At 33.6% G+C, this 66,740-nt stretch overlaps 4 protein-coding genes and 1 long non-coding RNA gene across 7 annotated transcripts in view; 1 reads left to right on the top strand and 4 right to left on the bottom strand.

The window, feature by feature from the left end:
- Window positions 1-8,396: 8,396 nt before the first annotated feature.
- LOC115962956 lies at window positions 8,397-10,128 on the bottom strand. Its single transcript, XR_004085642.1, has 3 exons — window positions 10,104-10,128; window positions 9,613-9,660; window positions 8,397-8,770 (listed from the first exon to the last, which is right to left on the bottom strand). It is a non-coding gene; the product is annotated as an uncharacterized LOC115962956 (long non-coding RNA).
- A 23,930-nt stretch (window positions 10,129-34,058) lies between these two features.
- On the bottom strand, window positions 34,059-35,062 carry LOC115964880 (G-type lectin S-receptor-like serine/threonine-protein kinase At4g27290). Its single transcript, XM_031084113.1, has 2 exons — window positions 34,642-35,062; window positions 34,059-34,090 (listed from the first exon to the last, which is right to left on the bottom strand). Exons 1-2 carry the CDS (start codon window positions 35,060-35,062, stop codon window positions 34,059-34,061), a joined length of 453 nt encoding a protein of 150 aa, XP_030939973.1.
- Window positions 35,063-38,548: 3,486 nt separating this feature from the next.
- On the bottom strand, window positions 38,549-39,412 carry LOC115964879. The gene has a single exon (XM_031084112.1). The coding sequence runs from the start codon at window positions 39,410-39,412 to the stop codon at window positions 38,549-38,551; it is 864 nt and encodes a 287-aa protein (XP_030939972.1).
- A 14,683-nt stretch (window positions 39,413-54,095) lies between these two features.
- Window positions 54,096-61,362, top strand: LOC115964145 (gamma-secretase subunit APH1-like). Of its 2 annotated transcripts, none has more exons than XM_031083486.1 (6): window positions 54,096-54,289; window positions 55,338-55,445; window positions 57,290-57,375; window positions 58,510-58,635; window positions 58,833-58,960; window positions 60,918-61,362. In XM_031083486.1, exons 1-6 carry the CDS (start codon window positions 54,177-54,179, stop codon window positions 61,056-61,058), a joined length of 702 nt encoding a protein of 233 aa, XP_030939346.1. In that variant the 5' UTR covers window positions 54,096-54,176; the 3' UTR covers window positions 61,059-61,362. The 2 variants fall into 2 exon arrangements, with proteins under 2 accessions (XP_030939346.1, XP_030939345.1); XM_031083485.1 differs by having other exon boundaries at window positions 54,098-54,289; window positions 55,290-55,445; window positions 60,918-61,353.
- Window positions 61,363-64,031: 2,669 nt separating this feature from the next.
- LOC115965482 overlaps window positions 64,032-66,740 on the bottom strand; it is a 6,240-nt gene continuing 3,531 nt past the window's right edge. Inside the window, exons 6-8 of one of the 2 annotated variants that reach the window (XM_031084716.1) lie at window positions 66,651-66,695; window positions 65,037-65,507; window positions 64,032-64,533 (exon numbers count right to left, since the gene is read on the bottom strand). In XM_031084716.1, the coding sequence (XP_030940576.1) occupies window positions 64,363-64,533; window positions 65,037-65,507; window positions 66,651-66,695 (687 nt within the window). In that variant the 3' untranslated portion in view covers window positions 64,032-64,362. The remainder of the gene's footprint in view (window positions 64,534-65,036; window positions 65,508-66,650; window positions 66,696-66,740) is intronic. The other variant, XM_031084717.1, reaches the window with a different exon arrangement.

Genomic DNA, 66,740 nt, shown 5'->3' with positions numbered 1-66,740 from the left:
TAGTTTTCTAGGCGTATGTTCTTCATGTTTGTGTATGTTCTTCATGTGAGGAGTGTTTTGATCTGTTTGGGCTTTTGTTTTTGACATATTATGTGTTAGAGTAACGGCTGAAGGAGAGGTGAGTTACAGATCAGTAACGGAGGAAATTATAAGTAGGTAAAGTGTCAAAATTGAAACCACGAGTAGGCAAGTCAAATTAGAGGCAAACTACATGTGGGTAAAGTGTAATTATCCCAAAAAATTATAAATACTCAAAAGCGTTGTTTCTAAATACATTAAGACACAATCATTCACCAACAAAGACAAAAACAAACAAACAAACAAAAAAAACAACAAAAAAGTTTTTTTTAATACTAGGCTGGTTAGGATTTTTTCTTGTTGAAGTTAGAGCATTCATAGTGGTGGTGCTAAAAATTATAACTTTTAGCACCTCAAAAAGCTACCACCTCACTTTACAATACACCTAATATCAAATGTTCTATTTTTTTTATCACTTCATTTAAAATGATATAAACAGTTCATTAAAATAATAAAGGAAGAGAGAGAATTTGAGTTTTGTAATTGAAGGAAGAGATATATTCTTAATAAAATATTATATTTTATTTTTAACAATTTGCTACAGTCAATTGGTATTTATACCAGTTTTCTGTAGTTGTAAAAAATTTGGCCTTAATTTCTCCAATAACACATGATTTTTTTGTTTTTTTTTTTTTTTGTGGTAAACTAATTTTTTCTTTGCTAAAATACAATCATTATTGTGAATGTTTTTATTTTTTTTTTTTTGTTCAGTTTTTGGGTTAGTTGCTATTTGTGTGATGCTAGCTAGGCTTATTGAAAAGAAAGGGGGCTTAACATTTTGTAAGGGAGCCCAAACTAAAAAAAGAAATATATAATAACTTAAAAAAAATATATATTTGGACCTAGGGAGAGCCCAGACCCCCTTGGGCCCCCACCTGGGTCTGTCCCTGCACATGTACACACACACACACACATACATACATATAGTATTTAAGACTAGCTTGAAATTGAACAAGTCATTCATGGGAATGCAAAGAAAATTTATTAGTGTTTATAATTGGAAATTTATTTATTAGTGTTTGTTTCATATAAATAACCATTTTTTGTTTCTACTTTTTCAATTCATAATTTTATTTACAAATGATTTTAGAACCACATCTACACACATATGATATATATTTATATGCCCCAACACAAACACAAAAGCAAACATATTTTATAGTTATGTTTATGTCATTCTTTACACACACACATACACACATAATATTTAAGACCAGCTTGAAATTGAACAAGTCATTCATGTGAATGCAAAGAAAATTTTAAATGCAAGAAAATCCACAATAAAATAATATGTTCATTAATGGATATTTATTTATTAGTGTTTGTTTCATATAAATAACCATTTTTTGTTTCTATTTTTTTAATTTATAATTTTATTTACAAATGATTTTAGAACCACATCTATGCATATATGACATATATTATATGGCCCCAACACAAACACAAACTCAAACATATTTTATAGTTATGTTTATGTCATTCTTTTCATATGCATGTGAGTTGAACTTTAATGTCATTTTGCCAGTCCATTAACGCTTTAAAATTTTGTTTGGGCAAGCAATATAAAATTTTTAGGATAAATTACAAAAGTTTAGTCCCTAACCTTTACAATGCATGTCAATTTGATCCTTAACATTTCAAATGTGTTAACCCTCATCTGTGATTGGAGTTTTCTTTATCTTGTTCTTAGCCCTTCTCTTGTTGTTTCTAGCTTGTAATGCCTTGTTTCTTTTGGTCTTTAGTTATACTACTATTGTTTTTTTTTTTTTTCTTGTTGTTGATACCAGCAAGCCTCAGTCAAATGATGTCTGTTGGTAAATAGTTTGTAGATATATTTAAAAGTTTGTTTTTTAATTTGCGCCCCCTTTTGGGTATGTAGGCACTAAGAGTCCTCTCACTACCAACCAACAGACATCAGATATATTTATTGATATTGCGAAGGAAAAATAAAGGTGATACTATACGTTCTATAATATAAATTATGTAAAATTATTTATGGGTGATGCAAGACATGGTCAAAGGGATTTGTTGGGTGGTTAGGGTGGGTTGTGATTTATTTATTTAATTATTTTTTGGATTGTAAATGTGACTAAATAAAAAAATAATACTTAATTAGAATAGTGATAGAGTATTGAGGCTGATGTATATCAATTAGAAACATAAATAACTAAACTAGAAAAGGTGGAGGTTTTTTATTTTTTATTTTTTATTTTATTTTTTATGTTTAGCTAAAAAATTGAGGAGGCTAATGAGAATGCTCTTAGTTTTGTCCCTAACTTTTTGTTATAGTGTTTGTTAACGTATATTATGTTATGGGCTTTAGGCCCAACTAGGTTACTTGTATAGCACACTTGTACTTGTACTACACTTTACTTGTATAGCACATTTGTACTTGTACTACACTTTACTTGTACCGCACACATAGGTCTCCTATATTAAGGCACTGATGTATATTCTCTGATTTCGATCTGATAATGCTCTTGAATATACTCAATATGCTTTCTAAGCTGTTTTGCATTCCTATGGCACTGTTCATCAACTAACTTGTCCAGGTACCTCTCAGCAAAATGGTAGAGTCGAACGGAAACTTCGTCATATTCTTGACACTGTTCGTGCTCTCCTTCTCTCTGCCAAAGTTCCTGCTCCTTTTTGGGGCGAAGCTGCTCTTCATGCTGTTCATGCTATTAATCGCATTCCGAGTCCGGTTATCCAAAATCAAACTCCATATGAGCGCCTTTTTGGGTCATCTCCAGACTATCACCACCTTCGCTCCTTTGGTTCTGCTTGTTTCGTTCTTCTTCAGCCACATGAGCATAACAAACTTGAGTATCAGTCAAGGCTTTGTTGTTTTCTTGGCTATGGCGAAACTCAAAAGGGGTATCGGTGTTATGACCCTGTCTCTCATCGTCTTCGTGTTTCCCGCAATGTTGTCTTTTGGGAACATCGCCTCTTTGTCGAGCTCTCTCACTTTCGTGCCTCCCTATCTTCCTCCTCTGTTTTAGATCTTTTTCCAGATGAGGCACATATTCCTTCTGTAACTCCTGCTCCTGGTAGACTTCTCTGTCCAACCACTAGATATCACTGATCCCTTTCCTAACCCTTTAATGAACAGAAGGAACAGGTTGAAGATGAGCTTGGGTCCCCTGCTCCTGCTCCGCCTGAAGATCTTGCACAAGACATCTCGTCACTCAACTCGAGTATCTATTCCTGCACTTTACTTGACTATCATTGTTACACTGATACATTCACACCTATCGTGAGGCTGACACTTGCAATGAAAGAGGAACTTGATGCTTATCTAAAAATCATACTTGGGATTTGGTGACACTCCCTGGGAAATGGTTGGTTGTAAGTGGATCTACAAGATTAAGACTCACTCTGATGGGTCCATTGAGCACTACAAAACTCGTCTTGTTGTAAAAGGTTTTACACAGGAGTATGGGATTGATTATGAAGAGACCTTTGCTCCGGTTGCTCGTATCTCATCTGTCCGTGCCCTCTTAGCTGTTGCTGCTGCCCATAAATGGGATCTTTTTCAGATGGATGTCAAAAATGCATTCCTTAATGGGGATTTAAATGAAGAAGTTTATATGCAACCTCCTCCTGGTCTCTCTGTTGACTCAAACAAGGTTTGTTACCTTCGACGTGCACTTTATGGCCTTAAACAAGCTCCACGAGCTTAGTTTGCCAAATTCAGCTCTACCATCTCTCATTTGGGTTACATGGCCAGTCATTATGATTCTGCCTTATTTCTTCGTCGCACTGACAAAGGCACTATTTTACTTCTCCTGTATGTGGATGATATGATCATAACTGGTGATGACCTCAGTGGCATTCAAGAACTCAAGGGTTTTCTCAGTCAGCAATTTGAGATGAAAGATCTTGGACATCTCAGCTACTTCTTGGGTCTTGAAATCACTCATTCTACAGATGGACTTTATCTTACTCAAGCTAAGTATGCTTCTGAACTCTTGTCTCGAGCTGGACTCACTGATAGCAAGACTGTTGACACTCCAGTTGAGCTTAATGCACATCTGACTCCCTCAGGGGGGAAACCATTGTCTAATCCCTCTCTTTACAGACGATTGGTTGGCAGCCTAGTTTATCTCACAGTTACTCGTCCAGACATCTCCTATGCTGTTCATCAGGTGAGCCAGTATCTGTCTGCTCCACGATCAACTCACTATGCTGCTGTTCTGCGCATTCTTCGATACCTGAAGGGCATCCTCTTCCATGGCCTTTTCTACTCAGCTCAGTCTCCTCTTGTACTCCGTGCATTCTCTGATGCTGATTGGGCAGGAGATCCCACTGATCGCAGGTGCACTACAGGTTATTGCTTTCTCCTTGGTTCTTCTTTGATTTCTTGGCGAAGTAAGAAACAAACCTTTGTGGCCCACTCTAGTACTGAAGCAGAATATCGTGCCCTTGCTGATACCACATCTGAGCTCCTTTGGCTACGATGGCTTCTTAAGGATTTAGGTGTGTCCACATCCTCTGCTACTCCCCTTTATTGTGACAACCAGAGTGCCATTCATATTGCTCACAATGATGTCTTCCATGAACGGACTAAACACATCGAGATTGATTGTCATTTTATCCGTTATCATCTTGTCCATGGTGCTCTTAAGCTTTTCTCCGTCTCCTCCAAAGATCAACTTGCAGATATCTTCACCAAGTCACTTCCTAAGGGACGCACTCGTGATTTGGTTGACAACCTTAAGTTGGTCTCACATCCACCTTGAGTTTGAGGGGGCTGTTAACGTATATTATGTTATGGGCTTTAGGCCCAACTAGGTTACTTGTATAGCACACTTGTACTTGTACTACACTTTACTTGTACCGCACACATAGGTCTCCTATATTAAGGCACTGATGTATATTCTTTGATTTATGAAATACAATACAATCATTTAGTATTTCTAAGTGCGTTTGGATTGGGCGTTTTCGCCCAATTAAATTTTTTTTTTTTTTTCACGCGTTTTGGGTTGCGGCTACTGTTCATGCACTGTTCAATGAACAGTAGCCGCAAACTTTGACTTTTCAAATTTTTTTGGACCAATCACAGCACATCGTGTACTGTTCACGGACCCACAAATTTCACTTTTTAGCAACTTTTTCATTAAAAATGGGTCCCACGATACTATTCACACATTTAAAAATTATTTCGCTACAGTGTTTTTCAGTTTTCAGTTTCAGTTTTCAGTTTTCAGCTGTATCCAAACGGACCCTAACAGTGTTAAAGTAGTCCTTATCATTAAAATAGTTAGAGAAATGATATGTCCACAATATTTTTATAACAAATCTTAAGTGGCAAGTTGTTAATGGTTGTTGTTGTTGGGGCAAAAAAGTAATCTTGGTATTAGGTTCAAATTTGAACCAATAATAACTAACCACCTATAATTTGTTGTGAAAATGATGTAAAAATGTTGTGGACGTAGCACCTCTCAAATAATTATTACACATGTCACATTAGATGACACTTGTAATACCATGTGGAATTTTTTTTTCCTAAAAAAAAAAAAAAAAAGAAAAAGAAATCATAAGCAAACAATTGGGATTTCAAAATCATTAAACAAAACCAAAGCAAGGCCCTTTAAAAGAACATGCAAATCCCGTTAGGCCTAGCCTAATAGCCCAATTCATTAAAGACAACTAAGATTTTCCCTTCTAGCTTGGCCCAACATGTTAAACAGTCAATAACTAGGCATACCCAACCCATTAAGCTTATGGGCAGGCCTAGTCTAGCCTATTGCCTACCCTTACACATATATACATAAACATATCGTATGATTATGTTTATGTTATGTTCTTCATACACATATAACAGGAATTTTGTGCCATTTCTACAAATCATTTATGCTTCACAAAATTTTCTAGGGCTTCTTATATATAACCAAAACCAAATGAGGTTCAATAAGTTGTGAACAGCTTGAACTAGTATTTTTCCTTTGAGTGCACACTTGACTTAATCACTAGATTATAGAGTTGGCCAAAATGTGTTGAAAATATTATTCCTTTTATAATCTTCCTCATGCTTTATGGCTTTCCTCTCCAAAAGTTCAAGTTGACCCAAGGATGATAACTTTGAATCCATAGGTAAAAGAGGATTGAAAATTGTTGTGTTGATTTTTTAATTTAGGAATTAAGACTTAGTTAAATTCACTTATGATGATTATAGAGGCCATGACCTTTGTCTTTTTATCTCTTTTTTATTTTTTATTTTTTATTTTTTTTATTTTTTTTTATAAATGAAATCCTACCAATTTTAGGATATACTTGTTTTTATTATATAATATATGATCCACTAACCATTTGAGATATATATATATATATATATATATATATATATATATATATATTGTGTTAGATCTCCTTTTAGTGCACATCTCACTTGATTATTAAATTACAGAGTTGTCCAAATTATCTCAAATAGATCTCCATATAAGCTTCCTCATGTTTTGAAAAATCTATTTTTGAAAGTTCAAGTTTTGTATCATTATTCACAACAGCTAAAACCTTTCAATTACTTGAGACTTTTCATGTTAATAAATAAAAAACATATAAGACAATAGGGTGATGCCAGAATACTCTAAATTAAATCAGTATATTTTTCTTTAAGATAGAGTTACAAAAACATATTTTTAAGTACAATAAAGTGATGCTAAGGCCCTTGCATCTTCGTTCACTTTCATAAATTTTTAGATCAATATTGATGAACCAGAAATTTATGGTTGTCATTCACCCAGAGAAGACATTACGCATTTATTACGATCATTGATGACAAAACGTAACTGATGGACCAACTGTCACAAAATGAGTTGTGGCCTCTAGACAGAGATTTTGTAATGCACTAGCCATTGAGCATAAATGCAGCACATCATTGCCCAATGAGGCATACAACTATAAAAGAGAAGATAACAAAAACCCAAGGTACCCCCAATTACACACAAACACCCTACGAAATCACTTTGTACTCATTTTCTCTCTAGAATCTTTCTCCCTTACTGACTTAAGCATCAGAGGTGGTTTGGTTGACACCACACTGGCGCGTTACTCTTCCACTCAGTTCATTTTGCAAGTTTCTCATCTACAGAGATGACCCCATTCACAAAATCGTCCATCCGCTATGACAAGGAGCTCAATTGTTGATTTTTCTGCATCATCAAATATCAAATGATGAACTTCAAAAAATCTTATTTACTTATCACATGAATATAAGTTTCACCAAGAACCACATGTACGCACATATATTTATTTAGTCCCCCTTGACACACACATATAAACAACATATAGTATGGTTATGGTTATAAGCAAGGAGTAATGGGAAGGAGCGTGGTTGATCTATTTTTGTCACACAAGTTTCTAGCAAGGGATTGTAACTAAATCCAAGAGGTAATTACCTAGAAACCTCAAGTAATATTTTAAACATTTAAAACGGCTTATTTTATTCTTCATCGAAGGCGCCAGAATGCATAGAGCTTCCCCATTTACATGCAATGGAAACATATAAATACTTGCACATTAAGACATACGCTCCTAAAAATAAAGGAGAAATCCCTCACGACATGTGTCCATACCACATGAGCTAGCAACACTACAAAAAAAAGGTTCTATGGCCGCGTTTTTAAAACGCGGCTATATGTCAAAAAAACGTGGCTATAGCCTATAGCCGCGTTTTTTTAGGCCACGCTTTCTAGTGTGGCCTAAAACCTGTGACTATAGGACTGACGGTCCTATGGCCACACTTTTTAACCGCAGCCCAAGACCAGATTCTATAGCCGCGCTTAAAACGTGGCCTAAGACCAGGACCTATGGCCGCGTTTAAAACGTGGCCATAGGATTGGACCAATGGTCGCGTTTAAAACGTGGCCTAAGACCAGGACCTATGGCCGCGTTTAAAACGTGGCTATAGGATCGGACCAATGGCTGCGTTTAAAACGTGGCTATAGGTGACAACTATAGCCGCATTTTTTTAATGTGGCGATAGGACATATTTTTAGCCACATTTAAAAACGCGGCTATAGCCCTTTTTTTCTTTTTTTTTTCCTATAGCCCTTTTTTCTTCAGCACAATGCTGAAGAAAGACATTCACTGTCAAATAAATCATCAAATTCTTATCAATGTAACTCTCCTCAAACGAAATCCTTGTTTTCAATTTCAATTTACTGTATTCCTTACAAGATCTCCACCCACACAGTAAACACTTAAGTTGGGACTCCTAACCTTTTGCTTAGTAAATCAAAATAGGCATTTAACCAAACATAACAAAAAAGAAATCCATATCTGAATATGATATAAAAGAAACCAAAGAAACAAGCTTTAAAATGAAATGAAAGATATTCATATATCCCCCCCCCCCAAATGTTTATGATTATAAAAGGGGGGAAGAACATAACACAGTAACTATTCTCAGGGACTAAATTGTAAAATAAAAAGAAAACTAAAAGAATCTCAGTTTGAGTCACAACTCTATTGCCTAAAAATTTTTGTAATTGCATTAGCCAATTCCAATAGGCCAGAAGTAATCAAAATTGATATTTACTAAGAGACAAATTCAATACATACATAGGGCCTGGGCAGTAGTTAGTCTTGCCCGAGGATCCTTCACCAGTAACTTCTTTACAAAATCTTTCGCACTGTTGCTTATGGTTGGCCATGGTTTGCGGTGAAAATCAGGCTTGTTTCGTAAGACCTGCAAAAGTGAGACAGTTAGATAAGTATACAAAAGGAAACTATGGGGGGAAAAAAGAAGCAATATTGAAGACACAAACTTTATGGTAGATTGAGATGAAAAGGCTCGACAATTGAACTCATTTTCTACAAATTCACCGAACTGGGTTTTCCACAACTTCATTGCCTCTCTTCCTCTCCCTCACCCCAAGACATCACACACACACACACAAGAACTAAGGTTAAAAAAAAAGTTCAAAGATTGGAAGGATAAGAACTAATATTAAAAATTTTCAAGTTTATAGAATCTTTTTAGAGACTAAGTATTAACAGCCAAATTGATAATATGCATCTGGCAAAATATTGATGCCAAGCATGGATAACATCTTGGTCGTGTATTTGAGATTGAGATTGAAATGGAAAAGTGAAAGGCCAAAAGTCAGAATAGCAAGAGGTAGAAAGCTATGAGTTTGTGTAATTGAGGAGACATTTGGATTTTGTAAGAGTCAGAGACATAAAGAGAGAGTTGTGTTATGAGCGAGAACTTCAAAGGCACTACGTTGTTCTCTGTGCATGGGTTAATTGTAGCTATTAATTATTACTTATTAGAGTTTGGCTGGGATAAAAAATGGGCTTGGGCTTGCTATGAACTTCAATCTTGGACAAAATATATTGTTAATTAAAAATAGGCTTGGGCTTGAGCATCGATTATTTTCTATCATCTAATTAATTAGGAAATCAAATTTGTTATTGTCTTTTGATATCATACTAATTAATTGACCGCTTTAGATAAATAATTTTTATTCTAAGCTGAAAATAATGTATCTAAAATTAATTGTGATATTTCTTGTTCAACTAACATACCTCTTCATCATCAGTTTTCTTCTCAGTTGAAGGCTCCATCCGCTTGTTCTAAGCCATTGAAAACAAATTGATAAATGAACTGAAAAATAGTTAAATATCAAGAGAAAATGGTAAATATGCATAAATAGAACCCAATAGGCAACAAAATTGGCTTCAATGAAATGGATTCCGTCAATATTATACTATCCATATGAGATTTAACCATAGTTCACTTTCAAGTGACATAGTCAAGTTGAAGTTGGGTTTTTTCTATGTTCGGCCTACTGATTTTCAAGTAAACCCATTTTCAACGTTATATTGGGCTTGTTAAATTGGATTGGACCTATTTTTAAAATAAAGAATAACAAACCATTTTGATTAGCCTAAAAACACACAAGTGACTGCCTTCTGAAACATACTAGAATATCTACCAATCATAGTTCATGTAATTTCAACAACACTCAAAAGCATAAATATAGTAGGATAAATATCACAAAACAATAAATACGTACCTTATTACCCATCAGGAGACCAACAACATAGCCAGGATTTGAGTGGCACCTTCCATGATGACGACAAAGTCTAAAAAGAAACCAGAAAATATATATTACAGTGTGCACAAAAAAAAGTTTGACAAAAAAATAGCCAGGTTACAAGGACATAACAGCCTTAATAAATGTAGTTTTCCATAAATAAAAATTCATAAAACCCAACTTCAAAAATCAAGAAATAATGAGAATTATGACATGACAAAAGTCACAATTGCACTAAAAAGTAGCGTAAAAGAGGACATCGACTAATTCATGATTGGTATTTACCTAAATACTTGGGATACCACTAACTAAATGAGAACTTCATTGCAAAAGCGGAGCACTGTCAGGGACCCTGCTATTAGCTACTTATCCAACAAAAAAGAAAAAGAAAAAAAAAAGAGCCTAACCAAACTCAATCCATCCTCCAGGAAAAATAAAAGGACTATGCTACCTAGCCTAGTATTATTCAATAGTAATAGTACTCGACTACTCGTTAATTTTTTTTTTCTTTTTCTTTTTGCAACAGATTCAAAATCAAAACTTGATTGTCTTATCATGTTCGTTTTCCCTGCAACCAAAGAAAGGGTACAGCTATAACAACTCATTCAATCAAAAAATAAAATACGGAGGTCCTTAGGCCGCGTTTTTAGCTCAAAAAACGCGGCCTAAGAACCTGTCTATGGCCCCGTTTTTAAAATGCCGCCACAGTTAAGGAAAAGAAAAAAAAATTTGCCAAAAAATAAAGTACGGAGGTCCTTAGGCCGCGTTTTTAGCTCAAAAAAACGCGGCCTAAGAACCTGTCTATGGCCCCGCTTAAAAAACGCGGCCTAAGAACCCGTCTATGGCCCCGTTTTTAAAATGCGGCCACAGTTAAGGAAAAGAAAAAAAAAATTTGCCAAAAAATAAAATACGGAGGTCCTTAGGCCGTGTTTTTAGCTCAAAAAAACGCGGCCTAAGAACTTGTCTATGGCCCCGCTTAAAAAACGCAGCCTAAGAACCCGTCTATGGCCCCGTTTTTAAAATGCGGCCACAGTTAAGGAAAAGAAAAAAAAAATTGCCAAAAAATAAAGTACGGAGGTCCTTAGGCCGCGTTTTTAGCTCAAAAAAACGCGGCCTAAGAACCCATCTATGGCCCCGTTTTTAAAATGCGGCCACAGTTAAGGAAAAGAAAAAAAAAATTTTGCCAAAAAATAAAGTACGGAGGTCCTTAGGCCGCATTTTTAGCTCAAAAAAACGCGGCCTAAGAACCCATCTATGGCTCCGCTTAAAAAACGCGGCCTAAGAGCCTGTCTATGGCCCCATTTTTATGAAACGCAGCTTCAGTCTATCTTGGGCCGCGTTTTTTATAGCCACGGCTTAAAAAACGCGGCCCAAGGCCCCCGCGTTTTGTAGTGCAATGACCATCAAATAGGAAGGTGAGAGAATGAATCCATGTTTCCTTGTGATGTAAGTCCAATCTTTATATACATAGTGCCCTATGTGATGTTTGTTTGTGTCCAAGATGAAGGTTCGATGCTTATCGCTTTGGCTTGCTACCTAAGTCATGCATAACTCGGCTTTATGGGGCCTAATTGGGAGGAGCAAAACTAAAATTAAGTAGCATAAGGCAAAGGGAAGATGATCTCATAACACATCCCAGTTCCATGTTTGCATAAAAAATTCATGTCAATTCTAGGAATATTGTATGATACATAAACGTGGTTACATGAGACATAAACGTGTCAATTCTAGGAATATTCTAGGAATATTTTGCCCTTACAATTTAGGCAAAACTACACTATTTGTTCCTAAAATTTACATGTTGAGCGCAATTGCTTCTTGATGTTTTAAGTGGGCATTATTGGTCCCTAAAATTTTAGAAATAAGCATTATTTATTCCTTCGTAAATTTCTGTCTACTTTCTTGCCAATGTGCCTAACAGAATAATGACGTGACATCTTCTTTTAGTACTTAAAAATTACTAGTCAACAAACACACCACCCTCCTCATGCCATATTCTCTCCTTTGACTCCCACTACCTCAAGTTAGCCATTGCCTCCAACACCACCTCTGGCTCCGACCAACACTTCATCTCCCCTCCCCAACCCTTCCTTCTTGTTGCCAATACCTCCTACAACCTCATCTAGATTATCTCTAAGTCCCATCAAACAAACTCAACAATTTCTCCCAATGGGTATCCCAGATTCCAATCTCAAATCAATATTAGATAAAATTTGCCCAAGATCTAAGCTTGAATTACAAAACCCATTTTCAGTAGCCCCAGCTACAACGAAATAGATCTAGCTATAAATCTTAAAGTCGGTTTCTTTGGAAACAATCTCAGCCTTTTCACAAAAATAAGAATTGGGTATGTTAGAGAACAAGTTTAAGCTCACGAAATCAAGAGTTGGGTCTTACTCTAAATTATTTTTGCTAACTAGGTCTTGCTACAAATTGATGGTGGAATTTAGTATTGAAAAATAGCAATATTAATAGACATTATAGAACAAGATATGAAGGACTAGGAAATGAGTGGGCTTTTAGCTCTTTTTTTTGGGTCAATGTGCAGTGGTTCAGGGAATTAGGTCCAAGTAAGGTTATTTCTAGTGGAGGCGACGAGGAGAAGGGGTTAGGGTGGAGAGCCAAGGAGGAGGGAGACGAAGTACTGGCTAGAGCCAACAATGGTGCTAGAGGCTATGGTGGACTTGAGGCAGTGGCATTCAAAGGAGAGGACTTGGCATGAGAAGGGTGGTGTGTTTACTGATATGCAATTTTTTTTTTTTTTTTTTTTTTTTTTTTGGTAAAACTCCATTCTTGAAATTTATCCACTAAGCACTTTTAGTCCTTACAATTTCGACTAAGCCATCTCTAAAGTTTCAAAACTAAACACAATTGGCCCTTACTAACTTCCATTAGAAAAGAAAAAAGAAAAGAAAAAGAAGAAGAAGGAGTAGGCATATTTTTACTAATGTGGTAACATTTTTTAATTTAAAAAATCCCAAAAATGTCTCCTCTCCATTTTATCCCATGTGTGTGTAACTTCTGGCAAAAATTAGTGTCATATCTTCAAAGACGGCAAGACAAGGAGGTCTGCAAACAAGAGATCCATACATCGGAGAAAATATCTTGTTATGAAGATTTTAAATTAAATTTTTCATTAATCCAAGAGGGACCTTTCATTTTTCTCCATCTATCTCTCTCGTTTTTAATATTATATAATTTGTCTTGGTATTTGATTTTATGATTGGTCTACTCTCTGAGCAAAAATTTACTACTATCTTGATTCCTCTTTGTATCACCATATTCATCAAATATTTCAAATATTTGGCTAAAAGTGCTGTAACATTTTCATATTAAATAATTAAAATGAATAAAATTCGCAACTTAAATGTAAAGATGTGGGAGTTAATATGGAAGATGAGGAGTTAGTAAAATGTGTGCTCTCACATTGAAAAATGTGAAAATCAGAGAGACCCCTTTATTATTATTTTTTTTTTTTGAGAGAGTTTCAACCTATGGCGTCCGCTCATGATGATAGCTCTTTATCATCAGACCAAGACACCAATCAGTTTTTGGTGTAGGTAGAGATTGAACCCCAGATCTCTTATACAACTATCAAAGACTTTACCAGTTGAGCTAACTAGAACCCACGAGACCCCTTTATTATTTTTAAGTGTGAGTATTAATGGACTAGAGTGTGTTGGAGTAAATATTGAGTCAAATACGTGCGCAAGAGAATGTGGAGGGAGGATGTGTCAAAATTTCATATGGTCCCTAATGGTATAGTGTAGTTTAGCCTTTTTTATTCATTTATTAATAAAAATAGTTGCCACGTGATTAAAAAAAGGTATTTCATTATTCAATTAGACATAGGCAAGAAAATTAACAAAGCTAACGAAATGTAGATAGTGCATAGAACTCTAGGGGAATTTGGTTAGCCAAAGAAAGTTTGGGTAAGCTTCTGCGATGTTTTGTGCTTTTGGAAGTGGGAACTATTACTATAATTTTGAAATTAGTCTGGTTTACTCCACATATCTCTATTTCCTCTTAGTTAAAAATTTTTTAGTGTTAAGATGATAATCAATCATCAGTTTGTCCAAGAACTGGATGTCAACATTAGAATTCTGGCCATCATTCCCTTGTGCAAAGGAGAATCTAGTGATATTTCCAGTTCAATATCTTAGGGGAGTAAAAAGATATTGCTACATCATTTCAATTATCCCTGGAACTTATGTCCATCTTCATTGCAAGTTGTGTGTGTGCTCTAGTTCCTATTTTTCATTTGTTGCACTCTTTTGCAACCTTTATTAAAATATCTTTCCCTTCCTTTTTCTGTGTGTCTTTGTTAAGTTCTTTCAATGGTATGATCATGTTCTATGGAAAGAAATGCTCTGTTTATGGATATGTTATAGTTCATAATTTGTTCACTTGTGCTTTTTTTGCATCCTTTCTCAAATATCTTGTCCATCATCTTCCTTTAAGTCTCAGTTCTATTTTTTCAAATCATTTCTACAAAAAGAAAGTATTGTTTCAACATATTGGTTACAAGCTTGAAGGGCCAAGTGCAATATGACTAAATTATGTGAGGTCAAGAATGCAGGTATCTAGCTCTGCCTGGTTAGAAACTTAGAATAGATAATTATTATTCACAAAAGGAATTTCTTTTCTAAAGTTGAATGTTTCCTGGCTATTTATGTTAGATAGTTATTTACATTCATTTTCTTTCCTTTTTCTTTTCTCTATGATGTTTCAGTTTTTCATACCAATCAAAGTATTCTTCTGATAGATCTATCTACCTTGAATTTTATTGTTAAATTGTCTATGTAATGCTTATAAAATGCATAATCTAAAATAAATTGTCTACTGTGTAGGAAAACCAATATTAATGTATTGTATGGGAGGCCTTGCTGAATACTGTGTTATGCCAGCACATGCCATGTCTATTTTGCCCAACTCATTGCCATACACAGAGTCTACAATTCTAGGATGTGCAGTTTTTAATGGTTTTGGTGCTATGGCCCACAAAGCTGAGGTGCGCCTTAGGGACTCTGTTGCTGTGATTGGAATTGGAGGTGTTGGTTCAAGGTGAACAACTGAAGTTGTATACTTTACTTTATTTTTTTTGGGTTGATAATTGTATCTTTAATTGCTTATCAGTACCTTAAATAACGTTTGACTGGTCAGTTCAAAATTTAGTAACCATATACTTTTTTTTCCCTTTCAATTTAAAATTGTGAAGTGACTAAATTAATTAAACAAAGTTCTATATACTAAGGTTTAGAAAGTATAACAAATGTTTCCACTATATAAAAACCTCATAATATATGGTAGTGACAGATGGTAGGCATAGCCTGGTAATAGTATATTCTATAAGAGTCTAGAATAGGAACACCTCACCAATGGTATCTCGGTAGAAACATTCAGTTCTCTCTCTTTCTAACACTAGCGTAAAAAAAGTAGTCCGTACAAAGACTCAATCCAATCACATTTGTACCATACCTTGTATAACACATGATGATGCAAAAAATCAACAGTTGAGCTCATTGTCGTAGCGGATGGATGATGCTGTGAATGGGGTCGTCTCTGTAGGTGAGAATCCTGCAAAATGAACTAGGGGGAAGAGTAACACGCCGATATGGTGTTAGCCAAACCGCCTCCGATGCTTAAGTCAGTAAGGGAGAAAGATTCTAGAGAGAAAACGAGTATAGAGTGATTTCGTAGAGTGTTGGTGTGTAACTGAGCATACCTTGGGTTTCTATTATCTTCTCTTTTATAGTTGTATGCCTCATTAATGGGCAATGATGTGTTGCATTTATGTTCAACAACTAGTGCGTTATAGAATCTTTGTCTGGAGGCCACAGCTCATTTTGTGACCGTTGGTCCGTCAATTACATTTTGTCATCAATGATCGTAATAAATGCATAATGTCTTCTCTAGGTGAATGACAACCATAAATTTCTGGTTCATCAATACAAAAGGATAAGAAATTTACACACTTAAGCCCCATAACATCCCACGTTAGTCCATCTAAAGACCCTAGAAAGATTGATCTTGCCAACGTCTCTATACTTCGGGTCTGTTTGGAAACAGCTTATTTAGCTGAAACTGAAAACTTTTTGCTGAAAATATTGTAGATAAAGGTAAAAGCTAATTGAAATAGTATAGTATAGCATAGTATAGCATAGTAATATAGTACAGTAGTATAGCACAGTAGTATAGTGTAATTACACAGAGAATTTTAGTGTAATTATTACCACTACAAGGGAGGTAAAGAATTGGAGAAGGGAAAATGTAGTATCTTAAAGTGATATTAACTTGGAACAGAAAAAAACAATTAACGCAAAGCATGATGAAAGCTCCAACAACATGAGCCCATCATACAAACGGTGTCGTTTCATCACACCTGACCCTTCAAAGTCTTCAACTTCAAGTCTGTCCCTTTTCAAGTCTCAGCTTCAAAAGAAAAAAACAACTCCCGAGCCAAAAACCCCACACCACCATGAAAAGTGAAAGATCAAATTCAAAACCCACAGTCACAACCCAAGTACGCCGCCTTTCTCCTATCAAAAAAAAAAAAAGTACGCCGCTGTTCTAAAATTTATATATAATTAAATAATAATAATTAATTAAAACTAACGCTAGTGACCGTTGGAACTTTTAGAATAAAAGCTTGTACTTCATTCCTTACTTTTCCTTTTTCATCATAATTCGCTTTTATTTCTTCTTTCTTTTTCTTGTTCTTCTTCTTCTGTTCTCTAAGCCGTAATTCAGTACAATTGCTCTTGCTCTTCCTCTTCCTCTGCAATTGAACCCTACCCCTTACCCATTTATTCTTTCTTTTCTTCAAAGAATTCATTCGTTTTTACCCATGGCCATGGAGGAGAAGGAGATCATGGGGTTGCCACCAGGTTTCATCTTTCGCCCTCATCAAAGGGACTTGCTCGAATACTACCTTCTCAAGAAGGTCACCGGTAAATCCTTGCCTTCAAATAATCCTATGAAGGACATTGATGTGTACGGTGACCCCAAGGTATGGACCAAACTCTTTCAGAGTTCTGGAATGCAAACCCTCTATTTTTACACTAAGCTTACTAAGAAGAAAGAGAAAGGGAAAAGGGTTGTAAGAGCAATAGAGTTTGGCACATGGAGGGCTCAAAGATGTCAAGGCGTATGATTACAGTGATGAGGATGATGAAGAGGTGCGTGATGGGTTCAATAAAAAAGAACAGAGACATATTGGTTCTAAGAGAACCTTTTCCTTTGTCGCAAAGAAAGGATTTTTCCCCAATGCTAGATGGACCATGCACGAGTATAAACTCAATGGAATCTACGGAAACACAACCAATAATGTAAGTTTTTTTTTTTAATTTTTTTTAAATTTTTATGTTTTGTTTTTAATTGATTGTCTCTACTGTACTATTCTGTTTCTTGATTTTCTTTTTCCTTTTTTTTAATTGCTACAAGAAAATTTTTATTTTTGTCTTTCGACGCATTCTGTTTCTATTTTTTTTCCTTTTTTTTTGGTCTTTGAACATGCTCTTTTTTTTTTCTTTTTTTTTTGGTCTTTGAACATGCTCTGTTTCTTGATTTGTTATTAATATAAGTACTTTTTAAAAAAGATTAAATTGGAGTATATAGGATAGTTTAGTTAATTCTTAGGAAAAAATCAATATCCTGTGTCATGTTATCCATCAATCTACCTCTAAATGACATTTTTTTTCCCTTCAATTTCAGGATGATTATGTCCTCTGCCAGATTAATAAATTTAAAAAACAAAGAGGATTTGCAAGAGACAATTCACACCAAGTAGAGGACATTGCTACATTTGAGAATCTGGAGCTTCCATTATTGATTTCAGAAGAGACAGGCACTCCTCAGATAAAGACTACTGTTGAGAAACCACATTTGGATTTCAGTGATATTGATTGAGCTGAAGTTATAAGCATGGATAGTGCATCAATTGATGTGTCACCGTTGAATATGGAGCAAGATGAAGATCTTGAAACTTGGTGTAATTCGTTATTTGCATAGGAGTTTACTTTGATTTTAAGCTTGGTACAAATGGTTAAGATGTTATTCTTATAGTTTCTAATACTGTTTAGATAAGTAAAACAACCAACTCGGCTGAGGTAGATCGTAGTCTAAAAGAAATGTGGCAAACCTGACTTTGTTTTTAGAGCTGCTATATATATTGACTAGAGTTTCATCTTCATTCTCTTTTTGTATATCCTTTTTATGTTTGGTATTTTTCTTCTCTATTTGCTTTCTTATTTTACAGCTTCTACATGAGTATTAAATTAAACAGTTTAATGTATTTGATATTTGAGTTTGTACACAAACTTGAAGAAGAAAGAAATTAGAGAGTCGAAGAAAGTCAAAGAAATTAGTGAAAACGTTGGGCTTAATGGTCCTATTTTATTGCAAAAACAAAAATTATCTTTATTTTTTATATTTAAATTTTATTTTGAGAATTTAATTTATAAGTGAATAAAGTAATTTGAAAATCAATAGGAGAGTGACCCATTTTTTAGGCAATATTTTAGTGGAAATTAGAGTTGTATTTTTACCAGATTGTCATTTAGTTTTGTCTCTACATACACACAGAAGTGTAGGAGTATTTTTAAACCAAAAAAATGAAGAATCCTTATGAAACTTTAACTGGGAACTCCTAATAGCTATTTGTTCATCCTCAGACCTATCAACGTCCTCGGACAAAGCTCAAGGCCCAACATATGATCTTGGGCCTTTATCCCTACAACAATAATAATAGTAATAATAATAATAGACAAACGTCACGTGCGGGGTAGTGGAGACGATGTTTTTGTGATTGGCTAGCCTAGCCAATTAAAATAGTTGGTGTTTTTATACTTTTCTTTGGTTATAATTTTTGTTTTTGTTTCTTCCTCATTGTTTTGATTGTTATAGTGTAAGGGAGTATTTTTATTATGCTGGGTTTTATATCACTACAACAAAAAATGTCTATTACATCAAGCGTTAATACAACAAAATATTTATATAGTAGTTTTAGACAAAATATCGCATCTACAAGTTAAAATGGTTGCAATAGTAACTTAAAAGTGTTAAATTATTGCATCAATAATAATAAGTTGCAATAACTTATAATTTTCAGCTGCAACAGAAACTTTAATATATTAGGAAAAATTGTTGCAATAACTTAAAATGAAAGAATCGTTGCAATAAATTGATACCAATTGTTTTTGCAATCTATTGCAACGAAAATTTCGAATTAATAGCTATTGCATCGAAGTTACCATTGTAATAATTTGATATTATTTCTTTTACAATCTATTGCAATGACAAACACGTAACTGCAATGAATATATCGTTGCAATAACTTTGTATCAATTATTTCATAGTCAATCGTAGTGACAAATGAATTAATTATCTATTACAATGAAGATATCATTGCAGTAATTTAATCCGACTTATTTTGTTTTATTACAACAAGTTTCGTGAAGTAATAGCCTATACTTACAAGATATTCGAAATAGTAAATTGTTTTTTGCAACAATATATATATATATATATATATATATATCATTGCATCAAAGTTATTATTAAAATATTTGGAGTTTATTGCAACAAAAATTTTTATTGCATAAACCTATTACCTCAAATTTTATTGCAACATCTTGTATCAACTATTGCAATGACTCTAATGTTATTGTAATAGTTTTTTTCATTGCAATAAACATTTTTTCTTGTAGTTATGATATTGGGGAAAAAAATCAGGTTTGGATATACCCAAAAAATGTTGGAAAGAAGAAAAGAAAAGGATATTTTATTTTATTTTTTGTGCTTCAATATATATATATATATATATAATTTTATTTTAGTCTTTTTAGAGAATTTATTTTAATTATATAAAATTTTTAAAACTATTTAATGGACCTAGCATAATTAAATTGACATATACTAATTTAATTGATCCACCTAGCACATGTAATAAACTAATGTAGCACTTAACGAATATCATAGGCTTAGACAGAATGGGCACCAATAAAAAATTTAACTATTTGACAACATTAGGGTAGCATATCAAAATGTTTAAGTTTTAAATCAAAATTACTTCAAATTTTAAGGATCTAAATTACAATTTAGTCCTTTTATTATTTGATAAAATATGAAAAAGAAGATCATTTTCTATTTGGCTTTTGGCAAGCAAATTCTATTTAACAAAATTTTTCCCCCTTTGGAAACAATTGAGAAAATACGAAATAGTGAAAAACTTAGTTAGAAAGTGACAATTATATATATTGCCGAATTCATAAATAAAATAATTTTTTATTTTTAAATTTAGAAATAAATAATGAAATTAAGAATCACGTTGCCAATTTCTTAAAAATGTTACATCTTTAATTATTTTAAAAAAAATTAGTGATGCAAATGTTATTTCTAAAATGTTCAATTAGCAAATTCATTGGCAATCTCTCTCTTTCTCTCTCTCAAAAGTACAGAACGTTTTATACAAACTTTCAAGCATGTTCTTATGTTAATGAGGATAGTGTAGAGATGAACTGAAATTTTCTTACAGTTCCTTTCTCTGTGACTAATTTAAATTCATAGGTCTTTTTGGCCACAGACAAAACAGATATATGCAAGTGCCATAGACACAACAGTTCTTATGAGACCAACCCACCATAATATAACCTGCAACAATAAATAGGAAAAATGGAAAATTGATATGCTATTATAGAAACATAACACTCAGACTTGCTACATGAAGTTGATTTTTAAAAGTCGAGCAAGGAAGTTCGTTTCTGATAAGTCCTTATTTTATTTGGTAAGTGAACAACAAATTTCTAATTTAGGTCTGTTAAAAATAAATTGGAAAATGAATTTATGTTAGTGAGCATTCACTGATAACAATTTTAGAGCATTAAAGCAATAGAAAAAATTAACAGATGCACTAAAAACATTGGTTTTGGAAATATTTTTAAAAACTTAATTTTTAAGGAAAAAAAGTAATTGAATTTTTTTTAATATTTATATTTCTCATTAAAATAGTAACCAAATTATCCTAAAATAGTCTTTTAACAAATGTCCTAAGGGCATTTGTTAGTAATATTATGTTGAAAGTAAATTGAAAGCAAAGTAGAACCAGCCAAGAAGGCGGTATTGCAGTTATAATCAAAGTAATTTAAAAGCAGTAGGAAGGCGGTAGAACCAGCCAAGCAGTATATATGAAAGTAATAAAAATTTAGAACCGTCCAAGATGGCGGTAGCAACAAGTAGTATAATAAACTGAAAACTGAAAATATTTGTTATTGAAAATAGCACAAAACACTTACAGCAGTAGTAGTAGTTACAAGATCTCAATAGTACAAGTTAACAGTTACAAAGCTTGTACTAGTCCTAGGTACAAGATTTGTAGGGAAATAATGGTAGGAAACAAGGAACTCTCTCTAGAGAAGGGCTTCTAAAAGGAAGAAGTTCTAAAGAAAGAATTCTGATTTAAACTTAAGGGACAGCTCCCCTTAAATAGACAAAAATTCGGAGTGAATAGTGCTATGAACAGTAACTTTGAACAGTAATTGGTGAACAATGCTTTTTCCACTTTTTGACTTAAAATCTTCAACTTGTCTGATTTTCCAAAGAGCATGAAAGACTAAAGCCAAAGGAATCTTCTGAACATTATGCATGGAGTAGCAATAGTAGACTAAAAACCAAAGACTTTGACTAGAAACCAAAGGACCAAAAGAATCTCTTTTCTGAAACCAAAGGACCAAAAGAATCTCTTTTCTAAACCAAAATATTACGCATGGAGCAGCAACAATAGACTTTGAAATGACTGAAAGTTGAAAGAACCTCTTTGAACACCATGGAGAAGTGGAGCAGTGGTGTAAAACAACAGTAGGAACTTTTACCAAGAAGTGAACATTGTAGCATTTTGGCCGTTGTGCAGGCCAGACAAATAGGGGAATCAATTTAGCATTATCAATAGCAGTAGTAACAATCTATCAGTGGTCAATAGGAACCAAATCACCATAGTAGTAACTTGTGGAGTCTGCACATCAATCAGTAGAAAGAGCATCAGATGGATAACCATCATAGGGGTCCCATGAAGGATCATCATCACATTCATGCTCATGGTAGATAGCATATTAATTACAAAATCCACAATATAGAAGTGGCTCAAACTCCGGAGTTTTTCCTAGGGTAAGAAGACTTCTCGGATTGCAATGATCTGCTATACGCAAATGAGCAATGGCATTAGCATAGGGTCTGGAACCAAAAACAAAATTCTATCTATGCTTCCTATGAAATGATAATCTTTCCATAGATTTTGAGTAACATCAAGAATTTGATTATTGAAATAATTTCTCCAACATTCTGCAAGAGCAAAAGGATCTTTGAAGGACAAATGAGAATTCCCTTCAAGCCATTGTCCTTGGTGAATGTGTCCATTAATAAGAATGAGATGCTTTGAAGGCTGGACATTCATCCAGTAATCTCTTTCCTATTTTGGCAGAGTACTCCAGCATCTAATGGAAACAAAAGGACTTTCAAATCCTCTAATAGCATTCTGAATAATTTGTGGAAGCTGGCTGGCTTGGTGATGGCTGGTTAATTTTAAGAATCTGATAAAGCCATATTCAAACATTTGGGAAAGCTAGTTAGGATCCCTATCATCATCATTATCTGAATCATTAGCAACATATGAACCATCATCGTAATTAATCAAGAGATCAGGAAATGGGTGTTTCTTTTCATACACCTTGAGAGTACTCCCAAAGTGTTCTTCCCAATCCATTTGAATAAATATGTTATCAGATTCATCTAATTCATCAGGATCAGGAATAGTAGCTGTAACAAGTTTCTTGAAATATTTGGACCATAGGTCAAAAGACCTAAACATAGCCTTGCTTTTCAGAATACGAGATTGTATATCTGTTGGCAAGTTGGCAATAGTACTTCTTAACAAAGATTGGGTCTTAAGACTCAATCTAGCATAATCAGTGCCCATTATAGTCTTTTTATCCATTGAATGGATTTCCTCTTTGCCAAAGAGTTGACTAATATAGGCTTCAAGGTGGCTTTTCAAGGCTTCATTTTCTGAAACAAGGTTATATTCTGAAACAAGATCATTTTCTAAAATAGGGTTATTTTTCGAAACAAGGTTAGCATAGTAGCTCATATAAGCCTCATTTTGTGCAGTAAGGTTAACAAGGTGGATTTCAAGTGCTCGGAGGGTACTTAGGAAGAGGTTGCGGTGGTTTCTAATAAAAGCAGCTTGAAGGTTATCAAGAATAAATTTGATAGAATCTGGTAGTTCTGAATAAGCTCCATTGTAAAATTGTAACATTTTAGACAAAACTTCTTGCAAAGCAACTATCATATCACCACTGGAATATGTCACCTCTACCGAGACAAATTCCTGAAGGGATGTTGATCCACTGGATTTTACTCCAGAAGATGCGCCTTCATGCATTACAAAAGGTTGTCCCGCTGGGAGCCTTTTGTCTTGAGAATAGCCCTGTGCTGGTGCTTTTCCCTTGTTCCTCCTCTCTACCGAGGAAGTCATAATAATCCACTTACCAGTGGTATAAGTATTAGTATTATTCCACTTATTAGTGGTACTTATCCACGTATCATGCTTAGATTCCTGCAAAGAAACATTTATAACGTTAGGACAATCAGTAATGGTTAACATTTTGGTGCTATGAAAATTACCTTTAGTAATATCTATGAAACATTGGCAAGGACCTATTAGTAGGTCTTGAATAAGCACATTGATAGGGAAGTCTTCAACATAAGACAGATTATCAATGTGATCATCAATGTGTGTTTTCTCATGCCAAAAAACATTAGGAGCATTAGAGCAAACATCATCAATCAGAATTTTTTGAAAATTATCAATTTTTTATTGCAATAATTTATCAGAAAGTTGTTTAGCAATTTTCTTGTATCTTACTTTTTGCTGAAGGAAGTTAAAATGTTTGGTTTTAACATGAATCAGATTTAAGGCATCAACATTAATTTCAAACTTTGAAGCAAATTTGAATTTTACTTTATGTCCAAAAGGATCAATAGTAATTTCATCATGTTCAACAAGAAAATGATATAAAGCATTTATAAATGGCAAACCAAGAATCACTTTATTAGTCATGTTTTTAACAAGGACAGAAGGAATCTTGAAACAGAGATTACCATGACAAACATGAGCATTATTCAATTCATATTTAATCTTCATTTGACTACCATTAGCAAAAACTAATCTTTCAGTTGATTTTTCAAAATATTTTGAAGGAATCAATCCTTTTTGGATACAGTTCATATCCACACCAGAATCAATCATAGCAATAATAGTGAAATGATAATCATGGGAAACAACAATTTTAACATTTGTAAACCATTTTGGAGGAAGCAATTTATTAACAAGATTGAGTTGGGAATTATCAACTACACCTTTATCAGAAAGAAGAGTCTGCTGACTGGATTCGTCTCCATCTTTGTGCTCATCTTGTTCGTTATCAGATTTATTAAGATTTTTATCAATTTTTAACATTATCAATTCTTGTTTGAGATTATTGTTATCACTTTTAATGTTTTTAAATTCATGTTTTAATTCATTTATCTCTTGTTTAACAACATTAATTTCATGTTGAAGATCATTAACAGTCAATTCTTTGGATTTCTTTTTATTAAATCTTTCCAAAGTTTCTTCAAAGCTTATAGTTGATTTTAGTGTTTTACCAGTTTCATCTTTTATCAAATTTTTCTTAAACTTATCCAAATACTCTATTTGTAATTCGGGTTTTTCAATTTGATTTATTAATTTGATTATCAAACTTTCATTTTCTTCACTTCTAGTGAAAACATTAACAGATTTAATAACATTACATCAGGAATCTCTACAACCAATTTTAACATTAGGTGAATCAGAGGAATCATCAGCAGATTGATATCAAGAATTAGATGAAGAAGAAAAATCATCTTCCAAAGAATCAGACGAATTGTTAGATTCAAGGATTCTGAATAATTCTTCTTGCTCTTTATCATCAATATTTAACATGTTAAACTTGTTTTTCAACTTACCAGGTTTTTGTTTATAGTCTTTACTATAATGTCCAGGTTTTCCACAGTTAAAGCATTTACCTTTACCTGATCTTTGTTTATCATATTTTTTAGAAACATTTTTCTTCTTAGCATAGAAATCATTATGTTTAACAAAGGTGGTTTTGTATTTTTTATATTTTTTATGGCTTTTATCATGTTTTTTACCTTTTTGTCTGGAAGGGGCAATAGGAGACAAACCATATTGTTCACAAAAATTACCCATTTCATATTTAGCTTTTCTTTTATTCTTTAATTGGTGTTTTAACAATTTTTCATCATTACACATATTAATACCAAGTTTTTAAATAGTGCTTAAAATATCACCATAAGTTAAATTATCATAATCAATGGAATTATTTTTACCAATTAACTCTTGTTTTACCTTATGAGCAAAGATATGAGGCAGACCATCAATAAACTTTTCTTTCCAATCAGGCTTGTAGCAATCTTTCCGAAGCATAACTCTAGAAATGAAAACATCTTGGTACCATCTGTAATCAGACATAGTAGGACATCTCAAATTATTCTGATAATCAGAAATTCGAGACGAAATATTTGATGGAGTACCAACAAAATGTTTAAGAATAGTATAGACCAAGGTATTGACACCATTAGGAATACCTCGTCCAATACTTTCATCAAAAATAGGTATACCTTCATTATTCTTTTTAACAGCATGTTTAATAGATTCTTTGGAATCTTCTGTGAGATATGAATCCCACCATCCACAAAGAGTACCAGAAAAACTAGTAACAAGGAGTTCAACAATTTCAGGGTGATCAAGATTATGATTGTTAGTATAAGCAATTCCAACCATAAACATATGACTCATTTTATTAATGATTTCTTCTTCAGACAAACCATCAATATTCCATTCATAAATTTTATCAGCAGAAATAGAAAATTGTGTTTAAAAAGGTCTTTCTTCAAACTGTATATCAGGAGGAGTAGGTTTTGAATACCAATTTTTTGTAAAAGACATGAGTTTGGAATTTCCAACAAATCTTTTGATTTCTGGTAAATCATTATCAAAAACCTTTTTTGTAGAAACAGAAGAAACAATATCATAATCTATATTTTCTCCAGAAACAATTTCTTTTTCATTTCTTGAAATATTACAAGCAGTACTTGTAGAAGTACCCTCAGTTTTAACTTTTAAATCAGAAAAAAAAATTTCAACAATGTCAAGAGTTTTTGCCTAAGAAGTTTTAAACTTCACTTTTTTATCTTGACTGGGTAAATCAATTAAAGGTTTCTCAGTTTTTGAAATAGGAGTTTTTTCAACAATTTTTTCTTCAATGCGGTCAAGCTGTTGACCAATAATATGCAAAGATTCATTAGTAAAATTGTTTTGTTCAATAAGACTAACAATGAGAATTTGATCATCAGCAATTTTGAAAGGGGAGGCCTTCACTTCCTTCTTTTGACAAGTTATCAAAACTATCTCAAGAGACGGATGGCTAGACCTAACAATGGTTTTATCTTCTTTAACAAAATTTGATTTCTTTATCACATTTAGATGTTGTTTTGAAACTTCATCTTTTGAAACATAATGGTTTTCAAGAAAATCAAAAAACAAAATATGTTTTTTCAATTGATTCATCTTTTCTAACCATTTTCTTTTAACATGGTCTTTTTCAGACTGAAAAAATTTACTTTGGAAATATTTTCTTTTATTTCTATTTTTAACAAGCATAAATTCATCGTATAGGGAAACCATATCAACTTCAAAACTTTCATCCAAAACATTTAAAACTCTTAATTGATTTTGGAAAACAGGATTTTCAATAGGAGGAAAATCAGAATCAGATGGAAAAATAGATTTAGTGTCATCTTCTTCTTCATTAGCAATTCTGCTATATGGAGAGGAAGTTTCAGGTTTAGTGGAATAGTAAACAAAGCTAATTTGAGATTTATCACTTGAAACACCTTTTAACTTTAAATCATTGGGTTTTTCAAAACTCTTTTGCAAAAAATCATTGAGATCTTGATCTCTTTTTGAAATACTTTCAGATCCAGCAAAGGAATGTCTTCCTTCGTTGATCCTCAAACGTTGATTGTTTTGAAAACTTATTTTAACAGTACCATCAAGATATTGTTGAATATGAGTGAGATCTAGCTCATCAAAAATAGGTTTAGCAAGAGGAGATTCTTGCTCCTACAACCATTCAGTGGGAAGCTTAACGTCTTGCCATTGAATCATTTTTGGAACTTGAACTTTAGCATCAGGGGTTGAACATTGAATTAACATGGTTTTACCAGAAGCTTCTCTATTAATCTTAGCACCAAGGTTCAATTGAGTACCCAAAATTTTGTAATAAATACGATAAATCAAAGCAAAAGGTTTACTACCTTCTTCCATGTGATAACCAGATGAAGCAATATTCAAAGTTAAAGCTTTAACAATATTAGGATCATCCAAAGCAAGAGTAAGGTCAGGATAACAACTAAAATATACAAGATCATCATACAAAGAAGCAGTAATCATACCAAGAATGCTATCTTTAAAGTTCTTAAATCTAGCATCTTGTAAACACATGAGAACAAAAGCATTAATACCCTTTCTGGTGAGTGGTTTAATAGCAACTTGAACCATTCCAATATGCAAATAACTAGATTTTTTAGCAGCAATAAATTCACTAATATTCCTTTTGGAAAACAAGCAACATTTTTCATGATTTTTTGAAATAGAGAATATTTGTTCAACAATTCTAACTTTATAAGCAGAATGAAAAGCACTCTCAACAAAACTAGTTTTATAAACAGTTTTAGTATCAACTTTAGGAATATTCCATTTCTGGAAATCAGGAAACAAGTCATTGTCTTCAACATTGTGATCTTCTTCATTTACAATATCAGGAGGACAACCAGTCCTAGAGCTGACAGAGGAGTTGGATCTCCACAACCTATCCATACTATCCTAGGTTTAACACTCAATTATCATGTTTTTCTTAACACCGTTGCATTTCGTAACACATACCCTAGTCAACTCTATACCTCTCATGCCCTACACGCCCTCTCTTGGCTCAAACGGGCTTTATTGTTCGGTTCTGGGAATTCACTTTCCGACATGGGTGGCGCCAATGATGATAAAAAGGGAACACAACAAAAGAGTATCAAAGTTTCGGGTAGGCACAGATAGAAAGTAAATAGTATTTAACAAAATCCTTAAATAATATTTAAGTAAATAGTTTTGAGATTCTCCCATATGTGTGTTAAGTTTTGACAGTTATAAGGGGGTTAAAGATAAGATTTTTAGAAAGTCCATGCATACAACTTCTATGTCATAATTTTTATCATAATTCTAACATGTGCAATTATAAGTGGTGAAGAAAAAATTGTAGGTCTATGTAAAAATAATGGTTTACCAATCATAATCACACATCATCAAGTTTTGACAAAAATTGTGACAAAAATTAATATTTTAGATTTAGGTGGATACTATACCTAAAAAAAAGGAGGCATACGGTAGAATGACCCATTGGTAACATGTAAAAATTCAATCCATTCATTTTAAAATAAATGCATGAGATTTTAAGAATTTTAGGGGTAATATTATACTGAGAAGTCTAGCAGCTCTTCCATTTTGGGGCTGCTTGTGATTTTACCACTTAAATTTTACCACTTATTTTATTATTTATTTTTCTAAAAAAAACGTTAATTAAAAAAAGTCCAGAAATTAAAAAGAAAAAATAATTCCCTCTACGGGAAATAACCAAATACTCGTTGCCTGTACAACTAAATAACCATGATGATATACCTAAAAGGCACTGTGGATAATTACACTGAAATTCACTCTCTTAGCAGCAACTTGCTACGAATCTCTGTTAGAATTTTATAAGGATACGGATTTTTCAACCATGATTTTCCTGGTAGTACGTTTGTAGGGTTATGGAGATTTCTGTGCATGACATCTCTCTCTCTCTCTCTCTCTCTCTCTCTCTCTCTCTCTTGCTTGTTCTTTCGCTTCTGGCTTAACTTCTCTGGTGGACTTTATATAGGAGGTTGGAAGATCTGTTGGATGCCTTTGCTGACAAAGTCTCAAAACCACGCCTATTTATGACAGATAAGATGCAAATTTCTCTGGGTAAGCTTTGTATAAGTTTTACTATCCTATTTTAATTGACGTTGCTTCTCATAACCCCAAATTCCTATAATGTGCCTCTGAGTTGACCTTTGCGACTGTTTCTCTTTATTGGCATCAATCATTCAAAAATCAGATTTTTGTACATAATCTCTACGTGCAGAAACTGCTTAGTGCTCCTTGTTTGTTTGTTTGTTTGTTTCTTCTTCTTCTTCTTCCTATTTTTTTCTTCTTTTTTATTTTTTATTTTTTAAAAGAAATAGTTGCTTGATAGATTGTAATAAGTCAATTACTGAATTGTATTTCTTGAGTAATTATTAGATTTTAGATCAATCGTAATTATCTCCCCCAAAAAAAAGCATTTTGGATATATTTCACAACTTTATTGTAGGACAACCGCTTATGATCATTTGATCTTAGAAAAAAATCTGAAGTTCAGCACCAGAGTAGCAAGATCTAAGCAGCTATGAAGTCTATTGAAAAAAGTAGAACGGTTTCGTAATGAATATATATCAAGCAAAACTCGTGTGTAACTTACCAATTAAAAAAAATAAATTTAACCACATTAACATATGATCATAGGGCTAATAGGAGATTGAAAAGATGGCAAATGCCTAAGACTATGGTTTCCATGTTTGGAATATTTTATGTATTCTTAGATGTCAATTATCAACTATATGCTGCCACCACGTACAATATTTCACGGTAGAGGAATGGGAATTTAAATCAAGATTGGGAACCTTATCGTTCCTCTGTGATATGGTAGATCATGCATATGGTTTAAAGCAATACTACCACTCGCCTCTACCTTGCTTCTTTTTTTCTTTTCTTTTTTTGGAAAATTTGTTTCAGTAAGTTTCATTTTGTACTCTAGGAGGACTAGGACTTCTATTTTAACTAGTAAACCTATACTATTTGAATTAAGCCATAGCCCATACATAATGACCCATAAACAAAATAAAACCTACTAATAAAAGAAAACTCATGGCCCATACCCAACATTGTTAGATTACTAAAATACCATTAACTCTAGAATAGTAAATGCAATATAAAAACCTAATTAACTACCATAGATGCTTATTCTTGGGCTTTTCCCTAACCTTAGGCTTCTAAAGAGGATAATCTTTCTCAAACCATGCTATGGTTGCACCATCAGGGCGCATTTGGCTAGTGCTTAGTCGACCAGGCTAGGGTACATTTGGCTAGTGCTTAGTTGATAGAAATTTACGGAAGAAAAAAGGTATTGAGCTTAAGGGAAACATAGGGGCTGAACTGGGACCTAATATAAAGGATTTAGGGTCTTGATGAGCAGTGGTTTCAGCAGATATTTTTAAGAATAATAGCTGACAACCTATCCAATGTTTTTTTAATAGGTGATAATTATTTGAGCATTGCTTCTATGATTTCACCTTCTCACTTAATTGATTCAAAATCTTCTTTGTTCCTTCATATTCTTGAGAAAAAGCCTCAAGTACTCCAATTCCACATGAGTCATCACTATCTTTGATGAGAAAATTTGTCAAGAAGTTGGTGAAAGAAAAATTTCAACAAAGAACTTGTAGTAATATTTCAGCTCTAATACCAAATTAATGTAAGGAAAATTGGAGACGTTGTCTAAATGTGCCTATGGTCAATAATGGTTTAAGATGATTTGTGGATTTAGGGTTTAGTACCTTTAAAAAGATGGGTTTCATAGCGAAGGGACATAATTTGATTTATGGTTGAAATGATGGAAAGAGAAACGGAAATTGAATTTCTCCACAACCTATGAACAATGTGCATGAACTATGTGGGTGAGCAATACTCGTGAACACGTTTACAAGAGAGAGAAGAAGAAAATGAATAATAAAAGAGAGAAAATAAGAGAGGAAGAAGAACAATAAGGCCAACATCCCTCAATACTCAAAACACTAGATATTTTATTAATTAATCAACTCCTCCTTGTTTGAGTACAACAACATATTGATATAAGCCCTATATCTTAACTTCTCCTAGACTCCTACTTTAACTAGAAAACCAAACCCTAATGGACACAAACCAAAGCTCACACATAAAATCCCAACTAAATAAGACTTAATAATAAAATAAAACCCAAGGCCCTCAACTATGGCCATTGGCCCGCACCCAACAATTGCAGAATTACTAAATACACTTGACCCTAGAATAACCAAATATATAAAATATAAAAACCCAATTAACTATAATGGACACTTACTCTTGAGTTTTGTCTTAACCTTAAGCTTCCAAAGAGGGCATTGTTTCTCTAACCACGCTTTAATTGCACCGGCACCACCATCTGTTACTTCACAGCAATGCTGACATCCTTTTATTTCTTTTCATTGATCTGATGTCCATATTTTCTGATGTTATTTTCCCTATTTGCAAATAAACCTCTTTATTTAAACTAGATGTCATGTTGACCTCATTGCCAATTTCAATCTCAATATTCTTAAAGGTTGAATGCTCAAACCCATCTATACTTCCTGAACCTGGAAAGAGGAGGTTGATTGAGGAGCCATTTGTTAAGGTTATTTCTTGTACCTTAGGATATTTATTGCAACTTGAGATATTTATTGTTTTCGTTAGAACTATGTATGGTTAAATGCTTAAATTCACAACTTCCTAATATCTTAAACTTTTAGAAGAATTGGTAATTTAACATGGTATCAGAGCAGGAGATCTTGAGTTTGATCCCTAACTCCACTCTACCTCTCATTTAAAATGTTAAAAATACTATATGTTAGACCCCACTACCATTTCCTAATAGTTTAAGTTTTTGGGAGAATCGGTAATTTAATAGCTTTATTTAAATGTTAAATTAATCAAAGATAAAAACGTATTCATTTTTTTGGCTTAAAAAATTATGTGTTATTTCATTTTGAAGTAACACTTACAGATTGAGATGCTTACGCCAAAAGACTATATCGGTCCACTTATGGAGCTGTCTCAAGACAGAAGGGGAGAGTTTAAAGAAATGAAATGTATTACTGAGAATAGAGCATCACTCACCTATGAGTTACCTCTAGTGGAGGTAATGTTTTGCATTATTGTATTCAAGTTGCCTTGATCAACTCCCTTGTAGATCTCTGTTTAGCTAATGTTTTCTTTTCTTATAGCATCCTGTTCTATTATTATTTTTGTTTTACAAAATTATTTAAAGAGTTAATAAAATATAAAAATGACTAACAATAGTATTTAAATTATATTATGCATCTTGTTGTATATCTTTAAGTGTATCTATGCATATGTCGTATGGAGTTACAAGCTAGTTCTAAGTAATGCAAAAGCCTCGGTGTGATAATGTTTATGGCTTTATTATTGAAACAATTGCTTAAATGCCATCCTCAAAGTGCAACATGAACCTCCCACCAAAAATGCCTTATACATTCTTTTTCCTTTTTTTGCAAACATGGATTGGAAATTTTTTATAGCAAATGAGCTCTAGCTAATGGCACTTAATTCTCTCACAATAATGGGAGTGCATTGTAACTTACAAAATTTGAATTTGTGCTTCAGAGTTTGGATTCTAACTTCTCCTGTAAACATTCCCAAAACATCTAGTTAACAAAAAAAGTCAATAATAAAACTTGACCCAAATTATTACTCGTGCAGTAGAAATTTTGCTTTAGCTTATTTTGAGAGACATTGAGACTTCCAAATCCACCTCTTAACATTGTGATGGATGTCTTCTCTCACTGGATAGGGATGCATGGAAGGCATCTTGAATTACTAACAGACTTTCTTATTACTTATTATATATATATATATATATATATATAAAATTATAAATTTATTGTACTTCTTCTGGCATTCACAAGCATTGTCACTGTAATTACAATGGCAATATTTAAAAGAATTTGTAACTAAATCCATGTACGGCAATTCCATCAATCAAAACAAATAAATACATAATAAACTAAAAAATCTACGTCAATTCAATGATTCATACAGGTCCCTATAATCTTAATAAATTGTTCTAACCATGAGATTTACAGCAGCACACTGCAATTTTGACACCTAGTTTTCCACAAAATAAGCATTAGCAGAGTTAGCATGGTCGTTTAGATAAAAAATTTCAGTAGAGGGGTGAAACATCTAATATAAAGTTATAAACAGGGGAAGTCGACTATGACATATCAAGTTATCAAGAAGAAATTATTATAGCTGCTCAAAAATCTTGAGACAAGACTCAATCCAATCACAGCAGTTATCGCTAAACACGTACTGGTATTTTTCAAGACTTGTCACGCTAATTTGGCATTTATGCATATATGTAAAGGACAACCTTGTTTTACAGTTAAGGAAATCAAATTATGAACACAGAACAGTCAAGAACTCCACCTTAAGGATACATATCCAGTCTTTTTATAATTAATTCCCCTTAGAAAAATTGTTGTAAGTCAAAGTGGCATGCCGCAATTTTGTCACACCCAAATGAAATTATAAAAGTCACCAAAATTTTTATTATTTAATGATAAAACAGATCTAACTTAGAAGTCCTGTCAACCAAAGACTAATAGTATGCCAATGTAAACTGTAATGTGTTAAGATTGGGGCAAAAATAAGCAAATAAGAGCTTCAACTGTTAAACATCTTAAAGATTAACAAGGGTCCAGAAGATTTGCGCTATTTCATCAAACACTTTTATAAGAATGAAAATACTAAGACATTTTATTAGTTGCTTTACCTCTTCTCTTTGCCCTTCTCATTCGGAAAGTAAACCAGCCAATGAAGCCAACTAGAAGCATTCCAATAACTGAACATTTGATGCTAGTGACAATCACCTTTGCTCATCTATTCCTCTTAGCATCAGCAATTGCCTCTGGACACCAAAGTTGACAGAGTGAATCGTTTTTCTAAAAATGATAACCACATTGTGAGTAGCATAGAAATTTCTTTAAGTTTTAACCCACTTGGGTCATCAGTGATCAAAAGCTAGCACTAACTGCTCCTTCTGTAGCTTTACACATACAAACTTCCAACTAAAAACCATGAACTCATTAATTCAGGCAAATATTAAGGAGCTCAGATTATAAGGTATGGTTATGCTAGTAAAGGTCCCTCATCCATTTAGTCTAAGGGACTTATAGCTCCCTATCCCACTCTTTACTTCATGAAAACGACAAGCCACTATACAATGAACTTTCAGGTGCCTAATTACAGCAGGCTAACTAAACTTATGCAATTAGATAATATTACACTTTATATTGTGAAGAAGAAATTTCTAATAGCCATGAAGTCCATGTTCAACCATCAAAATTATGATTATTATGTTATCCTAGAAGTTGCACTCTGGAGGCGGAGATGTGTGTGTATGTGAACAATTCAACTAGCAGAAGCTATCACAATAAAACATTAATGAACATTACTTACCTAGTTCTGCTTTTGCCATTCTTATATAGAGATCATCCCCACCTCCTTCAAAATCTCTCATATCAAGCAAATCACCAAACCACAACAAACAGTCCCCTCCATTTCCATGGATATCTATCTTACTAAAAGCCATACGTGAACAATTCCTCAAACAGACAGCCTCACATTCCCAAATGCTCAAATTCCTACTCGCTGCCAAATGTGAATAATCAGGCAACTTCATTCCTCCATACTTGACAAACCCATCTCCATTCCCACAATCCAATTCCCACTTTCTCACACACTCACTTGACCAATCAACCCTTGCCCAATTCTCTGGTGACATAGGCCTAAAACCCTTCAAACACTCGCATTTTGGACCATCATTGCAATTCCCACAATCCCCATAGCCATCAGAACCGTCCCTCTGAAGTGTCACCATTACCAACCACTCATTGCTATTCTTACTCCATGTTAGGTACTGAATAAAACCGTCTTGGGTCACCACAAACCTTGTCAATGGTGATTGGTCTACAACTTTGAATGAATAATAAACTCCTTCAAGGCTTGATATGAACATGGGAACGAACACAGGATTAGACCTTAACTCATTGCTGCCACTGAACCTGACTCCATCCCATGGGCCCCACCTATTCCTCTTCTGGGTCCCTTTCCTCAACACCAATTGAGGTGTCTCAGATTATAAGGTATGGTTATGCCAGTAAAGGTCCCTCATCCTTTAGTCTAAGGGACTTAGTGCATTACTAACAGGGAAAATCCAAACCCAAAAAACATATCATCCAGAATCTAGCTTCTGCAACCAACTATATTCATATTCAGACACATAAAATAACACTGTCCAAAATATGAATCACAAAATTACAGTATAATTTCACTGTCAATCAATCATTATACAAAGAACAAATGAATCACAACCAATAACTGCAATTAACACCAAAACTCTGACATCTGAATGATTCCATCAGACTACCTTAAATCACAACCACCCAAAACCCCAAAGTGGGCTTTAAACTTCGACAACCAAAATTCTTCATGGGGTTCAACAAAATCAGAGGGATTACTTCGTGATTTTTTCATATATAATAAAATAATAATTACGCCCGGCTTTCTAAAATTTATATATAATAAAATAATAATTACTAATTAATTAATTTGACCGTTGGAACTTCTTGAATAAAAGCTTCTGCTTTCATTCCTCATCTTTTTCATCATAATTCACTTTTTTTTTCTTCTTCTTCTTCTTTTCTCTGAGCCGCTATTCTCTGAGCCGCAATTGAACCCTACCCCTTACCCATTTATTCTTTCTCTTCTTCAAAGATTTCAATTTTAGCCATGGCCATGGAGGAGAAGGAGATCATGGGATTGCCACCGGGTTTCATATTTCGCCCTCATCAAAGGGACTTACTCGAATACTACCTCTTCAGGAAGGTCACCAGTAAACCCTTGCCTTCAAATAATCCTGTGAAGGACATTGATGTCTACGGTGACCCCAAGGTCTGGACCAAACTCTTTCAGAGTTCTGGAATGGAAACCCTCTATTTTTACATTAAGCTTACTAAGAAGAAAGAGAAAGGGAAAAGGGTTGTGAGGGCAACAGAGTTTGGCACGTGGAGGGCTCAGAAAGATGCCAAGTTGTATGATCACAGTGATGAGGATGATGAAGAGGGGTGTGATGGGTTCAATCAAAAAGAACAGAGGCATATTGGTTCTAAGAGAACCTTCACCTTTGTTGCAAAGAAAGGATTTTTCCCCAATTGTAGTGGACCATGCACGAGTATAGACTCGATGGAATCTATGGAAATTGGAAACACATCCAATAATGTAAGTTGTCTCAACTGTACTGCTCTGTTTCTTGATTTTCTTTTTCCTTTTTTTTTTTAATTGCTACAAGAAAATTTTTATTTTTGTCTTTCAACACGTTCTGTTTCTTTTTTTTGGTCTTTCAACATGCTCTGTTTTTTTTTTTCTTTTTCTTTTTTTCTTTTTTTTGTCTTTCAACATGCTCTGTTTCTTGATTTGTTATTTATATAAGTACTTTTTTTTAAGATTAAACTGGAGTATATAGGACAGTTTAGTTAATTCTTATGAAAAAAATCAATATCCTGTGTCATATTATCTATGAAGCACGGGTGCGGGTGCGGGACTTGGCAATTTTTGAAAAAGGTGGGTGCGGGTGCGGCAAGACTCGGTGATTAAAAAATTATTAAAAATATTTTTACAATATATGTTTAATATATTGCTAAGTATACTTTTTCACATTATATAAACAAATACCAAATTTAAGAGTAATAATAGATAATAACTAAAACATGATGTTCATAAATTAAATACAATCCACAAGATTGAAACTAAAACATTCCATGATATTCGGAAATTAGAATACAACTCATAAGTTTGAAACTAAAACAAAATAAAAGATAATCAACAAGACAATCAAACACAAAAATCATCATCCTCAAGATCAATAGCTTCACTTCGAACTTCACTTTCACTAGTAATAGCACCAATGTTAATATTCCCAATAACTATAGCCTCCAACTCTAGCTCATCAAGTGTAAGAGCTGCATTCTCAAGAATTTCATCTCCTCCATGCATGTCGCTCTCATTCCAAGAGTCTCCTGCAATATCCCACATCTTTGTTGCTGTATGTATGTACTCTTCATTGCGCCTTGACAAGAGTCGAAGATTAGAATGCACATATACCAAATTCTCAGTGCGTGCAGGAGCCATTTTGTTTCTTTTTAAGGAATGAATGAATTTGTATGTGCTCCAATTTCTCTCAACACATGAGAATGAGCAAGGTTGTCCAAGAAGTTTAAGGGGAAGGGTTTGAAGAGTTGGAAATGCGGAGCCATGGTATTGCTACCAAACCAAAGGTTGTAAGGTCCACCTATCTGTCAAGGCACTTGGTGAAGGAAACCTCCCTCCTGAAAATTTAGCAAACTCAAACTTCACCACCGTTAAGTCATTCTCATCTTCAAAGTATCGCTCCAAACACTTGCTTCTTTCCATAGAAATTTCATGATCCCAATGTGGAGGGATGCGTTTTGGATTCTCCGAAAGCCATTCAATGGAGTAATACCTAGTTAAAGATTAAAAAATATATATAAATGAAACGTGTGTTTTACTAAAAGGGTGAACTAAGGAAAATAGATAATAAATGTACTTACTTACGATTTAAGGAATGAGCCAAGTAATGTAGTGGTGTACAATTTTTAGTTCATCGATCAATGAGTATATCATACACCACACCCCAAAATGAGCTATATTGATCATCTTCCAAGCCTTCATGCCAATATATTACTGCATTCACATTCTCTATCATTGAATCCCACATCTCATACAAAAGATGAAGACAAGACTTATCTGTGTCGGCTATTCGTAGCATATCATAAATGGGTGCTGCGAATTCAAGGATATAATCAATATTATCCCACCAAAGATCACTTAGAATCATATCTTTCACCTTTTGAGCTTTTCCAACATCATCCTCCCTATAAGAAGTCCATTGGTCACTAATAGCCATGGCTTGAAGGCATCTTTTTATCAACTTCAACCTTTTCAACATTACAACCACCGAAGCAAATCTAGTATCAGCAACTTGGAGCAATTTTAATGGACAAAATTCATTAAACATTGCCAACTTCATTGAATGGTTCATGATAAAAACACGTATGAAGGATGCATCATCAGCAACACATGTAATCCAACTACATTCCTCATATGTAACTTCATTCTTTTCAGTGTTTTTTGCTGCACAAATATTCTTCAAAGCTAGATTGAGAGTGTGAACAACACAAGGTGTCCAAAATATTTTAGGATACTCACCCTCAATAAGAGCTCCAGCAGACTTCATTACATTAGCATTATCAGTGATGACTTGGACAACTTTTTCATGTCCAATCTCTTATATAGCATCCTTCAACACCCCAGCAATGTAATGCTTGTCTTTGAACTCACCTGACCCATCAATTGCCTTTATAAACATTGGACCCCCATCTGATACAGTCATAATATTAATAAGAGGCTTCCTTTGTGGATCTGACCATCCATCAGAAACTCTACTTACACCATTTTCAAGCCAAGAGTTCTTAATTGGTTTCAAAAGTCTTTCAACATGAGCTCTTTCTTTTTGCAAAAGTGTTGTTCTCAAGGCATTGTATCCAGGAGGAAGAGAACCCGGAATGCTATGAGTAGCAGCAAATGCAGAGGAACTACGATAATGTGGGTTCCTTGCAAAGTTAAATGGAAGCCCACCGGTGTAAAACATCCTAGCAATTCTGCTATCCAAATCATGTCTAGCATTATTCTGGAATGCTTTCTCTAAAGTAGTATTCATAGTCACCTTCCTCCTCCTAGCATCAACCGAATTTGTACTATGACTACTATCACTCCCTTCCTGTCTCCGAAATGGGGAAATAGGTATCCCACGGCCTTGGGGAGGTGGGGGTAAGGGAATTTGACTTCTCTGTTCTTTCTCTAACTTATTATTCTCAACTTGATCATGCATTCGCTGCATTTCCAACCTATGGCTCTTTGACACCTTAACGCATGCTCTAATACCTTTACCAGAAATTTGTAATAAATGAGCCTTAACCCTAGAATAGGATCCCATAAAAACTATATCACAATAGTTGCACTTAAAGTATGTGTTTCCACCTAATTTAACAGATGCACCACCTGGTTTTTCTACTTTAGTCACATACTGCCAAAGAGGAGATTCATCATTTGACACTTCTTGTGAACTTCCTGTGCTATTAACTTCGTCCATTGCAAATTCAATAGATTCAATTTAACCTACAAATAATAACTATTAACTAAATAAATTAATGATAAATCAAACCAAGTTCACAGCAAAAAAACACAGAACCACAGAACCAAAAAAACCCTTTAACTCCCACAAATAACCTACAAATAATAACTATTAACTAAATAAATTAATGATAAATCAAACCAAGTTCACAGCAAAAAAACACAGCAACCAGGTTCAGAGCAAAAAAACACAGAACCACAGAACCGAAAAAACCCTTTAACTCCAACAAATCACAGGTTAACAAAACCCTTTAACTCCCACAAGAACCGAAAAAACAAGCAAAAAAACACAGCAAGCAATCAAGCATACAAATTTTCAAATTCACAAATTCATTTCTAAGCAATTTGAAAGAGAGAAATCGTAAAAAACAAAGAGTAAAAATTCAAGAAAAGAGAAGAGAGAGCACACTTAAAGGCTGAAGCAGAGCACACAGCACTCGTAGAGAGCTCAAAGCACAGAGAAGAGAGATGAAGGATGGAGCACACAATCGCACAGAGAAGGGAGATGAGGGACGGAGTGAGAGAGGGTGTTTGGAGTTTTGGACGAAGTGAGAGTGTCTGAGAGAGTCTTAGGTATTTAGGTTAAGTCCAAACGGTGCATTTTGCACCTTTTTTTTTTTTTTTTTTGAATTTCGGCCTGACTCGGCCGTTTCGGCTTGAATTGGCCATTTCGGCGGTTTCGGCTGATACGGCCGATACAACCCTAGTTGGCCCGATTTGAGCCGCGTCATTTAAGTCGGGAACAGCCACGTGGCATGACGCGGCACGGACGTGCGATCTACGGCATCTCTCCCGCGACGCCGCGTCCCGCCGCGTCGGATGCGGGTGCGTTGGGTCCGGAGCCTCGTCCGTGCATCCCAGCATATGATCGATCAATCTACCTCTAAATGACATTTTTTTTCCTTCAATTTCAAGATGATTATGTCCTCTGCCAGATTAATAAATTTAAAAAACAAAGCGGATTTGCAAGAGACAATTCACACCAAGTAGAGGACATTGCTACATCTGAGAATCTGGAGCTTCCACTATTGATTTCAAAAGAGACAAGCACTCCTCAGACAGAGACTATTGTTGAGACACCACATTTGGATTTGAGTGATATTGATTGGGCTGAAGTTATAAGTATGGATAGTGCATCAATTGATGTGTCACCCTTGAATATGGAGCAAAATGAAGATCTTGAAGCTTGGTGTAATTCATCATTTGCATAGGTGTTTAGTTTGATTTTTAGCTTGGTACAAATGGTTAAGATGTTATTCTTATAGTTAATAATACTGTTTAGATAAGTAAACCAACCAACTCGGATGAGCTAAATCATGGTCTAAAAGAAATGTGGCAAACCTGACTCTGTTTTTAAAGCTGCTATATATATTGATTAGAGTTTCATCTTCATTCTCTTTTTGTATATCCTTTTATGTTTGGTATTTTACTTCCCTATTTGCTTTCTTATTTTACATTAAATTAAACAGTTTAATGTATTTGGTGTATGAGTGTATACGCAGACTTGAAGAAGAAAGGAATTAGCTGGGATGCATGGACGTGACTCCAGACCCAGCGCACCCACGTCCGACGCGGCGGGACGCAACGACACAGGAGGGACGCCGCAGACCACACGTCCGTCCCGCGTCGTGCCACGTGGCTGTTCTTGACTCGCGCCAACGCGGCTCAAATCGGGCCGACTAGGGCCGTATTGGCCGTATCAGCCGAAACCGTCGAAATGGCCAGTTCAAGCCGAAACGGCCGAGTCAGGCCTAAATTCAAAAAAAAAAAAAAAAAAAAAAAAGGTGCAAAACGCACCGTTTGGACTTAACCTAAATACCTAAGACTCTCTCAGACACTCTCACTTCGTCCAAAACTCCAAACACCCTCTCTCACTCCGTCCCACATCTCCCTTCTCTGTGCGACTGTGTGCTTCGTCCCTCATCTCTCTTCTCTATGCTCTGAGCTCTCTGCGAGTGTTGTGTGCTCTGCTTTAGCCTTTAGGTGTGCTCTCTCTTCTCGTTTCTTGAATTTTTATTCTTTGTTTTTTACGATTTCTCTCTTTCAAATTGCTTAGAAATGAATTTGTGAATTTGAAAATTTGTGTGCTTGACTGCTTGCTGTGTTTTTTTGCTTGTTTTTTCGGTTCTTGTGGGAGTTAAAGGGTTTTGTTAACCTGTGATTTGTCAGAGTTAAAGGTTTTTTTCGATTCTGTGGTTGTGTTTTTTTGCTCTGAACCTGGTTGCTGTGTTTTTTTACTGTGAACTTGGTTTGATTTATCATTAATTTATTTAGTTAATAGTTATTATTTGTAGGTTATTTGTGGGAGTTAAAGGGTTTTTTCGGTTCTGTGGTTTTGTGTTTTTTTGCTGTGAACTTGGTTTGATTTATCATTAATTTATTTAGTTAATAGTTATTATTTGTAGGTTAAATTGAATCTATTGAATTTGCAATGGACAAAGTTAATAGCACAGAAAGTTCACAAGAAGTGTCAAATGATGAATCTCCTCTTTGGCAGTATGTGACTAAAGTAGAAAAACCAGGTGGTGCATCTGTTAAATCAGGTGGAAATACATACTTTAAGTGCAACTATTGTGATATAGTTTTTATGGGATCTTATTCTAGGGTTAAGGCTCATTTATTACAAATTTCTGGCAAAGGTATTAGAGCATGCGTTAAGGTGTCAAAGAGCCATATGTTGGAAATGCAGCGAATGCATGATCAAGTTGAGAATAATAAGTTAGAGAAAGAACAGAGAAGTCAAATTCCCTTACCCCTACCTCCCCTAGGCCGTGGGATACCTATTTCCCCATTTCGGAGACAGGAAGGGAGTGATAGTAGTCATAGTACAAATCCGGTTGATGCTAAGAGGAGGAAGGTGACTATGAATACTACTTTGGAGAAAGCATTCCAGAATAATGTTAGACATGATTTGGATAGCAGAATTGCTAGGATGTTTTACACCGGTGGGCTTCCGTTTAACTTTGCGAGGAACCCACATTATCGTAGTTCCTCTGCATTTGCTGCTACTCATAACATTCCGGGTTGTCTTCCTCCTGGATACAATGCCTTGAGAACAACACTTTTGCAAAAAGAAAGAGCTCATGTTGAAAGACTTTTGAAACCAATTAAGGACTCTTGGCTTGAAAATGGTGTAAGTATAGTTTCTGATGGATGGTCAGATCCACAAAAGAGGCCTCTTATTAATATTATGACTGTATCAGATGGGGGTCCAGTGTTTATAAAGGCAGTTGATGGGTCAGGTGAGTTCAAAGACAAGCATTACATTGCTGGGGTGTTGAAGGATGCTATATAAGAGATTGGACATGAAAAAGTTGTCCAAGTCATCACTGATAATGCTAATGTGATGAAGTCTGCTGGAACTCTTATTGAGGGTGAGTATCCTAAAATATTTTGGACACCTTGTGTTGTCCACACTCTCAATCTAGTTTTGAAGAATATTTGTGCAGCAAAAAACACTGAAAAGAATGAAATTACATATGAGGAATATAGATAGATTACATGTGTTGCTGATGATACATTCTTCATACGTGTTTTTATCATGAACCATTCAATGAGGTTGGCAATGTTTAATGAATTTTTTCCATTAAAATTGCTCCAAGTTGCTGATACTAGATTTGCTTTGGTGGTTGTAATGTTGAAAATGTTGAAGTTGATAAAAAGATGCCTTCAAGCCATGGCTATTAGTGACCAATGGGCTTCTTATAGGGAGGATGATGTTGGAAAAGCTCAAAAGGTGAAAGATATGATTCTAAGTGATCTTTGGTGGGATAATATTGATTATATCCTTGAATTCGCAGCACCCATTTATGATATGCTACGAATAGCCGACACAGATAAGCTTTGTCTTCATCTTTTGTATGAGATGTGGGATTCAATGATAGAGAAGGTGAAGGCAGTAATATATCAACATGAAGGCTTGGAAGATGATCAATATAGCTTATTTTGGGGTGTGGTGTATGATATACTCATTGATCGATGGACTAAAAATTGTACACCACTACATTGCTTGGCTCATTCCTTAAATCCTAAGTAGGTACATTTATTATCTATTTTCCTTAGTTCACCCTTTTAGTAAAACACACGTTTCATCTATATTTTTTTTTTAATCTTTAATTAGGTATTACTCCATTGAATGGCTTTCGGAGAATCCAAAACGCATCCCTCCACATCGGGATCATGAAATTTCTATGGAAAGAAGCAAGTGTTTGGAGCGATACTTTGAAGATGTGAATGACTTAACAGTGGTGAAGTTTGAGTTTGCTAAATTTTCAAGAGGGAGGTTTTCTTCACCAAGTGCCTTGACAGATAGGTGGACCTTACAACCTTTGGTTTGGTGACAATACCATGGCTCCGCATTTCCAACTCTTCAAACCCTTGCCCTTAAACTTCTTGGACAACCTTGCTCATCCTCATGTGCTGAGAGAAATTGGAGCACATACAAATTCATTCATTCCTTAAAAAGAAACAAAATGGCTCCTGCACGCACTGAGGATTTGGTATATGTGCAGTCTAATCTTCGACTCTTGTCAAGGCACAATGAAGAGTACATACATACAGCAACAAAGATGTGGGATATTGCAGGAGACTCTTGGAATGAGAGCGACATGCATGGAGGAGCTGAAATTCTTGAGAATGCAGCTCTTACACTTGATGAGCCAGAGTTGGAGGCTATAGTTATTGGGAATATTAACACTAGTGCTATTACTAGTGAAAATGAAGTTCGAAGTGAAGCTATTGATCTTAAGGATGATGATCTTTGTGTTTGATTGTCTTGTTGATTATCTTTTATTTTGTTTTAGTTTCAAACTTATGAGTTGTATTCTAATTTCCGAACATCATGGAATGTTTTAGTTTCAATCTTGTGGATTGTATTTAATTTATGAACATCATGTTTTAGTTATTTTCTACTATTGCTCTTAAATTTGGTATTTGTTTATATAATGTGAAAAAGTATTCTTAGCAATATATTAAACATATATTGTAAAAATATTTTTAATAAATTTTTAATCGCCGAGTCTTGCCGCACCCGCACCCATCTTTTTCAAAAATTGCCGAGTCCCGCACCCGCACCCGAGTCCCGAAACGCATCCGTGCTTCATAGGGAATTAGAGAGTTGAAGAAAGGGGGATTTTTTTTTTTTTTTTATATGGAAAGAAATTAGAGAGTTGAAGAAAGTGGGACTTTATTTATTAATATAACTAGTCGCTAACCCGTGCGATGCACGGAAAAACTATTGACTCTGAAAAAAATTAAGAAATATTTACCTTCTATACTTTTCCATAATTTAAAATTGTTGTCTAACATTGAATGTTATTGAGTTGCAAGTGCATAGTTACTGAAACTTACAAAGTAATTTACAATTCTTAAATTAATAAAGTAAAACTTCCAATAGTTATATATACACACACTTAAAACTAATATAACTACAAATATATAAACAAATGCCATGATATGAGAAAGATACACCAAGTTTCAAATTTGAGTAGCAATATAACTTTCTCGTAGTAATAACAATATAGACAATTCAAAATTATAATACCTAATTCCATTATCTTTATGTTGAATCCATACAAATAATTAATTGAAATTAATCCAAACAAATAATTAATCAACCAAAAATCATAGCTTTTAATAAGAAAACAAAAAATCACATGAACCAAAATAAAATGCATTTAAGGTGAAGAATTAAGATCAACATGTGAAAGAAAATTAATTCTAAATATAACAAAAGAATAAGATAGAAAGAAAATCACAGGCACATATGAAAGCAAATAAAAAATTCAACATAAAAGATAAATTTCATTAATTACAATATAAACAAATATCCACATATGTTGAATTGAAATTTTATTAATAATAACAATATAAACAAATTTGACATAAAATTCATAAATCAAAGAAGAAAGTTGAATTTTTTTTTTTTTTGAGTCTTATCAGAATCTTTGTTTTTATATAGATTATCAACGTTTGAGTTTGAATTTAAGTTAGACTTATTAGAAAGAGAAATTTTTACTTATTGTTAAGTTTTGATTAAACAAAAATAATTTTGTTTTAAAAAAATGATAATGATGAGTTTGAGTTTAAGTTGGACTTGTTAAAGAGATAGAGTTTCACTCCTTATTAAATTTTGACTAAACAAAAATAATTTTATTTAAATAAAATGATAATAACGAATATATATATGTGATCAATCCTAACGAATATCTTAAAAGATCTATAACCGACCACAAAAAATATATTAGATCATGATTTAGTTGTTGTGGTTGAGGATTATATTTTAAAAAAAAATTAAAAACAGGACTTAAAAATTAAAAACCAAGCCTACAAAACCGCCTGAACAGCTCAATTTTTGGAGTGGCTTGAAAACAATGGTTAACGTTTGGTTGTGTGAATGCATATTAAACTTAAAATAATTAAAAGTTAGTTTTGCTTATCTATATATAAATTATGAGGAAAACAATTTTTGAGCACTGATTTTTATAATACGTTATAGTGAAAAAGTGTAGAATAAAAAACAAAAAAACATGGAAATCATAAGAGTATGAACCTTCAATTATGTCATCTTCGTCTTTGTCATCATCTCTTTCAATTCTCTGTTTCTTCTGAACCTTCATGCTTCCTACCAGGGCTTTAATTTGCCGTGTGTGTTTTCTTTGTGAAAATTTTAGAGAATATGAAGAGTTTTGACCTTGGCAAGGATTTATATTTGTTGAAATTTTTGTTATAGAATTTTAGTTGAATTAGAATTTTCAAACTCTTGAACCATATATCTAATAGAATTTTATTTAAACTAAATTATTGTAACAACCATATATCTAATAGAATTTTATTTAAACTAAATTATTGTAACACTTGATAAGATAATTATGCATTGAAGAGAAATAATAAATATATAAAATATAAAATCTAAAATAAAAAAAAATAAAATAGTGATAACGTGAAAAATTGTGGGAACTTCATATGTTTCGGTTATATATATATATATATATATAGAGAGAGAGAGAGAGAGAGAGAGAGAGAGAGAGAGAGAGAGAGAGAGAGAGAGAGAGAGAATATAAAGACAAAATTCAAAATGAGGTCCAACGTTCACTTTTGCGGTTGACAGCGAGTAATTTTGGAAAAAGGTTACTTTTGGGGAAAGGTTACTTTTGAGATTAGCGGCGTTTTTTTTATTTTTTTTGAGAAACCAGATTGGTGGCGTTGGCTTTATTAATTAAATAAAAAATATAACTAAAAAAGTAAAAGCTTTTAACTTTGATAATTTATTATTATTTATTTAGGTTTAGTTTTGTTTGGGAATTGGGAGCGCTTGAAAATGAGATCATATGCGTCCTGATTTAGGCCACGTGTAAAATTTGGACTTTATTTATTAATATAAATATAAAGACAAAATTCAAAATGAGGCCAGACGTTCACTTTTGAAGTTGACAGCGTTGAAGTTGAAGGCAGTGTGAAAGGCAATCTAGTAATTTTGGGAAAAGGAAAAATTGGCGGCGTTGGCTTCATTAATTAAAGGAAAAATATAACTTTTTTTTTTACTGAAGGAAAAATATAACTAAAAAGTAAAAACCTTTAACTTTGATCATTTATTATTATTATTATTATTATTTATTTAGGTTTAGTTTTGTTTGAGAATTGGGAGTCCAGTTTAATATTTACTGGACTCAGGTGGGTCCAGACCAAAACTGAAGTCCCCAAACAACAGAAGGGTCATTATCAGATAACCATGAAGATGTCATATACCTGTGAAGACCGTTTTTAAGGTTCCAACTTCCAACCGAGCTTCATGATTGGCAACGTATAGTGTCAGTTATCATGGTTATTTTAGTTGTACAGGCAACGAGTATTTGGTTATGGGTCCGTTTGGATTGAGTTTATTGTTGCTAAAACTGAAAACTGAAAATACTATAATAAAATAATTTTTAAATGTGTGAATAGTATCGTGGGACCTATTTTTAATATTTTTAATGCGTAAACAGTACGTGAATAGTACGTGAACAGTACATAAACAGTGAACCCATGTGAAGTTACTGTTCACGTGCAGAAAAAAAAAGAAGAAAAAAAACGTAAACGCAGAAAACGCCACTTTAATTTCAATCCAAACGCTCACTATATCTCTTATGGGGAATTATTTTTTCTTTTTAATTTCTGGACTTTTATTAATTAACGGTTTTTTAGAAATAAATACTAAATTAAGGTCAAAACTATTGCCTCTTATGTTGAGTAGTATTAATGGATCACTTACATTAAAATTAAGAAAATTAAATTGACACTTAGAGCAAAATTAGAAGCCAATTTTGATATTGATTGTGTAACTTTAATATAACTAGTGTGTAATATCGTGTATATGTACATGTACAATTAAAAATAATCTCAATTACATATTTCAAATTATACATTTTTTTAAGAAGAGGTTCAAATTATACATGACATTTTCTATTAAAAAAAATTATACATACAATTAGTTTACACATTTTTTAAATTATACATTTCTATACTATATAGAGGTTCCTCATTATATATATATATATATATATATATATGATTTAGAATTTAATTAAATTTAGACTCTTTGGTTTTTGCACCTAATAATTTCACTTGCCACAAAAATTAAAAAATTAAATGGACACGTGGTGCAAAATTAGATTCCAATTGAAATTCAAATTGATGAATTTCTGAATCTGGAGATGTATTCCTGTTCTTTAGTTCACTACTTGAAATCAGTCTAATTCACATAATATAATTTTTTAGTAAATTATTATTTATCATTTTACAAAGTCTGTTATACACAATTCAGTGATTGTAGTTTCCAACCTATCACTTTTGAATGCAAAGTTAGAGGGACTCCTATGGCTCATGCTTGTCACGATGTTGTTTGAGTTGGGTCAAAAGCAAGGGAAGCAAGTTAACATTAAGGATCCATTTGGATTGAACTTATATTTACTGAAACTGAAAATACTGTAGCAAAATAATTTTTTAATGTGTGAATAGTAACGTGAGACCCATTTTTAATATTTTAAAATACGTGAACAGTGCATGCACAGTGTGTGAACAATGCATGCACTGTTCATGAACAATAAATTTTGTCTCTGAAAGTCAACATAAGTTGCTAAAAAAAAAAAAAAAAAGCAAAACGCCAGACGCAAACGCGCAATCCAAACTGCACCTAAGTATTGGAAGAGTGGGGAAAAGAATGTTGCAACTATATAGGTTGATGGTAAGTTTATTGCCTCAGGTTCTTCTAAGAAGAAGGAAACTGCAAAGCTTAATGCAGCAAAGCAAGCTTTGCTCAAGTTATTGGAATCTATGCCCACTAATGTTGGGAGGTTAGATTTTTCTCTTGGTGCAAAATTAAATGGACACGTGGTGCAAAACCGAAGGAGAGAAAGATTTTAAGGTTCTGATAGTACATGGGCGAGGTGGAGCATATTTGTATTTTTAATTGAGTTGGCAAATTCAAAATAGACCTTTTAAATCACATTGCAGAAATTGCATTTGTTTTTTAGATAATTATAATATGCAGCTAATCTTGCTACTCGAACCCTTTCCTCCTAAGACCTCAAGCACTTCATACAAGAATTGCACCTTGATACATTGCAAGTGACATGGTCCCTTTGGAGCCGAACCTTCATTATCTAATCATAAACTCTACTTTGGAATTTACTCCTACAATACCTTCTGGGGGCTGAATTACAGTTACTTGAAATTTGATAAGAAAAGATTAATCTAATCTCTATAATAAATTTTATAAAAATATCATCAGATAAAATAAAGATATATTTGAAACTTTTTCGATATTTGTTTAGTCAAGATTATAATTTTTACAAATTTATTTTATTGATTTTCACATCTAATTAATTATTACATCATCATAATTCAACCTAGGATCCTACTTCGTTATAAAAATTTTGAACCTCTTCCTTTTTTAGTTATTTCAAAGCTTAGGTTTTCCTCCCTTCTCTTCCTTTTTAATTTTTTTTTTTTTTAATAAAATGTTTTGGTTCTTAAAACCATAGTCTAAGTACATTAAAAGTAGTGGATTCCAATTAGCTCAATTGGTAAAGTTTCTAATAGTTGAATAAGAGATCTAAGGTGCTTACACTAAAAACCGAATGGTGTCTTAGTCTAATGATAAAAAGCTATCATCAGTGTCGGACACTATATGTTGAAACTATCTCAAAATCTATTTGGAAATAGCTTATTTAGCTGAAATTGAAAACGTTTCGCTGAAAGTACTGTAAGTAAAGCTAAAAGGTAGTTGAAATAGTACACTGAGACCCATATATGAATAGTATCAAAAAGTGTAATAGGACCTATGAATAGTAGCAAAAATAAACTGAATATTAAAATAAATTAGCAAAAATAATCCATGCTAAACGCACATCAAGTGTGTGTGTGTTTTTTTTTCATAAGTGATTGCACTACTGAGCCAAACCTTGAGTTCTACAATCATATTCATCAATCTTACTTTTTTTTTTTTTTTTTTGAAAAGGTTTTGTGCTTGCCATTACAAACATAAATCTAACCCGGAACCCCACATTTCCTTTGCATTTCAAATCTGGGTTTGTTTTTAATTTGATTTGTATTTTTGTGTTTGGTTCCCAAGAGAGTTCAAGAAATTTAAATGCCACATCAGCATTTAAATTTTTTTTTTTTTTTAAATCTACTTTCTCAATTTTAATGTGTTAGCAATAGAGACCAAATTGATTGTAAATTAAAAATAACATGGACCAAATTGACTGTAACACCAAAATAGGATTTTAGCTTAAAAAATATGATTCCTTATATGATCTTCCTTTTTATCTTCAAAAAGTCAAGCTAACCAATAGAAAATAACTTTGAATCTATGTGTAAAAGAGGATTGCAAAGAGTTTTTTTTTTTGCTAGTTTTTAATTATGGAATTAAGACTTAATGAAGTTCACACATGATAACTACAGACTAACAGAGGTCACGACCTTTATCATTTTTTGGAAACCAACCAATTGGAGCATTATCTGCTTCTACTACATAGCCAAGTGAGCTTTGATAAAGTGTGAAATAACTTGAGTTAGTACTCCTCTGAGTGCATGTCTCACTTTATCACTAAATTACAAAGCCATCCAAAATGTCTTGAAAAGATGATTCCTCATATAAGCATTCAATTGCCTCGTGATTTCCATATTTAAAAGTTAAAATCATGTATTCATATTTGCCACCACAGAGAACTTTTCTTGCATGAAGCACTTTGTTCTAATAAAAAAAACATTTAATACAATGGATTGGTGCAAAGAATACTACCAATTTAATCAGTTTATGTTTCTTCAGGTATAGCATTTCAAAGACCTTTTCCTATAAACACAATTAAGTGATGCTAAACCCCATGCATCCTCGTTCACTTTCCTAAATTTTTAGTTGAATATCACATGATGAACTTCACAAAATCTTCTTTATTATCACATAAACATAAGTTTCACTAAGAGGCACATGTATATACATATATTTATATAATCACTCCCCCTATATACACAAAAACATATCATATAATTATTTTTATGTTATGTTTTTCGTGCACACGTGAGTTGAACTTTGTCAATTTTCAGTCCATTAATGCTTTACAAATTTGTTTGGGCAAGCCATAAAAAACTTTTATTAGCATTTGCATCCTAGTTGCTTATACAAGCACCATCAAAATTCAACTGCATAAGGTTGTCAAAAAAATAAAAATCAACTACATAAAAGAGTGAGCTAAGTATTTGATATATTACAAACAAAAAATGCAATGATTGGAATATATGGCTAGTCTAGAAAAAGTTCTAAGATAGATAGGGATGAACAGAAGTGAGAGAGCTCAACAAATTGACTGCTACTAAAAATCTAGTAAGTCACCTTATTTGTGTAGGAAACAATTGCTAGTTGAAGGACAGCAGGGACTGAAATGCTGAAAACTAGCATTCTCCAGCTAAGCTAAAAAAATAATTTATATTGTTAATAATAACCTTTAGAAATGAAAGAGTTACAAAATTATGTGATGAAGTATAAAAGTGGATGGTGGGTCTGAGAATTAATAATAATTTAAAAACTTTCTCAGCTTAGGGCTTGTGATGTTATTTAGCCAGTACCAAATTTCAGAGGAAGCTAAGATGGAGTAGTTGCTGGGAAAGAAGACATCACGCCGAAAAGCATTTACAGTGCAAAATCAAAATAAATAAAAGTTCATAAGTATATGACTAGTCTTGCACAATAATTGCACAATTCGTTTAGACATGTGTTGCAATTACTACTATTAATCGAAATCAATGCTAAGCATGTGCCATAATAACAAAGTTTCTACTTGTTGCAATTAAGATTTGAAAATAAAGGTTTCACATCCATCTAATTATTCATTTTTAATGCTTTTTATCAATGCTTTTGATATTATTCTCTTAGTCATTTTCCACTATAGAAATCTACTCATAAACATAAACTTGAGTTTCTTCTTATTTCAATAAAGTTGATTATTAATTTATTCCATATCAGTAAATTGTGTAAATTTTTGTGAATTGAATTTGTGATTATGTTGCAGGGTAAGCCAAGAGAAGCTTTGGAAGTCATGTATACCTATATGCTCGAAGATAAGGCAAATGAAGAATTTGAGCAGATGCAACATTTGATTCAAGCAAGTGTTAATCACTACACTTTACCGTGCTTTTACAAACACAGATTTCAAAACAAGGCCTCCTTCCTAGTGTCATCATCAATTTTACACATATATTGGGAGTGAGAAGTATCACTTATAATATAAAACTTTTATGCCTATGTTATGTTTATGTTATGCACATGTTATGCTTTACATATACTCATGAGTTGAACTTAATGTTTTTACAAATTTGTTTGGGCAAGTTGTATAAAATATTTAGGGAAAGTTACTAGTTTAGCCCCTAATCTTTAAAATGTTTGTCGATTTGGTCCTTAACATTTCAAATTTACCTAAATTTATGATATTGTATTAAAATGGTCGTTGTCGTTAAACGAAGATGTGGCTAACGACAAAGGTATACATTTGTACTACCATGTGGACTTTTTTTTCTTAAAAAAAAAAAAAAAAAACACTAAAGCAAACAATTGGGATTTCAAAATTATTAAACAAAATTGAAGCAAATCTAAATCCAAATTTTTTCCCACCCTTTTTTTTCTAGATATTTCTAAATTATGTGATACAATATAGTTATAAAATTTCTAATTAGATTTTATAGCCCTTTAAAGACCTATTCAAAGCTCATAAAAATCTCGTTAGGCCCAACCTGGTAGCCCAATCCACTAAAAAAAGTTGGGGTTATGTTTATATTATGTTTTTCATACACATATGACTTGAACTTTGCGCCATTTCATTAATCCATTATCACTTCCCAAATATATAACCAAATGAGCTCCAAAATCATTTGCAAATGGTGTAATTGCACAAAACAACATTGCATTGAAGTAATAGTATTATAAAAGATGAGTCCTTTTACACCTGAAAACTTGTTGGGCTACTCTTAATCTACCCAAAATAAATAAAACTCAACCCAAAATTTTAAAAATTGACCAAAAACAAAGGAGAAATTAGCTTTGGGTTGGGCCAATCCATCCCAAAATTTTGAAAAATGTCCTAGCCCAAAACTAACTAAATTGTACCGTGATACACTGTATCAAACCACACTGCACTACACATGTAACCACAAAATTAAGGTGCAGTATGAAGATGGTTTTGGCTAAGCCGTACCATGCAGGGTTGGCCCAAGATGGTTTGAGGCCTAAGGCGGAAATTTTAAAGGCGCTTTTTATATCTAAATATCACTTAAATAATATTTATTTTTTTATTATATATTTTTTATTTCAATTCTATTATTAATTCATACTTATTAATATGACTAATTCACCCAAAGTGAGCTAATGATACTTACTATATAGGTTTTATCACCGATTAAAAAAAAAAACTCAAACATTCATTTATTATACTGTTTAAGTGACATTGATCATATTACTTTCACATCAATTTATAATTTTTTTTATCGTAAAATTTGTATTAGTTTTAGCATTTTTCATTCATTTAATGGAGATTAGGTTTCATTTCTATTAATTCATTTTTTTTTTTTGAGAAAATGCTAAACTTACTATAAATTTTATTATAAAAAACTTACAAATTAATATGACAATGAGGTAACACTTCAACAAAAGATTAAATGAGTATTGAATTATTTTATGTAGTTAGTGACATATCAATTTATACCATTTATGTAATAAAACTTATAATATACTATCATAACTTTAATATTTTAGGCCTTGAAAAAAAATATACCCTAACTCACATTTTTTCTTTAATTATAAAAAAAAAAAAAAAATTGCTGCCCTCATATTTGGGGGCCTTTCCATGTTAGGCCCATAGGGCCAGCCCTAGCACTATGAAGCGCAGTGATAAGAATATAGACCAAACCCATACCAAATCGTCCTACACTGTGAACACTCCTAATTCTCGATACATGATGTGACAGTTTTTCTCAAGTTATTGACCTTTTTTTTTATATTATTAATTTGCCCTTAAATTTATTAATTCAGATAAATAAATAAAAAAAAGTAATTAAATTCATATAGACGTAGTCCTAGTAGACATGACATGGATAAATTGTAAACTCAATATTACTCTAAAAAGTAAAAACCTCCAAAACTTAAAAACAGTATTTTTTGTTGGAGAGCTGAGAGAAGTGGGAGTATTGTACTGAAGATGACAATAGCGGCAGGGATCGGATACGCCTTGCTTGCGCTAGGCCCGTCTCTTTCCCTCTTCGTCTCTGTAATCTCCAAAAAGCCCTTCTTGATCCTCACCGTCCTCTCTAGGTATCTATTTACGACGCCGTTTCTCTCTCTCTCTCTCTCTCTCTCTTCAATTTCTCCATTTTTCTTTTACCTAGAAAATGTAGCTGGGAAAAAAAAAGTTAGGGTTTACGAATCGTAGAGTATTTCGGACCCTAGAAAGTGCTATGATCGGTCAACGAAGCTTTAGTTTGACTTTGGTGGGTTTTTTGTTTATGTATTGTGTGAGATAGCTATTGGATCGTGTTTTTTTTTTTTTTTTTCTTCCATTCTCTCGGCAACCAAACAGAGTGGTAGTGTGTAAACATCTGAATATTGTAGCAGTATCTGATTCAGTAGAAGAAAAATTTGTTTGAATTTTTTTTTTAATTTTAATTTTATATCTATATTATTGTTAAGGTAGTTCTGAGTTTATTGTAATTTAATTCGTCTATTAAGCAGAAATGGTAGTTGTAATTTTTTCAAGGATTGTGCTTTGTTAGAAAAATCATATGGAAATGACTGTGATAGTGTATTTATGCTTAATTATAATGTTTTCAGCCTGATTATTAGGTAATTTAGACTTTTCAAGATCAATTGGAAGTGAATTTGATTTGTGAAAATTCTTGTTAGCACAAGTTTGTTTTGTTTGAATCTCTACTGTTGGTAAGAGATTCTGTTTAAAAGTGTTAGAAATGGCAGCCTAGTGGTTGGAGGATTGGAATGAGCAGTAGAGCCAACATTCTGGGCTCGATCCCCAGAAGGAGTTCCCGTGGATTACTTGATACACGGTTTTAGCAGGTGGGGTTGTGTATTTGTGGTTTACTCCCCAAAGGGTGGGTCCAAAGGGCCCTGCCTTGGTGAGGTTCCACCTCATAATAAATAAATAAAAAGGTAATTAGAAATGGCTGTGCTCATTCTCAGAATGTATACAAGAAAAATCCTTAGAGAAGGAAATGCAATGAAAAAAGAAATTCTAGCATTACCCACATGTTGGTTTTAATGTAATACGTTTATTGAGTTTTTTCTTGTTTCATCTATATAGTACACTGTTATGGCTTATAAGTCTGATTGTGCTGTCGGGACTGTGGAGGGGTTTTCTTCCTCTGAATTCAACGACATGGTGGCCTTATGGTCTGCTTCTATTCACATCTATTGCTTTTCAAGAAGGCCTTCGGCTTCTTTTCTGGAGAGTCTACAGGTAAGTTCAATTTCTTCCATTACATATATGTTACATTTACAATATGTGTGTGCGTGTGTGTGTGAGAGAGAGAGAGAGAGAGACCTGTTAGGGTATAGCCTAGTGGTTAGAGGCTTGGGATGAGTTGTTGACCCTAACATCTTGGGTTCAATCCACACTAGGATTTCCCCTGGATTACTGGTCTGGGTGAGTGGGGTTGTGTATCCGTAGTTGCCTTGGTGAGGTTCCACATCATAAAAAAAAAAAAAAAAAAAAAAGTGTGTCCTTTTTATTTCTAAAATCTCTAGCACTAGTTTGGAAAAAGGGGTGTGGAGTTATTTTTTATTTTTTTTTTGTGGTTAGGGATACTGCATTGGGATACATGCACATGTTATTTATTCATCATGTGCTTGAATGAGACTCTGTTTATTCTGCAAATGTATTTACTGAGCACAGTCAGGTGTTTGCCTCTTGAAATTTCATGCTATGAGTTTCTCGTCTGTATGAAGTGATGGATTTGTATTTTAAAGTTTTGAAAAAGTAACAAAAAGTATGACTTCGGATGGAATAGAATGTCAAAAAAGAATACATGTGACTGGCTCTAATTGGTTTGTTGAAGATCCATAGCGAACCCCAAAATTTTGGGATTAAAGTTGTAGTATGTTGAGCCTTGCTTCTATATGCTACAAACAAAGAAGTTCTGTTTTGAAAAACTAAGGGTATGTTTGATAACTGTCTTTTCCCCTTATTTTATGTTTTCAAAAACAATTTTCTATTTTTGAGACTAACAAACTTGTTTGGCAACCCAAAATGGATAGAAAACAAAAACTGTTCTCAAAACTCAATTTGTAAAGGAAATTGAAAACAAGTCAAAGGCTGTTTTTAGTTTTCAAAGCCAATGAAAACATGAATATGATTTAATGAATCTATCCCATTTAATGAGTTAGCACTAGAGTTTGAATCCTAATAACAACATATTTCAGTATTTTTTAATTTTTTTTCTTCAAAAAACTATTTTTTTAATTCAACTAACCAAACAAGTTTTTTGATTTCAAAATCTATCCAAAAAAAAAAAAAAAGTTTTTGATTTCAAAAATACAAGAAAATTGTTTTTCTTTCTATTCTCAAAAACAAGTTTTTGAAAATAGAAAACAAAAACTATTACCAAACATAACCTAAGAATTTGACTGTTTCTAAGTGCTATAGTTTTGTCTTTTTTTTTAATCAACTTCATAAGAGGTCGAGCCTTGGTGCGATGGCAATTGTCTTCCACCAAAAGTGGCAGGTTGTTGGTTTGAGTCCGAGAATTAGCCTCTTTAAAAAAATAAATAAAAATAAATAAATGAAAAAAATTGGGGCGGGAGGTGAGGCTACTTGCCACGACCTCCCTCAGACTCTACAAGAAGCACGAGCTTTGTACACTGCGTACGACCTTTTTAATCAACTTCATTAAAATTATTCCAAACGAATAAAATAACAGTAAATGACATTGATGCTGCAAAGACCACCAACTCGATTAATGCTGTTAACCTCTCACTTGCCAGGCTCATGATAACCTTTCTGATAGACATGTAATTGTTGGTCTTCCTCTCCAGTAATTGTAAAATTCTTTTATTTTTTATCACATTTTTATGTGATATATGTTGGGATCTTCTGTATAATTAGAAAAAGAAAAAGAAAAAAAAAAGCAGAAAAAGAATCTCTTTTAGAATTTTATATGGATATGGATTTTTCAACCATGATTTTCCTGGTAGTACGTTTGTAGGGTTATGGAGATTTCTGTGACATCTCTCTCTCTCTCTCTCTCTCTCTCTCTCGCTTGTTCTTTTGCTTCTGGCTTAACTTCTCTGGTGGACTTTATATAGGAGGTTGGAAGATCTGTTGGATGCCTTTGCTGACAAAGTCTCAAAACCACGCCTATTTATGACAGATAAGATGCAAATTTCTCTGGGTAAGCTTTGTATAAGTTTTACTATCCTATTTTAATTGACGTTGCTTCTCATAACCCCAAATTCCTATAATGTGCCTCTGAGTTGACCTTGCGACTGTTTCTCTTTATTGGCATCAATCATTCAAAAATCAGATTTTTGTACATAATCTCTAACATCCCTGTTGGACACAATTTGTGCAGAAACTGCTTAGTGCTTTTTGTTTGTTTGTTTGTTTCTTCTTCTTCTTCCTATTTTTTTTTCTTCTTTTTTTATTTATTTATTTATTTTTTTAAAAGAAATAGTTGCTTGATAGATTGTAATAAGTCAATTACTGAATTGTATTTCTTGAGTAATTATTAGACTTTAGATCAATAGTAATTATCTCCCCAAAAAAAGCATTTTGGATATATTTCACAACTTTATTGTAGTACAACCGCTTATCATTTGATCTTAGAAAAAATCTGAAGTTCAGCATCAGAGTAGAAAGATCTAAGCAGCTATGAAGTCTCTTGAAAAAAAGGGGGAGGGGGGGGGGGGGTGCATTCTCTTCCATAGTAACTTGATTGATACACCAGATAAGGCTCCTTAATCAGGAGAAAATTTCCATGATATGTTATATTAGATTACAATGAGAACAGCTGAAACTAGTGAAAGGCTCAACATATCCACATGCCAATGAGCTTTAGTTCAAATGGAACTTCCTCCCCTTATAAGAGCAAGGTGAAGGGTGAGGCCGTGGGCTAAAAACTCATGTGTAACTTACCAATTAAAAAAAAATAATAATAATAAATAATTTAACCACCTTAACATATGATCATAGGGCTAATAGGAGATTGAAAAGATGGCAAGTGCCTAAGACTATGGTTCCATGTTTGGAATATTTTATGTATTCTTAGACGTCAATTATCAACTATATGCTGCCACCACGTACAAAAATTCACGGTAGATGAATGGGAATTTAAATCAAGATTGGGAACCTTATCGTTCCTCTTTGATATGTTAGATGCATATGGTTTAAAGCAATACTACCACTCGCCTCTACCTTGCTTCTTTTTTTTGGAAAATTTGTTTCAGTAAGTTTCATTTTGTACATAGTGTATGAACGTCTTCCCTTTCATATCTGATTTGTGCTAATTTCAATTAATTACATGCAGCTGGTGGTTTGGGTCATGGAGTGGCCCATGCTGTGTTTTTCTGTCTCAGCCTCTTAACACCAGCATTTGGTCCTGCTACGTTTTTCGTTGACAGGTGCTCTCAGATACCATTTTTTCTTGTCTCTGGTGAGTTGAATCTTTTTATTAGATTTCTCATATACTTCCATATTCCTGAACCCTAGGATTAGCCTAGGAATTTTATAAGTGGACTTTTTTATCACTTAATATTCATTGTGACTCAATGGTAGTTGGCAGATGTTCTGAAAAGTTTTTGGTTTCACGGGGAGTATTTGTCTAACAACCATTGCTTTTATTTGTTGCAGCAATCATTGCTCTTGCATTTGTTACAATTCACACTTTCTCCATGGTCATTGCGTTTAATGGATACGCAGAGGGGAACAAAATGGACCAACTTTTTGTTCCTGTAGTTCATCTTGCTGCAGGATTGGTGGTAAGAACCTTTTATTTACAAATCCATTCCATATGTCTTATAACAGTTATATTCAAAGCACTGGTAACTATCTATTTTTCTCAAAGTACAAATCAGTCTTGAGGCAGCAACCCTTGAGCTTCTAAGATTAGATTTACACAAGATTACCCATAATGGACCCTGAAATCGGAAAATTCAGAGAAGAATTAGCCATTGGTGCCACATTCTGGGTCCAAGTGGCTTAATTTGATTAGTTCTAGTAATTATTTATTGCAATTGGTTCATATTGATATCATTTTCAAAACCTAATTATATTTTTTTAATAATTAAGTTTTTCAAAGCCTAAGAGGGCAAACCTTGGTGCAATGGGTTGATTGCAAGTGCCCTCCACCTAAGAAATGATGAATCTCGGGTTCAAGTTTGGGAATCAGTCTTTTCTATAAGGTTGGTTATCAATCACTTCTCCCATACTCCGTAGAAGTAGGTGCTTTGTGCACTGGGTCCGGGTACAAACTTTTAAGTTTTTTAAGACCTAAGGGCCTATTTGGTTTGAGCAAAAAAGGGGTGTATTCTATATTCATTTTCAGTTTTTTGTGAGACCTATTAAAAAACTTATTTGGCTTTGTATTTGTATTTAGTTTTCATTTTCACTATCCAAAAAAATAAGATTTGAATACAAAAACTGAATACAACTTTTTGGTGTTCTCATTTTCTTGAGAATGAATACAGTGGCATTTTTGTAAAAAAATCAAATTTGTGGGTCCCATTATCACTGGCTTGTCACATCAAAGAACTCTCTCTCTCTCTGTTCCTCTCTTGCTCTCTCTCTTGATTGGACCCATGGCCGATGCTCTCTCTCAGTTCAGTGGATCTTGCAATTTCTCGAGCAAAATCAGATCAGACCATGGTTGATGCTCCAATTGCTAGCGAATTCCTTCTGGTTGTAGTGTTTGATTTGGGGTTTGTTTGTGGGTTAGTTTTATTGAAATGTTATGGTGGATGTTTGGTTTTAAGGCATATATGATGGAGGATTTGAGGTGTTTAGGGGTGAGTTTACCAAAATTTGTTTAGGGGTTGAGTTTACTGAAATCTGATCTTGGATCAATGGTTGTATGTTGTTTGTTTTTGGCATATCTGCTTTGATTGGGGTTGGTTTGTAGGAGATCAGTAGTTTTTAGCGGGTGTGAATAGTGTGATAACTGCTAAAGGGGTTTGTATCCGTTGGTGGTTGTCAGGAAAAAAAGTTAAGGGGAAGACAAAGCAGAAATGATGCCAAACAAAAAAATAGTTGGAAACAAAAAATAGTACAAAATTTGAGCATAGAAAATGAGTACAGAAAATGAATACAACCTCAATACAAACCAAACAGGCTCTAAATATCTTCATGTCAATTGTAATTATTGCTGTTTTTCCCAGTTATTAAAAAATTGCTGTTTTGCCTACTCTGTCAACATGACCTAATGATCAAGCAACTCCTAGGAGTTGACTATATTGTGGGTCAGGTATGCTTTGGAGTTGGAAAACCTGATAAAATGATTTTGCCATTCATGTAGTTGGCTTGAACTTTGCTTCATGCATCAAAGTATACAAAGTTAAACCCTGAATGTGTTACAAAAGAGAGAAAACTACATATTAAATTGCTTTATTATTTTAGTAGTCAGGGATTTGGAATTTATAATAGTCTTATAGGTAGTGGTAACAGTACGATTTGGCTTTAAATTTCCCTGCCTGCTACTGATCATTCTTGAATCATTTAAATAGGATTTGGAATTGTAAAAGTTATTATCTTGGAAGTGGTTGCTATAGTTTGGAGATAATATGCTAATTCCTGATTTTATTGCTTGAAATTGGGTTACCATCACAAAACTTTGAACCATCTATGGGATTTGGAAAATCTTTCTCCAATACTTATAGAGTAAATTGTTTTCTGGCTGTTACTGCTGGAATTGATCTTATTAATGTTTTGGCTTTTACTCAGACACTGGTAAATTTTGCATCTGGAGGTTGCATTGTCAGCATCCCTCTTCTCTATTTCATTGCAATCTTGACCTTGATTTATTGTGGGAAGATGGTGTGGAGAAGATTGACAGAGCATCAAAGCACACAGGGAAACTCATAGTAGCTAGTAACAAAGTCTCCTTGTTGCTCAATTCAGTAGTAGAGTTATGCACTGATCAAAGTTTCCTCTGTATAAAATTGTAATGACTTTTCCATATATTAGCTCTCCTCCCCACCCCCCCCACCCCTCTTCCAAAAAAAAAGGGGAAAAAAGAAGAAGTGCTAACTTAGAATATCCAAAACAACAGTAGTTTCTTGTTTATGTGTTACTTGAAGAAATATTAGTAGTCATGTCTACTGTGTTTGTGGCATTCACAGGTAAATTCTGAAATTTGAATCAAATGCCTATATGCACACTTTTTTTTTTTTTCTTTTTCTTTTTCTTATTATCCTATTGAGCCCTAACTTTAACGGTATCTCCTAGTATAAACCATTTTATACTAAGACAAACAAGTTTTAGGGTGAGTTTGATTCAACTTTTTGATACTGTGTTTTTAAAAAAAGTGGCAGTTTAAAAAAGTGCGGCATGAAACTAAGCTTTTTAAAAAAAAACAATTACTAATTATTATCTCTCTAAATGAATTACCATCTCAAGGTCTGTTAAAGATCTCATGTTCTACTCATAATTGCTGCTTGCTTCCCTATTATGTTGTCTAGTAGGAATTGAATCTAGATTGGCACCTTTGAAACCCCTATCATCCCTATCATTTATTTTAACAAAATTATGAAGAACCATTGAAGCAGAGACAATAGGTATTTGGATATGGAATGGAAAAGATGGCATGTTTTTGATAATTCTCTATATATCCTTCCACACACCAAAGGTGCGCTCAATCAAACATCGAAGAGATGAGTGAGCATGATTAAGTAAAAAATTGTGGGCAATTTGGAAGATGGATTCACTTTCCAACGCTAATATTTATAGCGTGCTTGTGGTGTTTTGCATTTGCTGCTCCCTAGCTGCCATACGATAACGCAGGTGTGTATTTGGAAAAGTTCGTTTTTTATGAACACATTTGCAATAATTTACCCAACACGCGGTTTGGGCTTTGGGTTGAAAAAAGTGCATTTTAGCTCCTAAAGTGGAACCAAACTGGCATTAAGCCAAGATATAGTTAACAAGTTTCATGCCAAGATATGGTTTGATTAGTAAAGTCTTATCTCTTGAATAAGAGATCTGGGTTTAAACATTTCCTGCATCAAAATTCCTAAAAAATGAAAAAAAAAAATTAATAATAATAATCTATGGCCCGAAATCATAACCCATGTGCTAATGCCTAGTAGTAATGATTATTCTATATGACTCGATTTGTAAAGTCGAATAAATGAGTAGAATAAGGTATTGACACCCAAATCTACCCAGACAGTTTTCTTTCCTGTGTGATGTCAAAGAACATATTTTGCTCCTACACTACTTACAGAACCAAAATTGGTGCTCATCCATCTAAATCTCAATTATGCCCCTTTTAAACAAACTATGTGCCCGATTGAGTATTGACATTGTCACAGTATGAAATAAGCATTTAACTGTAAAAAACTTTAGAAGTGAAGTTTTTGCTATTTAAAACTTTAACTGAAAAATCCTTCAACATTTTGCAAGGCTAGCTTTGATCCAATTTGAGATCTAAGATGACAAATTTAAGTGAGTTGTTTTAATATTTAAATAAAATTTTAAATTATTGTGTGAAAAATAATTTACAAAAAATTTAAGTGGCTTTTTAATAGAGATTAAGTGGATATTGTTATTAATTTATTGTGTGGGAAACTAATTTATAAAAATAGAAGTTTCAATTTCATTCTCTACTATTTCATCAACGGTAAAGGATCTCTCTCTCTCTCTCTCTCTCTCTCTCTCACATATATGTATATATGAGAGATCCATTTTGGGCCTTTTCTAAGAGTATTCACATTGGGTGATATAAAACCTATAAAAAAGCAAAATAGATAATACCATTCGCAAAAATGCACAAAACACCTTTATCTGTGAGGCATATTGTAAAAAAATTACAATTTACTATAATGCTTATGTAAATATACAAGCAATGCAGCAAGTTGCAGAAATTTTTAATTCCTCTTTTATTCTCTCTCCTCTCATATCTAACTATCTCAGTTCTCTCTCGAGCTCTTTTTTTTTTTTTTTTTTTTTCTTCACTGTTCTCTCTCTCACTAGGTTGCAACATGGTGGCTGCGAGACTTAGTGAGTGGGATTTGTGAGCTGACGCATGGATCTTGGAATAGGTCGCGACATCTGTGGGTTGTGGTGTAATGGCAATGGATCTCGGCAAATGGGTTGCAATGGTCTCATATCGGTGATGATTGCAGGTTAGGGTTACAGTGGTTGATGGGTTTTGGTGGCATGGTTGTGTTTTGGGGGCAATGATCTGGGCATAGGCTAAGGCTGTTGGGTTTAGATTACAGTGGTTGGTTTGTGTTGGGTTTGAAATTTGGATTGTGGTTGGTCGACATTGTTTTGATTTGTGTAGGGTTTGCAATTTGTGTATTGCGTTAATGCGTCGATTAGGTTTTATGACGAGTTGATTGGATTTTGTAAGGGGTTGAGGTGGTGGTTAGGTGGTGTTGGGTTGATTTCTCTATGAAAATGGGGAAAAAAAATCAATGAGAAAGAAAAAAAAAAGATTATTTTAATATTGATATTTCCCTAGATAAAGAATGAAAAGTAAGATGCATCGTAAAACTGATTATATAAAGTAGGTAAAATGGTATTTTGTGAGTTAAAAACTTATTATTTTTACATAACCAAATGCGAATGCTATTTGATTGAGTTCAAATAATAATACCTCCTGCCCTTGCAAGAAAGGTATTACTAGGTGTCATATAGCTTATAAAAATAAAAATAAAAAACCGTCAAATTTCTCCAACTCATCTAAACAATTATTTGAATATTAACACATTATCATCACAAATCTAACCCGAAAATCAGATTCGCAAAATTGCTTTTCCATATTCAACTCTTCCAGCCATAACCAAATAATATGACAAAATACAGATGAAGAAGAAGAACAAAGTAACAATATTATTTAACTTTGAAATTAGTAAATCTTTTGATTTACAGTTTTGACAAGGAACAAATTTTTGTCAAAGTAAGAAGGAAAGTAAAAATTACAGAAGGCATGCCAGGAAAATAAAAATGAACATAATTCCCCATTTGGACAACATAATTACTAAACAAACCCCTTCCTCCTCCTCCCACCTCCACCACAAAAAAAAAGAAAAAAAAAAAGAAAAAAAAAGAAAAAGAGGAGAAAAGGAATATTTGTGATCTATATTATACAAATTAACAAATATTATCTCAAAACCTGTAATGAAGTTTGCTGACTATTTTTCTGCAATTCTGTATATCCTGTTCACTTGAGAAAGAATTTCCAAACATCTCTATCGGCAGTCTCTTTGACCAAATGTGCTCCAAAAACGCCTTCATCATCTACCAGATTTTTCAGGTGCCGTGCTCCGCTGTTGAAGCCCACATAATTCTTCTTTGTGGCTAAGTACACTACTCCATATGGAGGCCTGACACACTAGTTATCCAAAGCAAATAAGTAAAAAATGAGTTGGATGAAGCTCAGTTTGACATGCTACAAAATGTACAAGTTAACAACACAAGTAATTTCACTCGGAAAGCAAAAATTATGTAGCACAATTTCTGGTAACAAGGTCTCATTACACATACAATAAATCTAGATTCCAATTATGTACATATCTAGATGCCACTGGCACTACCTCCAAATTTATTTATTTGGGATTTGTTCAAATGTCACCTAAGTTGATAAAGCTTCCAATCCCATAACAAGATGTGAGATGGCATATGAGATGCATCAGTTATTAAAACTAATCCATTGAACAATGTCCAGATGACTGAAAAACATATACACTACTCAGAATGCTCCAACCTCATATGAGTTATTTGTCAAGGATAGACAGACAAACCATATCAATCATGCTACTATGGTCAAGATTGGAATCTTGTGCGTTGATTTAACATAATATAACCAAATGAATCATAAGAGACAAAGAAACTTACTTTTTTCATCAGTGCATATAGCTTCTTCAAAGAGGTGGCTGAGTATGGGATGTCTGTCATCAAAATAACATCATAACCACCCTCACACTGATCATTCTCATTAGCCCTTTCCCATGCCCGGCTTCCTGAAAGCTTCCTTGATCGCCTAGAGGTGGATTCCTGCCCTGTGATGCTTCCATCTAGGCTACTACATCCATCCATGAAATCCTCCTCGGAGAAGCTCAGGCTCAACCCTGGTGTTGCTTCACACCCTTCACTCTTCACAACAGACAGGACAGTGGGGAGCTCATCCCAGTCCCCAGCAAAAAAGTGGACTGATGGGGCCAGAGTTTGTCTGGAAGGTGTCAGAGGGCTCTCTGGATGTCTACTCTGCTTGTCCCGAGCTTGCTCCAGATTGGCAAGGACATTTGGTATGGTTGTGCATCTTATAGTTTCTGCATTGAGGTCTTGAAAATGCACTGTGCAAGCTCCCTGTGCAAGAATGAATCAGATTTAGGTAAGTGTATTTTTCAAGAACCAAATTCACTTGTGTTCATCTGTGTCGAGCATCTAGTTTATGCCCTTTTGTCTCTTTCATTTTGCTAAATAAAATTTTGGGAAAATTGCACAAAACCCTTGTGGTTTCTCCATAAAACACAGAACCCCCTTGAAGTTTGAGTGTAACAGTTAACCCCCCCCCCCCCCCCCCCCAAAAACGGCCGAAGGTTTTTGGGTATAACACAAAACCCAAGGTTTTTTTTTTTTTTTTTTTTTTTTTTTTTTTAATGTGATAATTTGGAGCTGCATTTTCACATAAAACAATATCACAAGGGTATTTAGTGTTACACTCAAACCCCAAGGGGGTTCCATGTTTTAGGAAAAACCACAGGGTGTTTTCGTATAATTTTCACTAAAATTTTTTTATTTCAGGTTTTCTATATGATGCAAATATATTTGACAACGTGTTAGCTTTAAATGGTACATTCAGAACTGATGCATCTCATATTTGACAACGTGTAGGCAAACAGGAATTATGAAATATACAGAATTAAATCAAAGCAATAAGGATAATTCCAATTCAACAATGATTTAAGCCAACAAATTTGAAACCTACTCAATACAAAGGGGCTACTATGCTTTATAAAAATTCAATTAAAAGTGGATATCTTCTAAAAGCATTCGAATTTGCATGCGTAACATTTTGCACAGGTGACTTCTAAATATATAATAAATAAATAAAATAAATAAATAAAAAACACCAACTTGACCAGACAGGGCCATCTAAAATATGTACTCTGCATATAATTACAGACCATCTGAAAGATTTTGAATTAATTGAAGATAGTTCCAAATTCCATTGGTTTACAAACAACTGATATTTATATATTATTATTAATGTAACACATGCAAGATGTTCATGCTTTCATGTAAAATTCCTAATTACAAATTATCTCCATACAAAATCAGCACAATGCCCTATGTATTTAGAGATTAGGAGAGATTGAAACTGGAAGTAGATGGGAGAGAGAAAGAACAACTAAAATGAATCATTGTATTAACACTTCTAGGTAGATGTATAACACAAGAATCCCCAAAAGTAAAGAAGCCAAGGCTCAATCAATTTATAGGATTTACCTTCAAGCATGCAAAAATCCCCGGAAGTCCATAACTGCTACCAAGCTGTAAGAATCACCAAGTAGACGAATTAACTCTCAAAATGTTCCA

The sequence above is a fragment of the Quercus lobata genome, chromosome 10 (assembly GCF_001633185.2).
Source record: "Quercus lobata isolate SW786 chromosome 10, ValleyOak3.0 Primary Assembly, whole genome shotgun sequence".
NCBI classification, from domain to species: Eukaryota; Viridiplantae; Streptophyta; class Magnoliopsida; order Fagales; family Fagaceae; genus Quercus; species Quercus lobata.
The sequence above is the reverse complement of the archived record's forward strand: the minus strand, read 5'-3'. Positions and strand labels throughout refer to the sequence as shown.

Coding starts and splice junctions, on each gene's coding strand:
- LOC115964880 (XM_031084113.1), bottom strand. CDS start 35,062: ATGGTGACACTTCAGAGGGACGGTTCTGATGGCTATGGGGATTGTGGG. Junction 34,091..34,641: donor AATGGCAAAAGCAGAACTAG/GTAAGTAATGTT, acceptor TTTGGTGTCCAG/AGGCAATTGCTGATGCTAAG.
- LOC115964879 (XM_031084112.1), bottom strand. CDS start 39,412: ATGGACGAAGTTAATAGCACAGGAAGTTCACAAGAAGTGTCAAATGAT.
- LOC115964145 (XM_031083485.1), top strand. CDS start 54,177: ATGACAATAGCGGCAGGGATCGGATACGCCTTGCTTGCGCTAGGCCCG. Junction 57,376..58,509: donor TAAGATGCAAATTTCTCTGG/GTAAGCTTTGTA, acceptor AATTACATGCAG/CTGGTGGTTTGGGTCATGGA. Junction 58,636..58,832: donor ACCATTTTTTCTTGTCTCTG/GTGAGTTGAATC, acceptor TATTTGTTGCAG/CAATCATTGCTCTTGCATTT.